Source organism: Dictyostelium purpureum, assembly GCF_000190715.1.
Source record: "Dictyostelium purpureum unplaced genomic scaffold DICPUscaffold_117, whole genome shotgun sequence".
Lineage (NCBI taxonomy): Eukaryota > Evosea > Eumycetozoa > Dictyosteliales > Dictyosteliaceae > Dictyostelium > Dictyostelium purpureum.
This window is the reverse complement of record NW_003519454.1, coordinates 15,393-76,729: the sequence shown is the minus strand read 5'-3', so window position 1 is coordinate 76,729 and position 61,337 is coordinate 15,393. Positions and strand designations below refer to the sequence as shown.

Here is a 61,337-nt window from a genome sequence, read left to right as displayed (position 1 = left end):
TTTAAAACATTAACATAAAAAATTTTTAACAAATATATTTTTAAAGTTTATAATAAAGGTGTTTGATGTGATTTAAAATCATAATAGCAATTAATACCTATAACTAATATTTATAAAGTTTAAAGAATAGATTTTTTGATCTTTTACAACTTGGTATAATTCCCAAACAATTTAATCACCAAGGTTACTATAAACAAATATGGTTTTTATATATTAAATTATATCTTTTTGTAATTTTATTTTTTAAATATAATCTGCTTTTTTCGCTCCAAGTTTCATCGCCATCATAGTTAGTCAAAATTTTGCTTTTAATGAAACACTACTTTACTTACAACATATATAAAACCAAAAAGGTATCTTCTGAAAATTATCAGTATTATCATAAAATATATAAAATAGAAGATGAAAATTTATATCAACCCTCAAGAGATTTTAGTTTATCATTAAAAATACTCCATCAGATCAATTTTCAGTATTAGGATCATAAATTTTTAAATAATATAAATAAAATATTGTTTGTTTATTTTAGTTTATCATTAAAACAAACAATATTTTTTTTTTATTTTTTTACTCCATTCAATATATATTTTTATTTATTTTTTTTATCCTTTTTTTTTTTTTTTTAATTATGTTATCAAATTTGCTTATTATAAATTTAGATTTTTATTATTTTATTTTATTATTTTTGTTTTGTTTTTAATTTTTTATTTTTTATTTATTATTTTTTTTTTTTTTTTTAAATTTTCGAGTTGGGAAAAAAAAAAATACACAAGAATGGAATAACAATTTCAATTTTTAATGATTATTTCATTTCGAATCTTTAATTAATTATAGAAGCTCTCATTTAGTATAGCGTCCATAAATGACCCTCTCTAAGTCAGAATTAAATGAAAAAAAAAAAATAAAAAAAAGATTTTGTTTTTTCTTTTTTTTTTTTTAAAATTATTTTTTTTATTTTTTAAAATTATTTTTTATTTTTTTATTTTAGGTTTTTTTTTTTTTTTTTTTTTTTTATGTTTTTGGGTATTTGCGACAACCCCCCATTTATCAATAAGCAAATAAAGTAAAATCAACTTAGTTTTAATAAAAATATAACCCACCACCAATTTATAATAAATTTTGTTTTTTTTTTTTTTTTCAAATAAAAAAAATAAATAAAAATAGAAATCTAAATTTATTTCAAATAAAAATAATTATTCAGTTTATAACTCCATTTACAAAATAATAAAATGAGTAGTTTTAAATTATCCAATAGTATTAATTTATCAAGTGGTGGTAATAGCAATGGCAATAGCAATAACAATAATAGTGGTAGTGGTGGAAGACCATCTATTACAATAGGCAATCGTAGAATAACATCTTCATCCAACTCATCACATTCTGAAACCGATCTAGCAATTTCACCACCATCCTCACCATCCTCACCATCATCCTCAATATTATCACAATCCATTAATAATAATAATAATAATAATAATAATAATAATAATAACAATAGTAGTATAGGAAGGGATGCACCACCTTTAATAACATCCTCAATAATATTACCACCAACATTTGAAAGACAGAATAGTGAAGAACGATTCCAACCACACCAACTACCAACATCACATAATCAAATTATAGAGGATAATAGTTTGGAGGTTGCTCCAACTGTTAGTATTTTTGGTTCAAGCAAAATAATGTCGTCATATCCACCTTCAAATATACCCCAATTATTATTAAATTTTAAAATAAAAGAACAATCACCACAAAAAATAACAACAGATCCCAATGATGACTATGACAAAATTTTTAATAGTAATGATAGTATAGAGCGCAATAATAATTTATTTGAACTTGATGAGGAATCAAATAGTAATAGTAATAACAATGTATTTTTAAATAATAGTAATAGTAATAGTAACAACGAAATCGATGAATTAGAAAATCTTTTAAATGAAAAAATTATCTCAGATATCGATTACAACAATAATATAAACAGTAGTACACCAAATAGTAATAATAATAATAATAGTGATAATAGCGGAAATAAACCATTACCATTCAATTTTGATTTTAAAATTAAATATCATGAATTATATAGAGTAATGTCAGTTTATCAATTAAAAGATAAAATTGTAATTAAACCAGCCAACTCAATTAGTAGTAATCCATCAATAGAATCATTAGTAATAGATAGATCAAATTTTTCAATTTCATCACAATATTACTCAACAGAATATTTAAAACAAAATAGTTATGATGTTAAAAAGAAATCATCTAGTAGCAAAAGTGATACAAATAATAGTAGTGGTTTAAATAATAGTAGTGGCAGTTTAAATAGTAGTGGCAGTAGTATAAATAATAGCAATATAAATAGTAATGGAAATGCAAATTTAGGTGGTAGTAATAATAGCATTGGCAATACTAATAGTAATAGTAATAATACAAATATAATTAATAGTAATAGTAATTCAATTTTAGCATATGGAATTGTCGGTATAATTAATTTAATATCGGGACCATATTTAATTGTTATTACTGGTCAAAATTTAGTTGGTACCTTTAGTGGAAAATATATTTATCGTATAGAAAATTGTAATTTAATTTTAATTAATAATAACCCAACCGAACTTTCAGAACACGACCGTAAAATGGAATCAACATATAAAAAATCATTAAAAAGTTTATTAAAATCAAATTTTTATTATTGTTTTGACTTTAACATTTCAGATAATATAGAAAATCAATTAAAATATTTTAATAATAGTAACGACACCAACAATATTAATAATAGTATTAAAGAAGATGATCCTACAAGAAATGATAGCTGTAAAAAACAAATTTATCATCTCTTTGAAGTTTTTAATAATAGATTTTACTGGAATCGACATTTACAAAAAAGTTTAATTGAAAATGGTTTTTATAATTGGGTCCTACCATTAATTAGAGGATGTAAGTAAAATTAATTATAAAATCATTATTTTTTATTATTTTGGAAATAAATATTAATAATTGTTTTATTTTAGATGCAGAAATATTTAATTTTTTTCCAGATAAAAATGATATTGAATTTGTTTTAATATCAAGAAGAAGTAGATTTAGAGCAGGTACAAGATATAATACCAGGGGTTCTGATTTATTAGGAAATGTAGCAAATTATGTTGAAACTGAGCAAATTATATCACATCAAGATACAAGTACATTAAAAAAGATTACCTATTCATTAGTTCAAACAAGAGGTAGTATTCCATTAAATTGGGAGCAATCAGGTATGAAGATGAAACCAGAAATTAAAATTAATCCGGATAATATATTAAATATGGCATCATATAAACTCCACTTTGAAGAACAATTAAAGCTTTATGGACCTCAATCAATCGTAACATTATTGGACCAAAAAGGATCAGAATCAGATTTGGGCGACCTCTACAAGCAAATGACTCAACAATCTGGATATGAAAAGATTGAATTTATAGCATTCGATTTCCATCATTATTGCCAGGGTAATAGATTCGATCGTGTTGATATTTTAATTGATAATCTGGAAGATAGCATCAATAGAATAGGTTATACCGAAAGAAATTCCGAAAAGGGTTATGTTTCTCATCAAAATGGTCTAGTTAGAACTAATTGCTTAGATTGTTTAGATCGTACTAATTTGGTTCAATCAATGATCGGTGTATCCGTACTGGAAAAACAATTAAAGACATTGGGTATAGAGTGGAAGATTAAAGATCCCAATAAAGCAGGAACACGTCAGGTTAAATTGGCTTGGGCAAATAATGGTGATGCTATTAGCTTCCAATACGCTGGTACTCAAGCACTAAAGGGTGACTACACTAGAACCGGTAAAAGAAATACCAAAGGGGTTTTTAGAGATGGCGTTAACTCATTGACACGTTACTATATCAACACCTTTTTGGATAAAATTAAACAAGTATCAATTGATTTATTCTTGGGTTTAATTACTGTAGAAACTAACCATTATAAGTTTATTCAAAAAGAAGTTGACTGGGGCGAGTCTCGTATGAATGCTATCAATAATTGTGTTGATCACTTTTTACGTTCTGGTTGCAAAGAGAACAATGGTTCCGGTAGTAGCGAAGGTTTTATTAATGCCTGGATCGTAACATCCATCAATAAAAGAAATCAAGAGCAAGAGCGTATTCTTTTATTAACACCATCCTGGCTTGTTAGATGTAAATACAATTTTAACGAAAATAAAATCGTCCATTTCAAACAGTTTAATTTAACCTCAATTAAAAGAATTCAAATGGGAACAGTAACATTAGATAATGGTAAAAAAACCTCTTATGGTATTAAAATCTATCATAAATCAAAACAGTTTAGTCCAAATAATTCAAAAGATAATTTACCAACTTACAAAAAATCATCGTCATCAAAATCATCACCCCAACCTATTAATACAAGTAATATTGGTGGCAGTGCCAGTGGAAGTAGCAGATCTTTGCATGACTCTATGGACAATAGTATATTATCAAGCTCACCAACAAACACAACCCTATCAGATCCTTCAAATGACAACTCAACAAACAATCAAATCGATGACAGTGTTATTGCAGATTGCTCATTTAATCAATATATTATACCAATACCAGAGGGAGAAACTATTGAATTTGGAAAAGATTTAAGTAGAGAAATTTCTGAATCAATTCGTGATAGCTATGTATCATTAATGGGTTATTCAAATATTAGTCAACTATCTTATGGCTCAAGCTTTATTGTTGAACAAGATTTTAAGAGAAAGAACAATGGTTTAGTAAGTTCAGCTTATAATAGTTTAAAATTAGGTTTTTATTCTAAATCACCAACGGTATCTGCAAGTAAATCAAAAAGCTTAAAATCATCCTCATCAACAATGGTATATCATAATTATCATAACTCATTACAACATCAAAAACAACATAGTAATAGTGGAGGTAGTAGTTTCGGAAGACCGCAACCAATAAAGATTCATTCATCATTATCAGTTTCATCTTCTTCAAACCCAATTACTTCTAACACAACAACCAATACTAATAACAATAACAATAATATTAATAATGACAATGATGGTTCAGGATTTATCACATCAACATCAGTCATTAGTTCACCTCAAATTTCACCACAATCACCACCACAATCACCACCACAATCGCCACCACAATCACCACCACAATCACCAACTAAACCACAGTCAAATATCGTTCAACAATTACAACAATCTGAAAATCAAAAGGTTAATAAACGTAGAAGTAAAAGTTTTGACTCCTCAGTAATCTATAGAAGTAATATAAAACCAACCAATGGATCTTTAGAAAATGTAGAATGGAATAATTATTATGGTCCAAGGGCTAAAAATAATAATTAATTATAATTTTAATAATATTATTTATTAAACTATAAATTTAAATAAATATAAATTTATCTATTTATTTTTTTAAAAATAATCAATTTAATACTAAATTCTTACATTTATTTTTGGATTCTGGTGTATTTCCCACACAAAAAATTTTTTTTTTATTTTTAATTTTTTTTTATTTTATTTTTAATTTTAATTTTTTTAAAATTTTTTTAATTTCATTTGTTTTATTTTTTTTAGATTTATACACAGTCATATATGATTTGTATTTTATAAATAAAATGTCAACAAGAGCATTAAAAAAAAAACAATTACAAAAAGAAGTTTCAGATGAGGAAATTTCAACAGATGAATCAGATGAAGAAATTCAAACAGTTCAGCCAAAGTTTTCAATGTTAAATTTTTCAGATGATGATATTTGCAGCGATAAATCAGAATCTGAAGAATCTGAAGAAGAGGTTATACCACAACCAAAAAAACAACCAGCTAAACCACAACCAAAAAATAAAAAACAACAACAACAGCAACAACAACAAAAGAAAAATAAAAAGCAAAATAATAAAAATATAGACAAAGATTTAGAAATATTAAACTCAATCGAAAATATTTCAACTACACCATTAACAAAGTATGTTATATTAATATGTTATATATAATCATAGATTATCATAATATATACCAAATATTAACATTTAAAATTAAATATTTAGAGAAGAAATTAAATTAAAAGAGTTTAATAGTTTATTTAAAATTAATCAAACTTTATTAAATCCAGATAATGAGTTAAAGAAATTATTCGGATGTAACAGTTCAGATATTAAAGGTCAAAAAAAAAAAGTTAATAATCCTCACCATAATAGAAAAAAGAATTATTTATTTGTTACACCAAAACCAGAATGGCCTGATGTTATAGGTTTAATGATAATGGAAATAGATAAAGATAATACTACAACTACAACCACCACAACAGCATCACCAACATTAAAATCTGCAAATAAATCAAATAAATCGAATACTGCAACAACAGGAAATAATGATGTTACATATTTCAAGGTTAAGTGGGGTCAAACTTATTCAGAGATTCAAGAAGCATTTTATGGCGCATTAGCAACACACGATCCAATGAATATTGTAGCAGTGTTAAGATTAAATCCATATCATATTGATTCATTATTACAACTAGGTCAGGTTTGTCTTCAAACAGCAGAGTATCAGCAAGCCAGTGATTTTGTAGAAATGGCCGTATTTGCATTCGAGAGTATTTGGCACCATTTATTCAATCCATTAAATGGTAACTGTAGATTCGAATATAAACACGACCAAAATAAGTCATGTTTCCTTTCAATTTTCAGATATATTCAAATTTTAGGTAGAAGAGGTTGTCCACGTACTGCTTTAGAGTTTTGCAAAATTCTCTTGACAATGGATTGGAGCGATCCATTATTTATCCGTTTAATTATTGATTATTATTCAATTAAATCAAAACAATATCAGTTCCTTTTAGATCTTTACACCAAAGTTAAATCAGTTACTCCAACCACCTCAAGTTTAGCTTTATTACCAAATTTTACCTATTCAGTGGCATTATCAAAATTCTATTTAGAAAAACAACAAAAAAATCAATTAAAACAAAAGCAACAAAATAATTCAGATGATGAAGAAGAGGAAAGACCTTCAAAACAAGAACAGCAAAAAACAAAAGTTGAATCAAGTGATGAATTATTACAAAAGGCATTAATTTCATTCCCAATGTTATTGAAGCCCTTATTAGAGAAATTAAAAGTCAGTTTAACAATTGCAAAGAATGGAAAAACTGTATGTTTTGAAAATGATAAATTCTTTACAGAAGATCCATTAGAAAAGCGTATCGATCACTTAATCAGTCTTTACGTTGAAAGAAGCTATCAATTGTGGCAACCAAATGAAATTCAAGAATGGTTAAAGAAGAATGCAGAAATAGTTTTAGAAAAGGTATCAAACAAAGATCCATTGGTAGAGAAATTAACCAAAACAATTAGGGACGAATATGAAACTGTTAATCAACAAGTATTTGAACATCTATTATTATCAGAGTATTCAGATGCAATTCAAAGATTACCTCCTGATATTGTCGAAGCAATGCAAGCTGAAGGTTATGAGAATATAATGCCACAACGTAATGACAACCAACCACCACAACATTTAAGAAGAGGTGGTATTGGTGGAGGTTACCAAATTTTCCAAAGACAGCATAGAAATAGACAACAACAAATCGAACAACAAATCCAACAACAATTAAGACAACAACAACAATTTAGAGGTAATCAAGCAATTCCAAACCATAACCAACCGATTTTTGAAGATAACCCAGAATATAATGGCCCAGAAAACCCAGTTTTATCTTTTTTCCATTCATTAATGCCATGGAACGATCCATCTGTTCAAAGAGCTAATCAACAACAACAACAACAACCTCACCCAGGTTTCTTGGATGATTATGTTGATTTTGAAGATGAAGAACAAGATGAATAAAATAAATAACAACAAATAAAAATAATAATGGAAATAGTAATATTAATAAAACTAAATTTTTTTTATTCATCTTTTTGTTGTTTCTTTTCTTTTTTTTCTTCTTTTTTTTGGTGATTCGAGGCCAACAAATTTGCTATCAACAATTTTAACATTAAAACAATCCTCTAGTTCTTTTAATTCATCTTCTTCGTCATCTGGTTCTATGGAAAATAAAATATAACTATAGATACTGGGATTTTTTCCCAATTTGGAATCTTTGTGAGTGAGTTTTTCTTCTGGTCTTTCACATTCCTTATTTTAAACTTTTTCTTTTGAGAATGATTATATCTGTAAATAAGTATTAAGTTAAAAGAAATAAAGATTTAAAAAATAAAAATAAAAATAAAAATATATAAATATATATATTTAAAATTTATTAAAAATTATAAATTTTTTTTTAGAAACCAAATTGTTATTATTATTTACTCTATTATTATTGTTATTATTATAATCTATATTGTTATTATTTAGGAAGTTGCTAATGATAGTAATATATATAACTTTTTTTATTTTTTTTTATTATAAATCGTATTTTAACCAAGTTAATTTTGAATGATTTCTATAATATTTCTTTGTAAGGGTTAATATTCTATTTTTTAATACCTTGCTACCAATAATATAAAAGAACTCTAAAATTTGAAAGTGATGGTTTTTAATACTTTCTTTGATATCTTTGATTTTAATTTCTACATATGTGGGGGCATTCTTCATTATTATTTTGCAAAGTTGGATATTATTGTTTAAAAATGCTCTATTGAATAAACTAAATTTATTTAAAAGGCTGTCAAATATTAAATCTTTTTGATCTAAAGTTAAATATTCTACCAATTCATAATCTGTTTGTTTTTCGGATTTGTTAAATACTGATACTAAAATTTCTTGAGATAATCTTTTGATCTTTTTGCTACGGTTGTAGTTTTTATTATTCTCTAATACTAATTTGACTAGGTCCAATCTTGAGTTCTTTAATGCATGTTCTACAATTAAACGGTTCTTGAAGAAACCAAATTTGACAAAGTCGATTAATAATTGATAGCATTCCGGATCGTTTAAATCGATATTGTTTAAAAAACCTAAATAATTTAAATTCTTTAATTTCTCTGAATCCATACTTTGAACCAATTTAATAAGAGTTTCGTAATCTTTAATATTTAATAAAAAGTGGACATCGAAATAAAAATTAAATTTGAATCTATTATCTAAATTTATTATTTTTTTGTTTTTATTTTTTTCATCTTCATCTTTTTCGTTATCACTTTCGCTTTCACTGTAATCTTCATTCATTTTATCTTCATTTTGTTGTTGCTGTGGTTGCTGTTCTTCACCTTCGATATTATAGGATTCTATTAATTTGAAAATTCTTAAAAATAAACTTTTAAACTTTTTGCATTTGATAGTTTCGTATGTAAAGTGTTGTTCGCTTAAATACTGATTTAATTGTGTATTTTCTTTATTATCGTTATTGTAATAGTTGATTTTATTAAATTGGTTTTTGGTTCTTGATAAAAAATAGTTTGATAATGAGTTTGATTTATGGTGTAAATAATAAAATATTTTAAAAAACTCTAGTGATTTTATTTCTATTTGGTGATCTTTGTAGTACTGGTTTAGTTGGCCGATTTCTTCAAAGGTAGCTTCACTTGATTGCAAAGTTAGGTTGTAAAGATGTTGCAATAGTTTGTCGATTGAGTCTTTATATTTAATTAATGCTGAATCCGTATCGATTGTATTTGATACCAATGTTTCAATTAAAAATACAATAATTTTAAATACCTCGCTAAAACTGTGATGATTATCCATTACTCTTGTTGACTCTTTGATTTGGTAAACCTCATTATAAAAACTGCTGTCTTTCATAGTTGCAATATCTGATTTAAACTCTGCTAATTTGGCTTCATTATTTAAAATTTGCTTTAGTATCGGTGTTGATGCTTCTTTTATATGATCTTCATAATATTCGATAATTGAATTACATAAATTAATATTGCAATCTAAAATGGCAAATGATAAAAATTTAATTGCCATTTCATCAAACTCTTCTCCTATTAATTCATCTATATTACTGTTTTTATTTATTAAACTATTCATCTTTTATTGGATATATATAAAAAAGAAAATAAATGGGTGTAATAATTAAAAGAAAAAATAAAAAAAGAAATTAAAAATATTTTTCGTTTTTAAAAAAAAAATTCAAAAAAAAAATAAAAAAGTAATTCCATTTTTTATTTTTTTTAATATTTTTTAAAGATTATTTATGAAAATAATTTGAGTTTTATTTTTTTATTTTTTTATTTTAAAATTTCTAATTGTTATTTAATATCACTAAATTAAAATAAATTAAAAGTTTATTTCTGAAAAACAGACTTCATATTGTTTTTTTTTATACTTTTATGAGTTTTACCAAACTGCATTCAAGTTGGGCACGGTAACGTCAATTCGTGTGATTCGGAAAATCTGCTGAGACTAGGTTTCGAACCCGGAGCGGTAACTTGTAGGAAATTAGTTCGACCACTTGGCTATCATTGCTCCCCCACATTACAATTTATAGCTAAAATTGTATATATCACCAGGAAGATAGTGTCTATTTTCCCTCAATCTAAAAAAATACTGGTTCTACTGAGACTCGAACTCAGATTACGGGATTCAAAGTCCCGGGTGCTAACCAATTACACTATAAAACCTCGGATGAGAATTTTTTTTAGTTGATTTTCATGGTCCGAAAAAATATTGAGTTAAAATACACAATGATGAATTGCAGGAAGCAGAAATATTTGTCGTTAAAAATATTAACTTCAATTACAATATTTTAATTAAAATAAACAATACCCAGACAAATACTATAATTAAATATTAAATAAATAAAAAAGAATTTATAACTTTATTTAGCATACTAGTATTCTTTGTAAATTTTTTTTCTCGATAAAGAATGATGCAAACAAGATTATAGAATATGATGTGATTATTGTATATGGTGTTACTTCTAAATTTTTAGTTTGATTTTTTAAAATTGCTTTTTAATTTTCTAAATTATAATTCTAATTTTTGATTCTATATCATTAATGAATACTCTCTTTCGATTTCATTGTTTATTAACATTTACTATTTCTTGAGTTATTATATAAATTCTTTTTTATCTTCTTCAATTCTATTATATAGTAAATATAATGTGATTGATGGAAGTTATTATTTAGAGGAGGGTTGTATTTTTTATTAATATTACAGCTGTAATTATTATTATCTAATATTTTATATAAAATAATGAAAATGGAACATAATTACTAAAAAGTTTTCATTATTATAGAATATTTTTTTAATTTCTAATAGTGATGCTCCATTTTAATAGTATAATCCATTGTTGAAATTTGTAAAATACTATAATTTTTTTTTATAATATTCTACCTATTACTTTTTAGGAAACTTCAACTATTTAATTTATTGATAAAAATGAATCTACTACTATAAAAAGTCATGTGTGGGTATAACCCCTTTTTTTATAATCATTTTATATTCATTTCTTTTGAGGAAAAATTCTTTTTTTTTTATTTTTTTTAAATTTTTTAATTTTAATTTTATTTTTAAATTTATTATTTTAAATCATTTTTTTTTCAAATCATTGATTTATATGAAACTTTTATTTAAAATCACTTAAAAAAATGATAATTAATAAATTTATTATTCTTTCATTTTTATTTTTATTATTTTAATATTATGTTTGTAAACGCAGAATGTCATTACAAAATTTCACCAGTATTGCTTTTACCATATAGCACATCTAAATATAGAAAGCCATATAAATTAGAGGCAAACAAAGGGTATTATGAATGTATCAATACAATACTAATCCAGATTAGTCAAATTTACACCACTTTATGTACAAAATGATTTGACTAACAGATTTGTCATGTGATTTCAACCAATAAAGTTATCAAAAAAAATGTTAAAAATCCGTTTTGGTATCAGTAAGAAATAGAAAAATGCGGTATAAAATAATAAAGAGACAACAAATATATGTATATTAACATTTTTTATTTCTATTTTATTTAGATATTGGTAAAATATTAAAAACTTAGTGGCAATCAAGAATTTAAATGTCAAGTTAAAATCTATCACTACTAGCAAGCTCCTCTTTAAACTCATTTATATCTCCTTCCACATACTCTTTAGAATCACAAAAAAGTGAACTATTTAATATTTATTTACAACAAAAAAAAATAAAAAATTTTAGTTATTAATACTAGTTAATTTTTAAAATAATAAAATTAATAAATAAAATATATAATAAATAATAAATTATTTATTTTTATTCTTTCAAGAATTCTAAAATCATCTTTATCTTCATTTTTTTTTTTTTTTTTTTTTTTTTTTTTTTTTTTTTTATTAAAAAAATAATAATCATTGAACGAATTTTATGCTAAAACCGTTAATTGCCAATTAACATTTAAAAATTACCTGTGGTTCATAAACTGCCTATATAATCACAATATTACTTTGTAAAGATTCAGCTTATTATGAACATAAGCTGAATAATTACAGTGACCAATAAAAAATGGCCAATCACCAATATATTAAAAAAAATTATAATGGTAATGTAATTTAATATCATAACTTTAATAGTAGTGAGGAATCTTTCCATATAATTTAAATAATTTTGTTAAATAATTTTTTTTATTATAACATTGTTTAAAACATTGTTTAAAACACTGTTTAACTTTTTTAAAAAATTTTTTCATTTTTAAAAAAAATTTTTTTTTTTTTTTCTTTATTATTTTATTCACATACAAATAATCATATACTCATATAATTTTATTTTTTTATTATAATATTTCCCAAATTTTATAATTTTTAATAATTGCAATAATAATTTTTTATAAAATAATTTACATCCACATTAAATCACATTTCACATAGCTTTATTAATTACCATTTAAAAATGAATAATTTAATAATTGTTTTTTTATTTGCTATTATTAGTTTTTCATTAGTATATTTAATAAATAAATATTTTGCTTACAATAACAATAACAATAACAATAATAATAATAATAATAATAATAATAATAATAATAATAGCAATAACAATAATAATAGCAATAACAATAATAGTAGCATTACCAACACAAATCATTATACCCCAATCATTAATAGCAGCCTCACCAACACACAACCTTCTATTCCAATAAAGAACAACAATATAACCTACTCACAACATTCTGCCCCAATCAACAATAACAATAATAATAGAAATAACAATAATAGCAACTTCACCAACCCACATCATTATACCCCAATCATTAATGGCAGCTTCACCAACACACAACATTCTGCCCCATTCAAAAATAATATTAACAATAACAATAACAATTACAATAATAGCATAATTAATAGCAACTTCACCGGTACTCAACATTCAACCCCAATCAACAATGGCAACATCACCGGTTCACAACATTCAACCCCAATCAATAATATCAACTTCACCAGTACACAACATTCAACCCCAATCAATAATGGCAACATCACCGATTCACAACATTCTGCCCCAATCAACAATAATAATAACAATAACAATAACAATAATAGCATAAGTAATAGTAACTTCACCGGTACACAACATTCAACCCCAATCAACGATAACAACATCATCTACACTCAAAACTCTGCCCCAATTGACAATAATTTAAATCCAAATGATTGCCACCAATACCCACAACAAAACCCACAAGACTCAACATCAAGCAATCAACCACCACCACATCAATTTAACAGCCCAAGTGCCTCATCAGTCAATAGCCCACAATCTCAAGATTATTCAAATTCTTCTCAACAACGTAATATCCCAAAACCACAAAGACATTCATCTGTTCCATTCACATTTGCATCAACTAGAAATCACACAATCAAGAAGAGATCATTAGAATATGATAATGAAATTATTAAGTGTGATAAAGTATTTGCCAAAAAACAAAAACTCGAAGATGAAGAGAGTTTAAGAAGGGATAAGCAAATTGTTGAAATGGAAAGATTAAGAAAAGAAAGAGAAGAAATAGAGAGAATAAAAATATTAGAAATGGAAAGACAAATAAAAGAAAGAGAAGAAAGGGCTAAATTGGAAAGACTCAAAGAGATTGAAAGAGTCCAAAAAGAATATAGAGAAAGGGAAGAATTAGAAAGAATCGAAATATTAGAGAGAGAAAGACAAATAAAAGAAGCTCTAGAAAGAAGAAAATTGGAAATAATTCAAAGAGAAAGAGAATATATGGAAAAACAAGAAAGAGATAGATTACAAAGAATCCAAAGAGACAGAGTAAGAGCAGAAAGAATAAGAGCAACAGATCAAAGAGAAAGAGAGAGACAAAGACAAGAAAGGGAAAGAGCTCAAAGGGAAAACCAAGAAATGGAAAGAGCTCAAAGGGAAAGAGAAGAAAATGAGAGGGAAGAAAGAGAAAGATTAGAAAGAGATAATTTGGAAGGTGAACGTTTAGAAACCAATGAAAAATGTACCATTTGTCTTAATTTTATAAATATTAATGAAATGGCTACAATTGATTGCCTCCATAAATTTTGCTACAGATGTATTCAACAATGGTCTAATCGTATCAATACCTGCCCAAACTGTAGAGAAGAGTTTCATGACATCATCGTAAGTAATTTACACATTCATATTTATACTTAATAAAAATATATATTAATTAATTTCATTAATAATTTATTCAGAGAGTAACTAATGCTAGAAATTAGGCATCACATTAGTTCAACTATACAGAAACAATTCTAGATGTTCAAAGTCAATTTTATAACAAAAAAACTCTTAAGGTAACTATAATTAAAATATTTAAATAATTATTTTTATATTTGAATATAAAAGAAACTAATATTTAATTTTAATTCTTAATTAGGTAAAATCTAATTTTTCATTGTTTCCTCTACATTATAATTCTTTCTTTTTCCGTATCAACATATTTAAGTCTCAAATAAAAATTGGTTCTTGTTCTTTCTTTTTCCGTATCAACACATTTAAGTCTCAAAATAATCATTGATTCTTGTTCTTTTGTTTTCCATATCAACACATTTATGTCACAAATCAAACTTTGGGTTCACGTTTATTCTTTCTTTTTCTGTATCAACTGTTATAAGTCACAAATTAATTCATTCTCTTTCGGTACATCACTTTTAAGTAACAAATCAAACATTGGGTTCTTGTTTATTCTCTCTTTTTCAGTATCAACAATTTTAGGTCACAAATCATACATTGGGGTTCTTTCTTTCTTTCTTTTTCTGTACAACACTTTTAAGTCAAACATCAAATATTGGGGTTTTTATTCTTTCTTATTCAGACATTGGGGCTCATTCTTTCTTTTTCGGTTCAAAACTTTTAAGTCACACATCAAATATTGGGGTTTTTATTCTTTCTTATTCATACATTGGGGTTCATTCTTTCTTTTTCGGTACAACAATTTTAAGTCACAAATCAAATATTGGGGTTTTTATTCTTTCTTATTCAGCGCCAAAACATAAAACACACAAAACAAATATTGGGGTTTTAATTCTTTCTTATTCAGTGTCAACACATTTAAGGCACAAATCAAACATTGGGGTTTTGCTTATCCATCTACTATTCAACCACCTACTCACACGCCAATAGAGGCAATCAAAATGTTTCATTAGAAAAATCTTACTATTTATATAAATAAATACACATATAAACAAAATAGATATAACTATACAATTTACTTTTTATAAAAAATTAAAAAAATAAATTAAAATTCAGTATCTTTTTTTCATAATTATAATATTAATCTTTTTTTAAATATAATAATAAAAAGTAAATTTAACAAAATATTTGTAAAGATATAAAAAATTTACAAAAATTAAATAAGGATTTTATTTTAAAATATGTTTTTTTTACAAATTTATTGGTAATTAATTTATGTGATTATTCAAATAAATCTTCGGTATCTGGCTCGTTATCATTTGATTGATCATCATTAGTTGAGGGTGCCATTTGAGTCCAATTTTGGAAATGTGATGGTCTGTGAGATTCGTCGTAGAAATTCTTTGGGGTATCTAATTTCAAACCATAAGTCATATTGGCGCTATGTTTTACACCCATGAAATTGTAATTCCATGAACCACGGTCAGGTACCATATAAAAGCCAAGGAAACGATCGGATAATAACATTTGAACTTTTTCATAGAATGATGGCTGATAACCTTGATAATTGAGTGAATCTTTATTATTTTTACCCCATTCATAACCATTTGGTGTTAAATGATAAGCAGTTAATGTACATGGCCAAGCAACTGATACAGACATTACAATTGTTTTTTCACCATCCCATTGTTTATTATCAGACATAATCTTTGAGTGCATAATGACATCTTGTGGTGATAGTTGTGGTAACTCTGTTGGTTGTGTATGAATCCAACCTAATGGTTCTAAATCTTTAAGATATTCATGTTCTGGTAATTGATTTGGAACTGTAATATGAACTGGGGTACCCCATTGTGGAACTAAAACTATACAACGAATTTCTTTAACTTGTGAATTGTCAGGTGGACTTACACCATAGATATAACCCATAATTTGAGTTCTAAGATCTGCAATAGTAATGAATTTTTTGAGGATATTCTTTGGCATAACATATGTGAAACCACCTTCTTTAGCTAAATCTGAATTAACATAAATTTGATTGGTACGTAAATGAAGATTGGTTGCAGAGATTGCACGTACACGCCAATCGGTTTTAGATGAAAATACTTTTTGTTCATGTGGACTTGTGGCTGTTGAAATAATTTCTTCACCATGAACATTAGTTGTACGAACTGTAACTGCAGTTAAGTGTGAGGCTTCTTGTTTTTGTTTTTCAATTTCTGCAATTTGATCTTCACGTTGTTGAGATGGTGCTGAAATTTCCATACCTAAAATAATATCTCTAATTTCTGATTGGGTGAGTGAAGCTACATTAACATTATTTCTTTTACCAAAATCTGCTAAAATTAAATCTTTGAGTTGTGATTCGACAGTGAGCCATTCTTGTTCGGTTAATGTTGGCCAAATGTGATGTGGTTGGGTTATAACATTCTTATTTGGTTTCAAAATAATCTTTGTACGTTCGAGATTAACGTGTAAGGCTCTTAAAATTAAAATGAGACGGAGGAAAGCAGTGTATGAATGAATGGTGCTTAACCAATCATCATAGATATTAAAGAGTACCATTTTTGGCTCTGTAGCCTTCAAAATGAGGTCACCAAATTTCTCTACCTTTAAGCAAGCTTGGAATGGAAGTTGTAATTCACTACCTTGAATAACGATATTTGGGAAATCTAAAAGATGTACCTCTAATGGATCCATCATACCTTTACGAGTAGCAATGATTTGTTTTGGTTGTTCTTCGACTGGAAGTGAACGAATAAGAGCAGCAACTTCTTCAGCAGTTTTCCATTTAGCTAATTGACCAAGACGTTTTTGACCTAACCATACATCAGTATGAATAATTTTGAGGAATAATTGACCAGTACGTGGATTGAAAATGAAAATTGCACCATTGATTGGTTTAGTTGTTAAATTACCTTCGAAAGTTTTATGGATAGTTACACGATATACATTTGAATCATCAACAAACCACATGATTTTATTACTGAATAATTCACCAAAGTTTTGTGAAGAAAGATATGGCTCAGTTGGTTCAGAACTGTATAATTGAAGACCTTTACGAATACGTTCACGTAATACATAGAGAGCTGGATTTGATTTTAATATTTTGGCCATTGCTTTTTGGACTAATGGTTTAACACCCAAGAACCAATTACCAAAAGCACTATACATGTTATAGGCTAAATCTAAACCAATTAAACAACCAGTTGGTGATGGATAGAGTGACATTGAATCGGTAGTGTAATCAAGGAATTTGGCTCTACTGTATCTTTCAATATCGTGTGAATCGAAATCACCCCATTTTAATTGAACATCTAACCAATATTGAGTAGTTGAACTATCGTAGCTATCACGATTATCGGTTAACAATGATGGACGTGAAACTTGCCATTTGTGGGTAGCACGTAAAAGAATATCAGCACATGAAGAATTCATTTTATAAGATTTACGTGGATGAATAGCTTCTTTATTTACAACAGAGATTTCGAGATTATCTAATTCTTGATCGAAAACTTGACAAAGATCCATAACTAAAGATTCATGAATCTTTTGCCAAAGATGGGCACGGAAAATTTGAATTAAAGAGATTTTAAGAGTTGGAATTTTACCATGCATGAAAATACCAGTAAGATCTAATTGAACTTGGAAACCAACGTAGACATTCTTACGATTAATAGTTGGTGACCACCATAAAGTGAAACGACGATTTGGAATTTGATTAAGACCAGAACGTTGGGCATGTGTTAATTTCTTATATTTCATAGACTCTTCAAAACCTGAGGCTTTTTCCCAGAACAAACCCTCCCAGGTTGGGAAATATGTACCTTTGAATAATGTATGTTCTAAAATACCTTCTACACCACCCAATGCTTGAATGATATCTGTACGATAATTGTTAAGATTCCAAAGTTTACCATCATGACGTTGATTAGTCCACCAGAATGGATTATTTTTGAGAACTTGATATTGTTTCCAATCGGTACGAACTCTCCAACCCTTATCATAAGCCAAGGTGTGACGACTCTTTTGGAACAATGTATTAATACGTGGAATACCACGATCCCATGAATCCTCAAGATCTTCGAGTGTAAGGTTTTTATTTTGAGATTTGGCTTCTTCGTATTTGATAGCATATTCGGCCCATACTCTTTGTGAATCTTTAATTTCTTGTTCCCATGGTTGAATGTAACGATAAAGATTTGGAATTAATTGATCTTCGTCATGGCTCATACCTGATGTGAAATGGGTGATACCGGAATCTGTTTGACGTGAATAACGAAGGTCACTTTGTGGAATTAAAACATGACCCATACTTAACATACCTAAACCACCCAATTCTTTTGGAGTGTAAAATACGACTGGTGGGAAACGATTTGGCATCTTACTGTTTAAACCAATTTTAACACGAGTTTGAATTTTATTTTCACAACGTACTAAAATTTCTAACATTTCACGAGTTGTAACAACAGCTTCACGGAAATAAGTCATAAGACCAATCAATGCAGTATTCCATTTATTTACAATCTTGGTAAAAGTAGTTGAACCACTTGCCATTAAAATCATACGAATACGATTTTCGAAACGATCTTGTGAATCTTTATCAACACGAAGGAATGCTTGAGCGGTACGTTCTTTAGTATTTACATTTTGAAGACTCCAAACTGCATCTTTTGGTACTAATTGATCTGCTGGTGTACGGCATTTTGGAAGAATACGAATATCGAAACCACACATATTCATTAAAAGATTTGGATTGTCTTTACTATATACTGAAACGAAACTATCTTCCCATTCGATGGTAGTTAATGAACGTGGTAAACGATTTTTAATACCCCAGAATACAGCTCTACCTAAATTTACGTCATGCTTCATTAAACGCATACGGCAATCACGTGGCCAACATTTCTTATTATTATAACCAACAACGTTTTCATTATTTGGATCTGGATGTTCTGACATATAACGTTGAATAAGGTCTCTGGCTTGTTCAGCATCGAAACGATAAAGTACATGGATACGATCTACGTAACGACTATATAAACGAATTGGATGTTTGGTTTCTGTTTCGACATTTGGATAGGTTAAGAATGCATTTGGAAGATTTGGTGGACCTGCAATTTCAGAAGCACGATTTAAGCCCAATACTAAAAGATCCAATACTAAACCATAATATTGGAAAATAAATGAAGCAAATTGAAGACCACGAATGAGACCATATGAATTGGTATGGTTCATATCTTTATAGTTGATGACGATATTGTTTTTACCAGACATGTAATCGGCAATATTTTGATCTACAATTAAACGAAGAAGACGATTCATAAGAGTAAGATCCATCTTTTCATAAACTTTGCTAAACTGAGTTTCTAAAAGTACTACACATTCTCCATTATTTGTTTCCCAAATATTATCAAGATTATTAATACCTTGACACCATTTATGAATTAAAACTGGTGGTGGTTCATTATCTGATGGTTTAACCCAGTTAGGGAATAATTGACGTTTATCAGCTTCATACCAAAGGTATTGATCTAAATAGGCATCGGTGATCTTTTCAAATGGATCTACATCGAAGATTGGAACTAAATGAGTGTACATATCCATAAATTCTATACCGACCTCTTTGAAAGTACGTTGAGTTAATAAATGTCTCTTAATACGAGCTAAAGCATCGTGTGGATTATCGTATGCTTGTTCAACTAATGAAAGCTCTTCTCTTTGGGATTGATTTAAACGTGACTTGACACTATAGGCTTCTTTAAGACGTTCTAAAGCCAATGTAAGAATTTTAATATCGTGTTTATATGATGTTTGTGGGAATGGAATTGCAGAGAATCTACGTTTTTCTAACCAATGGACAGTGGTAGTATAAATAGCAACAGCCTCTTCAGCTGAAACGTATGGACCATCTTTAAGATAATTATGTTGACGTTCTTGTTCAGCCTTTAACCAAAGACGAGTGAGACGACCTAAATTCTTTTTAGCGGCAGTTTTATCGACGGTAGCACCACGCTTAATACGTTCACGATTGTAATGAGCGACATTAGTCCACCAATCAGCCTTGGATTTAACATAACGGAGAATCATATTTTCGATTGGAATTGGGAGACCTGGTACTTTCCATGGGATATTTGCTTTCCAACATCTCCAAGCCTCTGCTAAATGTTGAAGAATAACACGTGACTTATTGGCCTTGATACCTTCTGGCATCATATCAAGGATATCATGAACAACTGCAGCACGAAGCTCGTAATCGAAATGACTTTCAACACGTTGTTTTGTGAGAGTTTTAGCCATACCTTTAGTTTGTCTACCTTCAAATTGTCTTGCTAAAAGATTACCCAACCATCTTTCGAGTAATGGTACGATACCACGTAAAAAGAAGAGCCATACTCTCCACATTGGAGCCCAGAAACCACAACCAGGACCTTTACCAACAGCACCAGTATTGAAACGGTAATAAATTAAATGTTTGAGATCTTTACACATACGGATTTGTCTCATTAAACGGTACTTGTATTTGTACATACCAGTTAATAAACCTAAATGAGAGAATAAATATTGAATGGCATCGGCCAATTGAAAAGCATCAGCATCACCTAATCTAAATTTAACGTGAACATCAACTACCAATTTAGTGAGACGTAAAATTTCACGACATAAATGGAATGCATTACCAAATCTAGATTTCTTTCTTTCCTTAGTTGTAAGAGTTTTAATTGGTTTTAAATAAAAGTTGTAATCTAAATGTAAATAATTTAAATTCTTTCTGTGAATTAAAAGATTAAGCATGTTGTAACCTTGACGACAAACTTGAAGACCTGCCTCTACCCAATCAATTTCTGTAGATTGGAAAAATTTAGTAGCTTTTAATGATTTGAATAAATTCTTTTTGGATTGAGCTTTGGGTCTACGATGATGTAATTTATTTAAAATATGGCATTTTAATAATTTTTGATAACTGACACGTACTTTGATTGGATGTTCTTGTGGACAATGTTCTCTATACCATGATTTAACCAATGGAATATCCTCTGCTCTTCTTGTTCTACCTGATCTTAAATTGAATGGTCTTGGTGCCCAATATAATTGTAAACCATTTGCTGTATTTTCTTTATTAAATTCATGTTCTTCTAAAATTGGTTCTATTTCTTCTGGTAAAATGAATTCATCATCCTCATCACCATCTAAAATAATTAAAATTAAAAAATATTAGTAATTTATTATTTATATTTATTTTATATTATTTTAATAACTTACATTCTGATTGATCATTTTTATTTGTTTTATATGATGGAATTGGGTTTAATGCTGGACTAAAGTAAAATCCTGGTAAATCTGGTGAATCATTCTTGATATAACAATTATTTGGTTGATGATAATGTGGAATTTTAACTTTACGTGGTCTACTATTATAAAGATATGGGAATGCAATTTTATATTCAGTTCTAATTTTATTTCTAATAATGATCTTATTAATATCATTAAATTCGTTCCAATCTTCATCGTCATCATCGACATCACGGAATAATGGTTCAAATTTTGGACCACCTGGAATTGCCATATTTAATGCTTTTGATGTCATAAAACTATTATCATCAAATAAATAAAAATAATTGCTATCTGTTAAATCACTGAGTAATGGTGATGCTAATCTATATAATGCTGACATAATTGGTAAATCTAATCTCCATTTCCTAAATATTATTAAAGATTAAAATAATTAATATTAATTAGTATAATTTAAAAAATAAAATGAAAAATAAAATAAAATTGTTTTATACATACTTATAACTTGTGCCATTTACATATTTTGAATTAACTAATGGTTTCGAATCATAAAACCAATCAATAACAGCCTCATCATCATTTTCGTCCAAGTCCATTTGAACAGGGTCTTCAACTTCAATGTCTAAAATGTTATCAGCATAGTCTAATGGTGGCTCTTCATCATCAAAACATGGAAACTTCATACGACGGAAATGTTTACGATCTCTCTTTTCTCTTCTCATGGTTACCCACATTGTTGCCCATTGAGAGATATAAACTGGCTCTATAACTAATGGGATTTCGTTAACAAATGTAATTGCACCAGATAAATGATATAATACCTTGACATATTTAACTTGTTCCCATGGCATTGGCATATTTTCTAACAACTTTAAAATTGCATGTGGCATATACTTGAGTGCACCCAAATATACTCTTTTATCATCCTTAAACTTTCTATTGGACATATCACCATGATCCTTAATAATCTTTCTAAGATGCTCTGGTGGCATATCCTCCTTTCTAATCTCTACAACCCCAAATTTTCTTTTTTCACTATATTTCTTATTATTTAATTGAATCCATTTTCTTGCTAAAAAATTTAAAAGATTAATAATAATAAAAATAATAATAGTTATGAATTAGTTTATATTTATAAAATTTTAAAATATTGATTATATTATTAATAAGTAATATAAATACTTACATTTTTCATCTAAATTTGAATTTGAATGATCTTGATCCATTTTTTTTAAATTTAAATTATAAAAATGATTGAAAATCGATTTAAAAAGCAAATAAAAAGATAATTTTTATAGTGTTTAAATCTATCGGTGTTGTTTTATAAATAATATTCCAAAACAAATAATACTATCGAATAGTATTCTTTTAGATTTTATCTATCACCTTTAAATTTTTAAAAAAAAAAAAAAAAAACCTATAAAACTATATTGATTTTTCTCTTTTTATTTATTAACTATTGTTTAAATAAACTGTTTAATATAAAAATGAAATGTAATAAAAAGAGAATAAAAAAATAAAAATAAAAATTCAATTCAAAAAAATTTTTCAAAAGAAATGAAAAAAATTTAAAAAAAAAAAAAAAAAAAAAAAAAAAAAAAAAAATTTTCGTTCCAAATTTGGAGTCTTATCTTCATATTTATTTATTTATATGTTAATTAATAGTATTTTAAAGAAATTATAAAATATTCAAATAAATTGATTAAATATAGTAGTTTCTTTCTTTATATTCAATTTTTATTTTTTTTTTTTTTATTTTTTAACAGTTAAAATTTTAAAAAAAATTGATCATTGATCATCATTTGAATAAACCATCAAATTACAAATAATATAAAATCAATCAAATCATATTAGTTTTTAACTATTATTTAATTTAAATAATATGTTTATTATCCCTCTTTTTTTTTCCCCCCAAAAACTTAAAAAATAAAAATAAAAAATAATAAAAAAAGATAATATAAATATTAATATTAATATTGAAAATACAATATGAAAATGATTGATGGATATAAATAAATTATTGCAATTACATCATTTCAAAAAAATAATTTTCGTTTTTTTTTTTTTTTTTTTTTTTACAAACCAAATTTTTTTTTTTCCCATAACTTTTCAAATAATAGTTGAAATATTTTTTGTCAAATTTTCAATTTTTAAAGTCATAGTACAATCCTCGCATTATCCCGGAGATGTTATAGTCCGTAGTATCAATTACTATAGGGTTTTCTCACGTGAGGAGAATAAATTTCTGCTTTTTGCTATACTATCTTTCTCGAAAAAAATAGTTGACTGGTAGTGCGTGTGTTAGAAAACAATTTTTTAAATAATTAAAGAAAAAAAAAAGAATTACTTGATTTAATATCAAATTTTTGTTCATAATTTATATTAAGTTATTTTTATTGGAATTATATTTATTTATTTTTATTGAATTATAATATTTATTTTTATATATTTTTTTTTTTTTTGTGTATACTAAAAAATTAAATTTTTGAGGTGTCTGAAAGTTTTTTTTTTACGCCCTTTAATTTATATTGACCTACACAAAAAAAAAAAGATATTTTTATTGATCGTTTTATAATAATAAGAAAAAAATCAAATCGTGTATAATAAAATATGGCATATAATATCTTCCCAAAATTTTTGGACAAGTTTTCACAGTTTATTGCATAGACACACCAAAATGTGGTTTTGTTTTTTTCAAAAAAAAAAAAAAAAAAATCAAAATTTATTTTTATATTTTTATATTTTTTATTATAAAAACCACCATTTTTTTTTTTTTAAATAAATTTTTTCATTTTTAAAAATAACTATAACATAAATTAAAAATGGATACAAGAAACTTAAGATTATTTATTATAGAGGCCAAAGATTTGATTGCTGCCGATAATGGCACATCATCAGACCCATATGCAATATTAAAGTTTAATGGCGACAAGTTTAAAACTGAAGTAGTCAAAAAGTCATTGGCACCACAATGGAACTATACTGTAGACTTGTTAGTATTATAATATTTAATATATAAATATATTAATAGTAATATGTTATTTATTTTAATATGTTTTTTTTTAATAATAATAGAGTTGTAAATGAATATTCAAGTTTCCAAATTGAAGTTTTCGATTGGGATAGAATTGGAGCACATGATAAATTGGGTTTTGTTAACTTTGATTTAGCAACATTAAGAAACTCATCACTTTCAGGACAAAATGATATGTGGTTAGCATTGGATAAGAAAGGTTTTGTAAGAGTTAGTTTCCAATTCACTCCACCATTCCAAACAACCATAGCTGCACCAGGTGCACCAGTTCAACAAATGACTATTGGTCAACAACCACCACCACCACAAATGAGTTTTGTTCAACAACCACCACCAACAATGATGACATCAGCAGGATTATTACCACCACCAGTTTACTATGACCCAATTTATTTGCAAACTATACCAACTGCATTAAAAGCAGAGTTTTTATTACCAGGTGAAATGTATCAAAAGAAATATTATGTCACTGGTGAGCCAGTCAATGCATCGTTGGTTCTTTATGTACACCAACCAATTGTAGTTAGAAGTTTGTTTGTTGGTTTAAAGGGTAAAATCTCATTCCGTGGCAAAAAACACAGAGAGTTAATTCAAGATCATCGTAATCTTTTACAAACTACTGGTTTGGCTAATACCAAGGTTTCATTGGGTGTCGGTAAACACATCTATCCATTTGAGTTCTTTATCCCAAAGAACTGCAACTCATCTATCGAAATTTCAAACTATGTTGTTCAATACAAGTTCGTTTTTAATGCTGATATCGTCAATTCACCAGATATTGAAATTACCAAGGTTATTAATGTTGTTAACATTGAAGACACCATTCATAGAGTTACCAAGAAACCAATTCAAGAGAGAACCAGCAAATCACCACTTACTGGAGGTTCCATCGAGCTCTGTATCCAAGCACCCAAAGACTCATACTTCCCAGGTGAGGACATTGAATTAACTTGCACTGTCACTAATAATAGTAAAAAGAAAATTAAGAAGCTCGATTTGGAGCTTTTAAGAACCGATACACTCGATGGCGACAAATCATTACCATACCAAATTGTAAAAACAAACAAAAACTTCTATCCAAAGGTTAAACAAAACCAAACTACTACCCAAGTAATGGTTGTCGAAACTCCAGCCAATATGGTTAACACTCTTTATCAATCTGGTTTAATTAAAATTGAATATAAGATTCGTGCAGTTTTAGATTTACCAAATTGTGTAGATCTTGCACTTAACGTTCCAATTAATATTGTATTAGCCGACCCAAAGAGAGAGATCCCACCATCACCACTCAACGAATTAGCAGCCATTCCACGTTACATCAAAGACTGGTCTGCTAGAAATTTCCAATCATGGTTACTTTTCCGTATGAATTGTCCAGAGGTCATCACCAACAACCCAGAGTTCTATTTATACTGCTTAGCCGGCAGTGAACTCTTATCCATCAACGATCAAATTCTTGTCGAAAAAGTATTAAGAGGTGCTGGTGCTCGTTTAGAAGAAATCCACAAATCAATTAGAAATGAAATTGATAAAATTTTAGTTTTAAGAGTAATGTTAAAAGATAATCAATTATCATCATACATCGAACATTTCGAAGATCACTCCATTACTGTCGATTTATTGAACGATATTTCCACAATGGATTTAATGAAAATTACTGAAATTATTGGTGACAGAATTAGATTGGAAAAAATGTTAAAAGCTTGGAGATCACAACAACAACAATAAAAACAACAACAATAATAATGATTTAAATGTTAAATAATAAAAAATAAAAATGTACACTAGTTTTGTATTTTAAAAATTTTAATGAAACAATTTTTATTAATAATAATTATATTAAATTATTATTTTTTACTTTATTTTTATCTATTTTATACTAAACTATTTATTATTAAAATATGATTTAGATATTATACTATTCATTTGGGTTGGCTAATTTTCTTTGTTTTACATTATTAATAATATTATTTTCGGGTTGGTCCTTTCCATTGGTGCTGCTATTGCTATTATTAGAGTCATTATTATTTGTATTACTATTTTCATTATCTTCTTCATCATTATTATTTGTATTACTACTTTCATTATCTTCTGCATCATTTGATGCAAACTTCTTTTTGAAACGTGAGGCAAAAATTTTTTGTTTGTGTTCTGCAAATCTTGGACCTGGTTTAAAGTATTTCAAATAACCATCCCATGGTACGTTAATAATACCTGCTTTCTTGGCAATCATTGCCTTTACACGATTTGAAAATTGGGTTGCAGTTTCACCATCTCTAATGGTTTGTGGTTCTAAATACCATACATCGCATACTAATGCCCATGATGTCATCAAATTAAACATATGTCTAATAAATGATTGTTTTTTTGAATTCCAAAATGCATCAACATATAAAGTGCTAAATTTTAAAAAAATAAATAATGATATTAGTGACTATGTGGTGATATATTAGTTTGTTATTATTGATGATATACTTGTATTTAATGGCAACTGGGTGAATTGTAACATTTGGTAATTCAAAGGCACCTTTTTTAAACATAACGCAATATTGATTATTAACACAAACACCTTCTGGGAAAATTAATAATGGATCATTGTTTTCATTTTCAATATGTTTTGAAATTCTAAATAAAATAAAATAAATACAGTTATTAGTATATTGTAATGGTTTGTTGTTTTTGTCTTTGATACAAACTGTTGTGCAACTAATAATCTATCTTTTGATTCTGCTCTATCAAACCAAAGACAACCTATACAATTTAAAATATAATCTTGAATAAAACCTAATAAACCTTTGTGTTTTTGACCAACCATTGCATGATTAAATTGACTTTGTAAGACTACAACATCCATAACTGTTGTATGATTAGCTACAAAAACTTGATTCTTCTTTCTTAATGGCTTAACACCATGGTATCTAATAACACCTGACCATGACATAATAAATACATTGCTTAAAAAGCTGATACATTTTCTCTATAAATTATGAATAGGTAATTTTGATTAGTAATTAATAACAAGTTATTGTATATCGATATATGCTTACTTGATAATGTTTTCTGGTTTTTTGATTTTTAACAAAAGTTGTAGATAAAAAGAAGGCAACAGCAAAGGCAAAGCTACCAACTACCAAGCATGTTACTCTAAGTGGGAATAAGATACAAAATCTAATAAACAAACCAAAGAGCCATGCTGGGTATAAATATATATTCCAATTCCATGAATCCATTTCGGGACTGGTAAAACATTTTGTAAATTCATCATCAACTAAAACTTCGGCACCATCAGTAATAAATGGAGCTACATCATATAAATTAAATCTATAAAATATAAAAGTTAGTAACATAATAATAGTTTTTTTTTTTTTTTATAAAACTGATTTCTTTAGGGTGATTATATATTTATTATTGTTGCTGCATGTGTATTTGTGATGCTATCTGTATATTATGCTGTATATATTTGATTTTTACTTTTTAGAAGGGTTTACTTGTTTATTTAATTGTTTTAATAATTTTTCTTCGATAAGTTTGGAGATTTCATCAATCTCGGTGGAATTGGTTGGTAAAAGCAATGACCATGGATCTTGACTTGAAATTTCTAAATTACTACCATTGGATTTATTGGATGAAGAGGAATTTGCTGATGATGTTGATGGTGATGAAATACCATCAACACTTTCACTTTTTTTAATTCCACCCATTTATATCAAAATTATAACCACACACTATAACATTAAAATAAAAAAAAAAAAAAAGATAATTTAAAAAAAAAAAAATAAAAAAAAATTAAAAATTAAAAAAAATTAATTAAAAAATTTTAAAAAAAGAAAAATTTTAAAAAAAAAAAAATATAAAAAAATAAAAATTATAAGATCTTTTTTTTTTTTTTTCATTTTATTTTATTTTATTTTATATTATTTAAATAAATATATTCTGTTATAAGCAATATTATATTATTTGTTTATTCTCAAAGTGGTACAATAATTTTCGAAATGTGATTCTAATGAATGTATTAATTTACAATTTAAACAGTATTTTATTTTAAAATTATATTATCAATAGTTTTTTTAACTGGGATGGTTTCCATATATCTATGAAAAGAATATAAAATATTCTATTAATTAATTTCCACATTCCAAAAGAAATTTCTTTTTTATTTTTTTTTTCAAAATAAAAAAAATTTTATTTTATTTATTTTATTTTTTTAATTATTTTTTTTAATTTTGCGAAAATTATTTATTTTTTTCTAAACACCCACCACACTCATTGACACAACCAAATTTATAAAAAACACATTGTTATAATTTTAATAATTTTTTTCCAAGTACTTTATTTTATATTAAACATAAAAATAAACCAAACATAAACTAAATAAATAATAATATTTAAACTATATCAATAAAATAATTAAAAAATGGAAAACGATAATGAATTTAAAGGTTTTTCCAATAATGCAAAAAGAGTATTTAATGCACAAAAAACGGGTAACAGCAAAATAGGATTGGCTCATTTTACAGCAATGGACAATTTGTACAATGAAGAAAATAATAGCGAAGGATATATCAGTTTTGGTATTGCAGAGAATGTTTTATCATACGAATTATTGAAAGAGAAATTAGAAACCATTCCAATGAGCCAAAAGTTAACACAGTATTCAGCATTTGGGGGTTTAGAAGAATGTAGAAAAGCAGTAGCAAATTTATTACAAAATCACATTTTTACATATAGACCAGAGAATAAAGATCTTTTAGTAAAAAACAATCAAATTTTACTAACTGATGGTTGTACTCCTTTATTAGAGAATGTATTTAATATGTTTTGCAATGAAGATGAAGTATGTATCATTCCATCGCCTTTTTATCCAGCATTTGTCAGCGATTCATACCATAGATTTGGTGTACGTGTATTACCAGCAAAAACTGAGGTTTATGACGAACAAACTAAACAAGTTATCTCATTTCAATTAGATATCGAAGAGTTTGAAAAAATTTATTCAACCCAAAAAGTTAAAATGGTGTTAGTATGCAACCCAAATAACCCAAATGGTTTTATTTTCCCACAAGATCAAGTAGAACGTTTGGTTGAATGGTGTCGTTCAAAGCAAATTCATTATGTTAGCGATGAAATATATGCACTTTCAGTATTTGATAAGCCTCAACCAAATATCAGCGGTGGAAGCAGTGGTTCAAGCGATGGTGAAGACATTAAAACCAACGAATTTAAATCAGTATACGATGTTTGCAAAGGTGACATGGGCGAATTTGTTCATATTGTATCTGGTTTCTCCAAAGATTTTTGTTTAAATGGGTTTAGAGCAGGTTATTTTTATTCACAAAATAAAAATGCTTACAATTATTTAACATCAACATCAAACTTTTATATTTGCAGTAACTTGGTCCAAGCAGCACTTATAAACATCCTCTCTGATGACGAGTATTTAGCTCATTACATTAGAGAAAATCAAAATAATTTAAAGAGAGCCTACGAATTTACCGTAAACACTTTAAAAGAATTTAATATTCCTTTCATCAAATCATCAAGTGGTGTATTCTTAACATTGGATCTTAGAAAAATTTTACCAGCTTTTCCACTAAACCAAAATGACCCATTTAGCCAAGAGTTGTTAGTTTGGGAAGAAATTTTCAACGCCAAAGTTATTATTAATCCAGGTAAATTTTGCTATTTTTCAGAGCCTGGTTTTTATAGGTAAATATAGATTAATCTCCAAATTTAGTTTGATATCCATATTTTTCATTTTATACTAATTTAAAAACATATCTTTTTAATTATTAGATTTATCTTTACTGTACCAAATGGATTTATTTATGAAGGTATTAAAAGAATTTCAAAAGTTTATCATAGAATTTTAACAAGCTTAAATAATAATAACAAATAATAAATAAAAATTAGAAATACATTTTGACAAAGATATTTTTTTTGGGGAGGGAAAATAATTAATTTATTATAATTTTAAATTTGTTTTTAAAAATATTAATTTTAAATTTCTGTAATTGTTTTTGATTTTGATTTTGATTTTCAAGTTGATGTTGATTAAGATATTGATGTTCCATTTATTGCTTATTTGGATCAAGGGTGTTAAGTACAACTCTTGGGTTGTTGAGTACTACAACGGTTTCTCCAGTGTATGGGACATAGGTGATAGTAGCATAGTCGAAAAAGTATGTATTTAAAATATTCTTGAAATCCAAAACAACTGCACTTCCTTCAAATTTGGTACCATCCATAACAGTTCTTGGAATGGTTGTGAATGAATATGGTGGATAGGTGAAGACTGTTTGATTTTTCTTTGATTCAAAGCATGAAAAACCAGCTATAATACCAGTGACTCTTGATGATTGGAAAGTAATTGATGAAGCACCTTTTGGTACACCATTTTCACATGTAAAAATACCACCTTCAAAACCTTGAATTCCCCCTAAACATAATGAAAGTATTAATATTAAGCAAACTGAAATAAATTTCATTGTTTTTTTTATTTTCTTTAGTTTTATAAATAATATATATAAATAAATAACAAATTAAATTAACAAAAAATGAATAAGGTTTTATTTATATAATAAATTATTAAATATTGTTTTTTTTATTTTTTTTTTTTTTTTCGATAATTTAGAAATAAAAATAAACAAAATTTGAAAAAAAGATATAAAAATAAAAATCTTATTTTAAAAGAAAAAGTATGAAAATCTTCAAACAATTAACAATAAACAAATTAGGGTTACAAAAAAAAATTGTAAGTTTTGGTGGGTAGTAGTGCGTAATGGGTGTGAAGTATTTTTTTTCATTTGTTTGTGTGTTTTAGTGTGCAGTTGGGTGTAGCTGTGTGCTGTGTGTGGATTTGTTGTGTGTAACTGTGTCTTCGAATGGTGATAACGAGTGTTTTATTTTGTTTTTTACATACAATAATAGTGAATCTTTTTTTGATATTAATTTACAGGTGTTATGGATCTATATTTTTATATAGTAAAAAAATTTATTTTAATTGTAAATCAAAAACCATTCATAGCTTAATGGGGTTATTTTAAAAAAAGGGAGATTTATTATTTTTATTATTTCTATTATTGTTATTATTATTATTTCTATTATTTACATTATTGCATAAAATTATTTAATTAATAAAAGAGTAAAGTAGATGTTTTCCTTTTTTTTTTTTATAAAATTGAAACTATATATGAAAAATTCATATACTAAAAGAGTAAATAAAATCTTTATTAAATATTTTTCAAATTTTTAAAGAGATATTAACAATATTTTAATTGAAAATATAATTATTTAAAATAATTAATACAAAAAAATTTTTTAAAAAAAAATTATTTTAATTAAAAAAATATTTTAATTTAATTTTTTTTTTTTTTTTTTTAATTTTTTAAAATTGTTTTTTTTCACAATAATTAAAACAAATAATAATTAGTGAATATACATCCAAATTAGTAAACAGATTAAATTAAAATAAAAGAAGAAATAATAGATACAGAGACGATTGATATATTTTGAAAAATTCTAAAAATTTATTCATAATAAACAAAAACACCCTTATACATTCAATTCACACACATACGCATATTATATTTATTATTTTTCTTTTTATACCAAATAATTAATAATTAATAATAAAATAATAAAAAACAAAATAATAGTTGTTGTTGTAGAAGTAATATATTCTTAGATGGAAGAAAAGACTGTTGGAGTTACATCGAATAGTGGTGGAAGTAGTAAAATTGAATATGATCAATTGGAGGATGGGCTTTCGAGAATAATAAAAAAACAAAAAACAAGTTTATCCAAAACTATAACAGAAATCGATACGATCATATCAAGTTTAAAAACATGTAAACAAGTTTTATCATTAAGTGATAGCACTGATGCAGAGTTAACGCCAATGGACACATCAAATAACACCTCTAATACTAGAAGCAATAATGAAATGGTTAGAAAGGCAATATTAAAATTAAATCAATCAGTAATCGATTCTAATATTTGGACAAAAGTTGTAAACGAACATAAAGAACTACATGCCCCTATTAGCAAATTTGGTAAACTAGTTGATAAGGTAAGAATTTCTAACATACAAGAAATATACTATATTCATATCATATACTAATTTATTTATTATTTTAAAAACAAAACATATAGAATTTTAGAAGCGATATAGAAAATTCATCAAAAGATATCGATTTTGATATTGATATTTTAAATAATATAATTTTACATCATTTATATAGAATTGGTAAGTTTGAAATTGGCGATGTTTTTGCAAAAGAGATTGGGACAAGTACAGAGTTTTCGACATCGATCAAAGAGAAATTTAGAGATCACCATAGAATATTAAGCTCGATAGATCAATACAATTTAGAACCTGTCATAGAGTGGTGTAAAAAGAATAATGAAGAGCTGGGATTAATCGATAGCAGCTTAGAGTTCAAACTATATAAATTGCAATTCATCCATCTCTTAAAGAATGGTAAACAGCAAGAAGCATTGCAATACGCACGTACCTATTTATCAAGACTTTCAAACACCCATATGAAGGAACTCCAGCATCTAATGGGAACCTTTGCATTTGCCCATAAATTAGAAAACTCACCATATCGCTCAATGTTTGAAGAGCAGGCGTTCAATGAACATTGGGCTGAAATTAGAAGCACATTTTCAAGAGACAACTGTTCATTAATGAATATACCACAAGATTCACCACTATCCATTGCTGTTACCGTCGGTATGAAGTCATTACCAACTCTTTTAAAACTCTCTTCTTTTAGTATACTCAAAGGTGTAAATGACGATTCCCTCACGGTCGAGATTCAAGTGGATGAAAAATATAAATTCCATAGTATTTTTGCTTGTCCAGTATCTCGTGAACAAAGTACTCCAACCAATCCACCTGTAATGCTTCAATGTGGTCATTTACTTTGTAAAAACTCAATGCAAAGATTATTAAAAGGATCTTCAAATAGATTTAAATGTCCATATTGTCCAACCGAGCAAAATTTATCAAATGTAAAAACTGTATATTTTTAAAAAAACTCAATTTAATAAATAATATTATATAAAATAAATAATATCAATATAAATAATAACAATAATAATATAATAAATAATTATAGTGAAATTTCACTATAGTATCATTTATAGCTTTTTTTTCTTTTTTTTTCTTTTTTTGGGTATATGTTTTATTTTATTGTTTATTCAGATTTGAAAATAAAATAAAAGTAAAAAGAAAAATATTTTTTTATTATTAATTTATTAATTAATTTAAAAAATCTTTTTTTTTTTAATTATTTTTTTTATTTTTTTTTATTTTTTTTTATTTTTATTTATTTTTATTTTATTTTTTTAATTATTTTTAAATATTTTTTCTTTGTAATTTTATAAAATAATTATATACAGCAATATAAATATAATGTCCAATTAAAAAAAAAAATTATAATTTTTTTAAAAATGGGAACAAATAATCAAAATAAACAACAAAAAAACAATGTCAAAAATAAGAAATTAAATAAAGAAAAAAATTCAAATTTAAAAAACAGCACTACAAATAAAGAAAATAATATAGATTTCGAAAATAATAATATTGAATATAATAAAAGCTTAGACAATAACAATAATAATAGTAGTAATAACAATAGTAATAATAATAATAATAATAATAGCAGTGAAATTAATAATAATAAAAATAAACTATTAAAAAATAAAGTTGTTCAATTTAAAATTATTGAAGATAATCCAAATATGGATATTAGTGGTTGTAGTAGTAATGATGAAAGCGAGGCTATATTAAAAAAAGTTAAAGAAACCCTAAAACACGAAGATGATGTTGAAATTATTGGTACATCAGATCAAATTATATCAAATAGCACTACAGCAATTGGTAGTAGTGGCAGCAGTGGAAATGGTGGGTCATCAAAGCATCCTATGATTAGAAATAATAGCAGCAATAATATAAACGAAATTATAAGCGGTGGTGAGGAATTAAGTGGCAGCGATGAAGAATATGAACAGGAAAAAGAAGAAAATAATAAAAGTAATAACTACACTACCACCAGCACCACCACCACCATTACAGAAAATGATGAAGAAGACTTAAACAACAGCAACACTCATAGCACGACGGAAGAAGATGATGAACGGGAAGAAGAATATGACTATGGTTTACATAACTATTATAATACAAGTAATGATGAAAAAGAAATTAATGAAGAGGATGAAAAATTCGAAAAAGAAAAGATCATTCAAAAATATAAATTAAATAGATCATCAAATAAAGTATTAATAACAAACACATTAAAGAAAAGCATCGATAATGAAAAAGAAAATGACATTAGTGAAAAATTAGCTATACCGGAGGCCAGTAGCGGGGGTGAATATAGTAGTAGCGCAAATTCCCCAATGCCAACATTGAAACTATCAGTATTTGATGACAAAACAACAATGTCAAAAAGAGAATTGGGTCAACATGTTGATGGTAAAGATGTAGCAAATGTAGTTTCAGAGAGTTTAAATTTAGAGTCAAATAACAAGCATTCATCGTTTAAAATATTGGAAAAGAAAAAGTCGTTAGATAATCTAGAGTTAAATCCTTTCCTTAAAAGTCTATCAGAGAAAAGAAATAATTTTATAAAGAAGATCACTCAGAAGGTTTGGAGTACACTTAATCAAGCAACTTCAGACGATTTATCAACATCCCAAAAAGATCGTATCATCCAAGAGGTTTTCAAAGATATTAGTCTGGAGATTGACGAACCTGTATTTGAATATTTAACAACCCTATCAGATAAAGATATTGAAAAGGTAAACAATAACCTCAATCAGTCACAACCTCAATCAAGCTCACCTATAAACTCACCCTCAATACAATCAGGCTCAAAATCACCAACAACTTTTACAATACCAACATTTAAAAACAGTAGTAAAAAAGATGGAATTTTAAACAACTACTATCCATATCCGTGTTTAGATGTTGCAGCAAAAAGATTAAAGCTAACACCAACAGCCTATATATCAAACACATCACCCTCCACATCAATGCTAAACACTAGCTCGAGCAGTACTCGTATTGGATCAGGCAGTAGCACTCTGGGTAGCAGTGGGAAAGGTATTTTAAATAGTAGCACAAGCAGTGGCAGTGGATATCACAGCAGCGGTAGTGGTAGTGGAAAAGAAAACTCACCCAATGAAAAAGAGATCTACTACTATCAACTAATTTCACAATATTTTTTAAACAACCCAGATAAAGTCGAGCTATTCAGACCACTATTACAATCGTTATGGACAAACAATCAGTGGTTTTATTTAATTTATGGGTCAATGTTTTTTTCGTGGCTCCTAGAATATAGACTCTCATTAACACCACAACTAAATATACTGATCAAAGCGTCAAATAGATTATTCTGGTATGATTGTGACCGTTATACAAGAAAATATTACCAAATATATTCAACAATCAAGCAAAAACTAGTGGATAGATCTTTGTGGAATGGGTTGTGTGAAGCCAGCAAAGATTTAGAGTCAACATCATCCAATGATCCAGATCTAATGCGTACAAATCTATTAAGAAATAGAAGAATTTGGATTGATTTTTATCATATTATTAGTGTATTTTATTTTTACTATGAAAAGACAAATGAAGGCTTGGATGAATTTAGATACAATATAAATAGACAATATCAAGATTTTATTTTAGATACAATTCAAAAGAAACATATAGCGTCAGAAAACAATAACAACAATAGCAACAGCAACAATGAACCAACACCAGGTATATCAAGCACAAAAGAATTAGTATTATCAATTGACGATTTATTTGTTAGAGGTGTTATTAAACATTTAAATTTAATTAAGCACGAAGAAACTCTGATCGGTTATATCGATAGATGTTTGGTTTTCAAAGAAAATTGGGACCTTAATCCCACCACCAAAGTTAAATTACAATCGTGTTTATATTCTCTAACCAAACCAGGCTCACCAGCTTATGTTCCTCGTAGTGTTCGTACTAAAAGTCGTGCTGTTTTAGATCAACTCTTTCCAAATGGAAAATTTTCAAGACACACCGTAAATTTATTTTTCCGTTTATTACATCCATATTATTCAATAGGTTCAATCATTCATTGGGGCTTAGATTTTATTAAATCATATATACCCTTTTTAAACAATAATAGTAATAATAAGATATCAAATAATAAATAAATAGTTGTATATTTCATCAAAGTGGGGTGTTGTGGGGTTAATTTTTTTTTTTTTTTTTTTTTTGTAATTAATTTTTTTTTTTTTTTTAATTTCTTTCATTTATTATTTTTTCCTATTAAAATGACATCACAAAAAGAAAGAAAAGTATTTTTTGTATCAGGTGCAAGTAAAGGTAAATCAAATCGTCTATAATATTTATAATTATAAATTATAAAAACTAACATTTTTTATTATAGGTCTTGGCTTAATTTTAACAAAACAAATTTTAGAAAGAGGTTTTAACTGTGCCTCAACTAGTAGAAATAAAGAACAACTTGTAAAAAACTTAAAAGAATATAGTTTTGTAACAAATGAAAACTTTTTACCTTTAGAAGTAGATCTTTCCTCAGATGAATCAATTAAAAAGAGTATTGACGAAACAATAGCAAAATTCGGAAGAATTGATGTTGTTATTAACAATGCTGGATATTCACAATGGTTTGTTTTATTTAAATTTTTAAATCTGTTAAAAAATAATATTAACAATTTTTTAATTTTTAGTGGAACTGTAGAAGAGTTAACTGATAAAGAGGTACGTGACCAATTTGAATGCAATGTATTTGGCGTTATAGGAATTATACGTAATGCAGCTCCATATTTACGTAAAAACAAGGTATATAATAACTAATTAATATATTTTAAGTTTCTTTTTATTCCTATTAATTATTTAATAGAAATTCCCAGAAGGTCCAAGAATCATTAACATCACCAGTGTAGGAGGATTTACTGGTAATTTTCCAACCTTTTCAGTATACTGCTCTACTAAATTCGCTATTGAAGGTCTTAGTGAAGGTTTAGCTGCAGATTTAAAAGAGTTTAATGTCCATGTCTCTACTGTATTACTTGGCTATTTCCGTACATCGTTCTTAGAAAAAGGTTCAGTCAGTGTACCATCCCATCCAATTAATGAATATACTGCAGTTAGAAAAGCTCAAGAAATGCATCAAAACTCAATCAATGGAAAACAACTTGGTGATCCTGAAAAAGGAGCTAAAGCTATTATTGATTTTTCATTAAAACAAAATCCAGAGTTACATTTTTTTGTAGGTTCAGACTCAATAAAAATTGCAGAAGAAACAATCGAAAGACTTAAAGGAGATATTAAAGCAAACATTGAAGCTAGTATGTCAACAGATCATAAAAATTAAATAATATTTAAGTATAATAAAATAAACCCAACACAAAAAAAAAAAAAAAATTATTTTAAATAAAAAAAAAAAAATAGAAAAGAACTTTAACAAAAATAATAATGCTATCATAATAATTATTGATTTTGTTTATTTTATTATTTGTATTTCTTTTTTTTTTTTTTTTTTTTTTTGTAAAAATTTAATTTATCATAAAATAATTGCATAAAAAAAAAAAACTGTTGTTTTACAAAAAGTGGCAATGAAAATTTGATTTGAAAAATTTTTTAAAAAAAAATCAATTTGAAAGTAAAATTCGTTGAAATTTGTGCTACTCTATCAAAACAAATTGATTTATTTATAAATATGGTAATATTTGCATCATTCACTAATTTTTTATTATTTTAGTTTTTTACAAACATCATTTTTGACAATAAAGGTAGTAATATGAGGGAATAAAAAATAAAAAATAAAAAATAAAAAATAAAAAAAATAAAACTGGGGTTGTATAAATATATTTCCCAAACGCCTATACTTACATCTAATTTATGATCTTGATTGTATCTACAACACCAAAATGTGTAACAACTTCTCGAATATTACCTAAAAAGTAATTACAAAAAAAAAAAGTGAAAGTTCAATTTTTTGCTTATTATAAATTTATATTTTTATAATTTAATATAATATATCTTTATTTTATTTTAAATGTTTTTAAAGTGATTTCTACTTTCTTTTAAAGTGCCAAATAAACCATTTTTACAATTTTCTAGAGTGTCGAATGAGGTATCGAATGGAATACGGATATCTAACCATTCATCAATACCTTTCTTTTTACCAATACAATTAAGACCAAAAGAGTCGAGGAAATACATAAATGCTGAATCGATTTTAACATCGCCATATTGTTCTACAATAGAAATCAATGCATCTTCGTATTGTGAATTTACAGTCTCGATAATTTCGCCACTTTGAATAGTAATTGGGTCAGAACGGGTAGATTTGAAAACATTTAATGGAATATTGGTGAGTTTTGAATTTCTATTATAATGGTAAATATCTGAAAGTTCGACAATATAAAATAAATAATTATCTCTATTCTTTTCTATAACTGATTTAGATTTTGGATTACGGTCATAATAAATTCTTCTAACTCTGTCAATGTTGTATTTGCTTGGTTCGCCACTAGTGCTACTATTACTTTCTACTTTAATTGCACGACCACTGATATTAATACGCTCTAAATCAAACTCCGGATGGAGCTTTACCAACTGGGGTCAATGGATAAATTACCATCGATACTTTATTAAAATGCTTGAAATGTGTGATGTGTGGACTGTCTTTATGTAATGCAATAATTGGGTTATAGATTGTAAATTTCTCTTCTTTTGATTCATCTGTTATATCTGTTTTTACCATTTCTACAGAGTCATGTAATGCATAGGGTACCAATGAACCATAGATTGGTGTTTGATTTTCATCTGTCATTTTTGCCATCATATAAACTGATGACAATGTTGCTGATCTTCTCATTAATAATAAACTCTTTGAAATCTGTTCTCTAGTTAATGCTGATGATGATGATGGTCCATATTGTTTCTTGCTAAAATCAATGTCACCAATGGATCCATAAAATGGTTTTTCAACTCCCTCTTTTTTATTATTATCATTGTTCTTTATATCTATATTGTTATCCTTTCCATTATTATTATTATTAGTTTGTGTTGAATAAAATTGCTTTCTTTCCTTTAAATTATATATTATATTATTATTACTACTATTATATTTAACAAATTTTAGATTTTTTGGTGATAAAATCTGCAATCTAGATGATGTTTTTAAGAGATTACGAATCATTTTTTTATAATAAAATGTAGTGGTGTTAAATGTGGTGTGTGGAAAAATGTGGTGGGGTTAAAATTATTTGAAAGTTTCCTATTATTTATAAAAATGATATGAGCCTTGTGTGTTTGTGTTTTTATTTTGAAGTTAAAATATGTATGTTTAAAGAATGTAATAATATTAATCAGAACACATTAATATGAAAAATAATAATTTAAAAAATTAAATAAAAAATAATAAAAAATAAAAAAAATTAAAAAAAAAAAATAATTTTAAAAAAATAAATTTTTCGTTTCTAAATTTTGAAAAAAAAAAAAAAATTTCATTTTTAAATTATTCAAATTTTTATAATTATCTATATTAAAAAAATAGTAAATTATATAATTATAATTATATAATTATAAAAAAAAAAAAAATTTCATTTTTTTCATTTTATTATTTCAACAACAATAAATTATTTATTCATAAAAAGAGGTAAAGAAATAAAACAAAGCACAATACCAATAGAAAAACCCACCAAATTCACACAAACACCAACCTCAACACACAAATACACCCCCAAATCGCTCCCCCCCCCCAAATAAAAAAAAAAAAAAAAAAAAAAAAAAAAAACTACACTACATAACTTTAAAGTTTTTCATCTGTAAATTACCAACATAATCAGTTTTTTTTTTTTTTTTTCTTTAACACAACAACCCCAAATAATATTTATTTTAAATATAAATAAATTATATTATTTATGGATATTTGTTTCCCTTTTTAATTTTTTTTTTTTTCCTTTTTTTTTTAAATTATTTAAAAAAAAAAAATTGTTAGTGGAATTTTAACTAATACGAATAATAATAATAGTAATAAAAATAATAATAATAAATTATTTATTTAAACCTCAAACATAACAAAAAAAATTCAATTTTAATTTTTTAAAATTTTATTTTTTATTTTTATTTTTTATTTTTATTTTTTTTTTTTTGGTTTTTTTTATTAGTTAGTTAATTTTTTTTTTTTCCAATATTTGAACAATTATATAGTTAGAAATAATAATTTTTTTTGTACAAAAAATAATTTAAATAAAAAAAAAAAAAAAATAAAAAATTCATTATAATAATAATAAATTTTAAAAAATTGTATATTTTTAAAGTAAACAAAATTTATATCATATATTTTACAATTATATTTATAATAATAAACAATAAAAAAAAATAAAAATAAATAAAAATAAAAAAAAAAAGAAAACTTCCCTCAGAATAGTTTTGTTAAAAAGTAATATAATTATTTATATCGAAATTAAATAAAAATATAATTTTAAAAATTTTTTATTTTATTTTATTTTATTTTTTTTATTTAATTTTTATTTTTTAAAATTTTTTTTTCAACTTTTTTTTTTTATTCCCAAAAATTAATTTTTTATTTTATTTTAAAAAATAACCTATTAACAAATAAAATCTAATAGGATAGGCCACAAAAAAAGGAACTAATTAGTATAATAAAAATAATAATAACCCCGCTACTTCCTCAAATAATAAAAATCAAATAAAACCAAAAAATCAATTATTGAATTCGTCTTTATTATATGATATCATATACTATAAATTTAATACAAATTACAATTTAAAAAATGAATCAAGATAGTAACAATAAAAATATTAACAATGGAATAAATAATAAATCAAATCCAGCACCTTTTAATTTTTTCTCATCAAATTCTTTTCACAGTGGACTTGGAGGATTATTATCACCAGACTACTCTTTCTCTGAAATGCCAAATTTAAATATATTGTAAGTTGTAATACCTTTTTCTAAATTTATTATTTATTATAAAAATTTATTACAGAATTTTTTTTCAAATTTTTTTTTTTTTTAAAAGATATAAAACATGAAATTTGGATTAAAATTCAAAATTTTTATTTTCTCTTTTTTTTTTTTTTAAAATTTACTAATATATTAATTTTTATGTTACTCACAGAAATAGCACAGATTCATTCGAAAAGAGTATTGGTCATTCATTTTTTAATTCATTTTCATCATTGGGTGGATTTAATCAACAAAATCCAGGATTATTAGCATTGCAAAATACATATCTTCAACAACAAGGTCAACAAGATAAACCAACAGAACAACAACAAACTATTCCAACACCACCTCCACCACCACCCACAACTGCCTCTCAACCAAATATTCAACAACAAATCGAACAACAAATACAACAACAACACCATGACCAAATACAGCAACAACATGACCAACAAATGCAACAAATTCAGCAACAGATGCAACAGCTTCAACAACAAATCCAATCAGATAATTCAAGCTCGCCTAGTGAAAATTCAAACTCAAATACAACACAAAGTTTAAACTCGTCATTTGATAATACAAAACCAATTTCCCCAGATAATGACCCATTAAATAATAATGGTATCACTACAAACATTGTTAATGGAATAGTTGTTAGAGAGTTTGAAATGAGAAAATCAAGTTTCGATAGTAATGATATGACAACTTCCTATGTCGATGAAGCAAGCTCCTCCTCCCCAACAAATAATGGTTCAATGTCGACAACTACTACTACCACAACCTCATCTACACCAGCCAATACCACAATTGCAAACATTAAATTAGAGACAAAATCAATTGTAGCTGATAATAACAATGAATCACTAGGTGCAACAGCCGCAACATCAAAAACAGCAACCACCAAAACTGGTAAAAAGGCAACATTAAAACAAGGTTGGACCAAAGAAGAACACATAAAGTTTTTAAATGGTATTCAAGTTCATGGTAAGGGCGCTTGGAAGGAAATTGCTCAATTTGTTGGCACAAGAACACCAACTCAAATTCAAAGTCATGCTCAAAAATATTATCTCAGACAAAAACAAGAAACTAAAAATAAAAGAAGTATACACGATCTTTCTTTACAAGATTTAATTCAGGAAGCTGAAGGTAAAAAAGAAAAGGAAAAGAATAAAGAAAAAGAGAAAGAGAAAGAGAAAGATAAAGAGGGAAAAAGTAAATATTTGTAAATCTTAAAAATTTTAAAACCAATTATTAATTAATTTTTTTTTTTTTATTTATAGAAATTCAAAAAACTACTAAAAAATCTAAAAAATCAAAGTCAAAATCAAAGTCAAAAGATAAGGATAAAGATAAAGAAATGGAAGAGGATACACCAGAATTACCACCTACAACAACCACAACAACTACTACTACAACTACTACACCAAGTCCACAGGTCTCACCAGGTGATCAAATGGTTGGAAAATGTAAGTTTTTTTTTAATTTATTATTTAATATTATAAAATATCTAATATAATTTTTTATTTGTTTAGTATTCTCTCCATTTTATAGATCGAATGATGGCGGTAATACTTTTATGGGTAACAATATGAACAATAACAATAATCCAGGTTCAAATACAAATACAAATATAAATACAAACACCAATATTAACACCAACACTAATACAAATTTAAATACAAATATAAACTCTAATATAAATACAAACAACAATATAAATACAAATATAAATAATAACAATATAAATATGAATAATATGAACAATAATATAAATAATAATATAAATAATAATATAAATAATAATATAAATAACAATATAAATAACAATATAAATAATAATGGCTTAAATAATAATATAGGAGGTATTAGTATGACAACAAATATAAATGATATGATAAATAATAATTTAAATAGCTTTACAAATATGAATAATATGAACTTAAATAATATGAGCAATTTAAATAACAACATAAATATAAATATGAATAATATAAATACAATGAACAATAATCTAAATGGTTTAGCATTAAACAACAATGACATAATACGACAACAAAATTTAATGCAATATCAAATGGACTACCAAATAACTCCACCACAAGTTCATCAATTTAACAATACAAATAATTCAAATAATATTTATCAAATGTACAATAATAATAGTAATAGTAGTAGTAATAATAATAATAATAACAATAATAATAATAACCCTCAGCCAATGGGGTGGTCTCAAGCAAATCATCAATCACCACAACAACCATCTCAAATACCAATGCTCCAAAACCAAAACTTTGGTATGCCAAATCAAAATATTTATTACGACTATAATACAATATTACATTCTACAACGAAATAAATCAATTATAAAATTAAGTGCGCATGTAATATAAAATAAAAAAATTAAATATAATAAATTATTATAAAATTTAAAAATCTTTTTTTTTTTTAATAAAATTCATCAACCATTCAATCACAAAAAATAATTTGATTATCTTTTTTTTTTTTTTTATAATAAATAAATAAGTTTTTTTTAATTTCTTTATTTTTTAGAATTTTTTTGATATTTGTTAACCATTTCTTTGAGTTTATCTAATTTAGAATAATCTTTAGCTGAACCGTTTTCATCCAAACCATCTTTATAACCCATGGCAATCATCTCTTTTGAATATTGGAAACCTAAAACATAACCTGGTAGTTTTTCACCTGGTGTATAGATATTTAAAGTGGCATCTGGGAAAGCCATTCTAACATTTTCTATATCTTTTAAGTGAGTATTTAAAATTTCGATACGAGCTTCTCTTGTAACAACGTCAATTGTGTGGAAACTTGAAACATTAACAATTGGATCTAAACTACCTTCCAAAATGACATCAACAATTACATCTGTTGCACCAGTTCCATAGCAGAGTCTAACTGTATCGGTAATTGGTGTGTCATAAGTAGCACCACCATCACAATAGCTATATCCATTATCTTTGGTAATCATTGGAAAAACGACTGGTACAGAGGAGGAGGCTACAACTGATAATGTAAATTGTGGATCTGATTTGTTCCAACGATCGAAAAGACCAGTGTCGATATTTGTAGCACCAATTAAAATACCTCTATCTGAATTTGCGATCAAAGTTGGATTAATTAAAGCATCTAAAAAGTTGAAAAGAGGAGTGGTATCAAAAAGACCAGTTTTAAAGAAAACACCTTCGAGTGGACCACCAGGCCAGTTAACATAAACATTTTCCCTTGTCAATCTTAACCATTGTTCTACTAAAAATTCACTTGCTGATAATTCATCACCTACACTATACATAACCATAGCTGCTGCATTAATTGAACCTGCACTAATACCTGTAGTAAATTGCCATGCATAATCAGAAGGAGTATTGTTTCTTGCTTCGAGAATACCTTTGATTACACCTGTTTCCCATGCACCACGATCACCTGCACCTGAAAATGCTATAGATATGATATATTATTAATATTTATTTTTTTGTAAATCATTGCATGGGAATTAATTTTTTTTTTTTTTTTTTTTTTTTTTAAAAAATCCCTTCCCTATAAATTAATATTCCACTCTTAAATATTCGAAATCACATACTAACTGCTCTACATGTTGTTGGATTTGATGATGATCCTGCTGAATATACTGTATTTACAACTAATAAAGATAAAAGTACTAATGCTTTTAAAATCATCATTTTATTTTGTTATATATAATAAAACAAATAATAAAATGAGTGGACGAAAAAAAAAATTATAAAAAATGATTTGAAAAGTTTTTTTACTTTCATTCCTATCCCAATTTTACCCCAATATTAAATTTTTTTTTTTTTTAAATATTTTAATAAATTATTTTAAAATTTTATCAAAATAACTGATTTTCCCATTTTAAAAAATCTTTTTTTTTTTATTTTATTTTTTTTTATTTAAAAGTAATTTTTTTTTTTTTTTTTTGGGTATATTTTATTTCAATTGGACAAAAATATTCAAAACCAAACTTTTAACACACCCCATTTTTTATAAAATTTTTAAAATTAAAATATAAATCTTTTGAAAAAAAAATTATACAAATATAAATATTATAAAATATCTTTTTATTAAAACCATTTTTTGGAATATCATAAAGTCAAAAAATTAAAAATTTTTTTTATTTTTTTATTTTTTTGGGTTTCATACTCATAAAATGAATGAAATAAATTAATAAGATCAATTATTTTGGTGTTTTTTAAATAAATTATATTCCAATTTTTAAATATATAAAATGAAATTTATTGATTTTTGATTGCAACTAGATCTTTAAACTAAATTATATCTTAAGAAAAAATAGAAAAATTAAATACTCCTAAAAAGAGACCCTTTTCATTACTATTCTGATATTTTAAAAATAAATAACCGAAAACCATATTAAGTAAATAATATTTTTTAAGTAATCACACCCAAATTTTTTTAAATTTAATAGGGGAGTGTGTGGCCAAAATAATTAAACAACTAAATATGAGGAGAATAATAATATTGGTTTATTTGGATAACAAAATAAAATGGCACCTAATGGTTGGGTATTTATATTAATATTTTTAAAAGATAATGATCTTTGTTTTGGTATGATTAATAAACTTTAATTAAACCTCATATATATAAAAAAATATAAATATTTCACTATTTATTGGAAATTTTTTTTTAATTTATATATATTTTATGATATTGCCTTTTATCAAAAAAAAAATGTTATAATCATTATTGTAAAAAAAAAAAGATTTATCAATGAAAAGTCATCAAAAAAAATATTTCAATAAAAAAAAAAAATATCTAGTAATCAAAATATTTTATATATTTAGGTGAAAAATCGCAAGGTATATAATAAAAGAAATCAATATTGATGAAAATATATATTTATATAACCAAATATTAATTTTGATTACTTCTTTCCTCCTAATCTTTTTATTTCCGATAAAAAATTTTATTATTAAAAATTCGGGATTGGAAAAAAAAAAAAAAAGGTTATTTGTAAATTTAAAGAGGGGTTTATTAAAAAATCAACTACATTTCTTTTTTTAAAAAATGATTTTCCCTTTCCCCTCGGTTATTTTATTTCGTTTCCCATATACTAAAAAAAATTTTTTTTTTTGGGTCCTTTTTAAAAAAAAAAAAAAGTATCCTGGGGGGGAAGCTTAAAAAAAAAAAATTTCCTTTTTTTATTTTTTTTAAATTTTTTTTTTTATTTTATTTTATTTTCCCTAATTTTTTTTTAATGCCTTTTTTTTTTTTTTTTTTGTTGGTTCATTTCAAATATTATTTTATTTTTTTTTAAAATAAACAAATAATTGTTATAATAATAATAATAATATAGTTATTTAATATTTATTTATAAATAACTAATTATTTTCTTTACTTTTTTTTTTTTTTATTATTTTTTCATATTAATAATTAAAAAAAAATTTTAAAAAATTTTACACATTTTTTAAATTAAATTAAATAATATTATTTTTTTGTTTTTTTTTTATTTTATTTTTTTTACTAAATTATTTAAAACAAATCAAAAAATGACAGAGAATTGTTTAGAAACTAATAAAAACTTATTAATGTCAACTAAGGATATTAAAAGAATTGCAGTTTTGACAAGTGGTGGTGATTCAAGTGGTATGAATCCAGCTATAAGAGCATTTGCAAGAGCAGCCATGTTGAAAGGAGCCGAAGTATTTGCAATTCGTGAAGGTTATAATGGTTTAGTTAATGACTCGATTTTACCATTAAATTGGGGATCTGTAGCAGGTATTATTAGTAGAGGTGGAACAATTATAGGTACAGCAAGAAGTGCAGAATTTCGTACACGTGAAGGTAGAAAGAAAGCCGCATTCAACTTAATTAAAAATAAAATCAACAATCTTTTAGTCATTGGTGGTGATGGTAGTCTTACAGGTGCCAATTTACTTCGTAGCGAATGGTGTTCATTATTGGGTGAACTTGTAAATGATGGTAAAATTAGTCCAGATTGTTTAGAAAACTATTCAACTCTTTCAATTGCTGGTATCGTTGGTTCAATCGATAATGATATGTGCGGTACTGATTTAACAGTAGGTGCTGATACTGCTACTAGAAGAATTTTAGAGGCTATCGATTCCATTCTTAGTACTGCTGTAAGTCATCAAAGAAGTTTTGTAATTGAAGTTATGGGTAGAAACTGTGGTTGGTTAGCATTGGTTAGTGGTGTTGCTACTGGTGCCGATTATATTTTAATTCCAGAATCACCACCAGAAAAAGGTTGGGAGCAACATATGGCTGATAATCTCGAAAAGGGTCGTCTCTCTGGTAGAAGATGTTCATTAGTTATTGTATCGGAAGGTGCTATCGATAGCGATGGTAAACCAATTACCTCATCATATGTCAGACAATTTTTAGAAGATAAAGGTCACGATGCTAGAATCACAATTTTAGGTCATGTTCAAAGAGGTGGTACTCCAACATTTTTAGATCGTTATATCGCCACCATTATGGGTGTCGAATCAGCCAACTATTTCTATGACACCAAAGAGGCACAAAAAGAACCAGTATTAATTGGTATGAGCGGTACAGATGTAATTAGATCACCATTAATGGAGTGTGTAAAGAAGACTCAATCAATTGCCACATTAATCAAAGAGAAACGTTTCAACGAAGTTGTCGATTGCAGAGGTGGTATGTTTAAGGAATTCCATGAAATCTTTAGAGCATGTTCAAATCTTTATCGTCGTAAAGTCGAGCCAAATGGTCTCAATATCGTTATCCTTCATAGTGGTGGTCCATCACCAGGTATGAATCCATGTGTTCGTGCTTTCACTCGTTTAGGTATCGATCGTGGTTATACAATGTATGGTTGCTTTAATGGATTTGGTGGTTTAGCTTTAGGTGAAATTCAACAATTAAATTGGATGACTGTCAATGGTTGGTCCGTTATGGGTGGTGCTGAACTTGGTACCAATCGTTCAGTTCCAAACGATTCAAATATCGATGCTATTATGGCCAATTTAGAAAAACTTAAAATCGATGCAATTTTAATGTTTGGTGGTTTCAATGGCTACCTTGGTATTGCTAAGCTCTACGAATACCGTGAAAAATATCCAAGATTAAAGAAAATATCAATTATAGGTGCTCCAGGTACCATTGCAAATAATGTACCAGGTACCAATATCAGTATTGGTGCTGATACTTCACTCAATAACACTTTAGATGCTTTAGATAAAATCAAACAATCAGCTGTCGCATCTCGTCGTCTTTTCGTTGTCGAAGTTATGGGTGCTCATTGTGGTTATCTTGCAGCCATGAGCTCATTAGCATCAGGTGCCGAACGTTCATATATTATGGAAAAAGGTGTAACATTGGAATCATTAACCAAAGATCTTAAAATGTTTGTCGAGCGTTTCAAACGTGAACACAGAATCGGTCTCATCATTAAAAGTGAAAGTGCTAGTCCAACCTATACAACTCATTTCATCTATTCACTCTTTAAAGAAGAAGGTAAACATCTCTTTGATGTACGTGAATCAATTTTAGGCCATTTACAACAAGGTGGTTCACCATCAGCCATTGACCGTATTTTCTCAACTCGTTTAATGAATCACTATTTCGAATTTTTAGAAAAAGACTTAAAAGAAAACAATCATCTCCAAATGAGTGGTTGTATTGGTTTCATCGATGGTGGTGTTCATTTCACCCCAATGCCTGAAATGATCGAAGAAATGTCTGATAAATATAGACGTCCACGTTCTCAATGGTGGATGGATTTAGTTGATATCTCTCAAAATATAAGTGTTTTCCCATTAGACGATCCATCAATTTTTAATCCTCCAAATTTAAATGATTTAGGTAGACCAAAAAGTCACGAAATTAGCTCTCCAACATCTTACTCACAAAAATCTTTCGATCCAAATGTAAATCCTCAATTTACACTTTAAAATTAAAAATAAATAACATTAAATAAAAAAAAAAAAATAAAAAAGTAAAATTTTATTTATTTATACAAAAAAAAAAAAAAAAAAAATACAAAAAAAAAAATGCTTTGTGTAATAATGATAATAAAATAACTATTTTGATTGAAATAAAAAAATTTATCCTGAATCTATTATGTGTTTAAGGGTAGTGTGTTTGAATACACTAAATATTTCTTATAATATATAATACAATATAAAAATATATAAATAAAAATTTATTTATATAAAAGTAAATTAAATTTTTTTCTTTAAATTATTTAGTTGAGACAAGGTCAGACAGTTGACATAGAGATGCTACCCCCTAGACAACACTTTTAAACATTTTTTGGATGTTCATAAGGATTTTGTCATCATTCAAGTGTAATTTTATATATTATTATCACGTATGATAATGATAGATAAGAATTACTCTACTAATTGTCTGGTTTGTTTAGTGGTGCCCAAAATGTTTTTAAGTCCTCAATATTTTATAGATATTTATGGGATAAAAACTTGGTAAAAAAACGAAAAAAACGAAAAAAAAAAATAAAACGTTTAATTTTATTTTTTTTAATTTTTAATTTTTATTTTTTGGGTTTTAAATGTGTACTCTGGATTTAATCGATATTATTAAGATAAATAATCATTAAAACAAATTCTTGGTGATATGTAATTAACAAATAATAATTCGAAAACTATTTTTATTTTTAATTTTTAATTTTAATTTTTTTTATTACCCAATTTTTATTTATTTATTTATTTATTTATTTCTTTATTATTTATTTATTTATTTATCATTTATTTATTTATTTGTTTGTTTGTTTCTTATTTGTTTATTTATATTTTTTGTTTGATAAAAAATAATTTAAAATTGTTTTTTTTTTATTTTTTTTTATTTTTATTTGGTTTATTTTTATTATTATTTATTTTTTAATTTCTTTATTGCTTATTCCTTTACTTTGTTTAATTATGTATAAAACATAGAAGTTAAAATTATATTTATAGTCTTTTGCTTTGGAAATATTAAAATAAAAAAAAATAGATTTTTCTTATTTTTTTTTTTTTATTTTTTTATTTTTTTTAATTTTTTTTTTTAAATTATTTTTTTAATTTTTTTATAATTTTTTTATAAAACAACATTGCAATCAAATTAAAACAAAAAAGATATTATAATATCAAAATAATTAATAACAATACATATACAATAAATAATGGCCGAAAGAATATCATATTTGGGATATAATATTCCACCAGAAGTTAAAAATATGATACCAGTTGTACAGAAATTTGAACAATCATTTTATAGAGATATTTTATCAATGGTAGCACTTTATATGAAAACTAAAAAGATCACATTAAATAAAAAGGAAGAAAACGATAGATTAGAACAAATTACAGATTCAATTCATAATAAATTAACAATATCTGCAAATGATAATAAAGTTGATCCAAATTTATCATCCATTGTATTCACAGGTTTATATTATATTTTAAAGATTGCAATTAAAAAAAAAGTCAACAATCAAACATTTTTAGCTGATATTACAGATCTTAAATTACCACAACCATTAATAACTGATTTATCAAATATTTATAATAATCAGTAAGAGTCACAATATTCATTTATAATAATATACACCTATACCATCACTTATTATTATTATTATTATTCCAAAGATTCTAATTTTATTTCACTTTTTTTTATACAGAGGTAAAGATTTAGCAGAAAAATCAAATAATGATAAAATTTTATTCCCAAAACTAGAAACATTTAAATGGAGAGTTGACGTTATTATTAGTAGCAGTTTTACATCAAGAGTACTTATACCAGTTATTTTAATGGAAATGGCTGATAACAATGGAAAAACTAGAGTATTTGAGGTTTCAGTTGACACATTCCACAAACTTCGTTATAATGTAGCAAAGGTATTAAAAGATTTAGAAGATTTAGAACAAAACCAAATTATTTCAAAATTAGAAAATAAATTAAATTAGTTTATTTCATAATAAAATAAAATATATTATAAATAATAATAATAATAAAAATAAAAGTAAATAAACAAATAAAAAAAAAAAGAAAAATATAAATTAAAAGAAAAAAAAAAAAAAACATATATTATTTATATTTTTACTAATAATATTGTATTGTAAAAAGTACTATTTATTTTTATTATTTATTTTAATATAATTTTATTTTTTATATATTTCTTCACAACGTTTATCAAATGAATTGATCATTGTATTTAAAGAGGATGCGAAAAAAGAGTCCATTAATGATGCGTATAGTGGTGATTTAAAATGATAGGTTAATTTGCAGTGGGCAATGCATGTGTTTGGTTTGGGGCCATCTTTAAAAGTCCATCGATTTATTAATTTATGAAATAAATTGGTGTCTATTGCAGTTGATTCAATGAAACTGTCTTTTTTATAAACTACTTTGCTTGTATAACTTTCTTTGATTGATCCTTGACCCACTACTAATTCAGCTTCAAAACAATTTTCTTGCCCATTTGGGTTCTTTTTTGTAATGGTTGATCCTAAACAAAATGGTAAAAAATCTTCATATTCTTCAACTTTTAAAACTACATCATAAACTTGATTGGTTGGATAGCTGTGTTTAAATTTAAAAAGAATTATTAGTATTATTATGACTACTTAGTGTGTGTGTATGTATGTGGGTGTATGGCTGTGATTTTTACTTTAAAACTTTTGACATTTCTTTTGTGACGGGTTCTACTGATGATCCACTTCCAGTTTCAAATAATTTTTTAAAAAAATTTCTATTACCATTATTATTTATATTTATATTTATATTATGTTTTATTATATTATTTTTTGTATGTATATTATTTAAAATTTTTAAATTGTTTCTTATAATTGAGACTGATATAATATTGGAACAAATCATTTTGCTTTTATTTCTGTGTAATTAAAAAATCAAATCAGTAAATAAAATGAAAAATAAAAAATAAAAACAAAATAAAAATAAAAAAAAAAAATTTAAAAAAACTTTTTTTAAAATTTCATTTATTAATTTTAGGCTATCCGCAAATATATAATTACTGTTTAACAATGATAATTTTTGTGAGAAATTATGGTGTTGTCGTTTAAATTGAGTGCATCTTGAACCAAAACCCTAAAAAAACTAATTTCCACAAAATTGAAAAAACAAAATTTAAAAAATCCATTATTGTATCAGACTGAAGAGTGGTTGATGTGAATGTTGATTTATTTGATGTGGTGTTGAAAATTATATCATTAAAAGAAAACAAGAATACTTCTAAAGTATAAATAAAAATATTATTAAATGAAAAATACATTTTTATATTAATATATAATTCCCCAAATAAACCTATATAAATCTCCAAAACTATTAAATTATTACCAAACTTAAATTCTAATAGTTTTGGAAATAATTCAGACCATATCAACAATGAATAATAATATCTCCAAAAAGTTTTCATTGTTCATATGGTCCAAGTTACTTCCAAAACTATTGGAATCTAAGTTAGGTAATAATTAAATAGTTTTGGAGATTTATATAGGTTTATTTAGGGAAATTAAATAAAAAAATAAAAAATTATAATTATACTTTTCTTTCATTTTTTAACCTCTTTTCTTTTTTTAACCCCTAACAAAATTTTCTTTAACTTTTTTTACCTCTTTTCTATATAGTTGAGCAAATGTGATGAGTTTATTATGAATACACGACAAATAAAGAAAATAAGAAGTATATAAATTATTAAGTGTAAAAATATTTATAATTATTACCTAACTTAGATTCCAATAGTTTTGGAAGTAACTTGGACCATATGAACAATGAAAACTTTTTGGAGATATTATTATTCATTGTTGATATGGTCTGAATTATTTCCAAAACTGAAAAAATAAGTATTCTGGTGATTATAGAACTGAAGGGTGTAATTTTTAAAGAATAAATTTTAAATAAAAAAAAAAATTAATAAATAAAAAAAAAATAATTTTATTATTTAAAATAATAATAAATATATTGTGATTGATGTTTATTGTAATTATTTAAAAAGGGTATTTTTAATATATTTCAAAATAATAACAAATGAATGTAATATTTCTTTTATAATAAAATGTGTGAATAAATATAAACATAATAATGATAATGTTCTCAATGTATTATTTATATAGTTTAAACTGTTTTTTTTTTTATTTTTTATTTAAAAAAAATAAAAATAAATTATGTAATAAATATTTTTGTTTATAAATATATAAAAGATTACTAATTAAACTATAGATAAATAATTATTAAAAAAAAAAACTATTCATATAAAATACCAAATTTTTTTTAATAACTCCATAATTATGGAGTTATCATTTTTTCAACAGCTTATCAGGGAAAATTGGTTGAACAAGATCAGGTTTAAATGTTAGAAAAATTTTGGTATAAAATAGTTACTTATGCGGGATGAATGGAGTGTTAACAATCAAAGAAAACAAATATGGTATGTTAAATCCACCTTAACTTTCGGACCTCCATGAGATGATATAGCAATGGATATATGAATTTGCCAACAACAAAAATTACAAGGGATACAGTATTGTAATTACAGATAGGTTATGTAAATAGTCAGTATTATAGATTTGTATTGAATAATTTCTTAAAATATTTAAATCGATTTAAAAATTCATTCTGTATAATTAGTTTTGACTGGGAGAATCTGTGCTAAACAATAGGTCACATTAAATACAATTCCACCATAACTTACAAGCTTAACTAACTCAGCACAAGATATTACTATTGGAAAACTTCCCAAAATCATAATTAATACAATATAAATGTACTTCCACTATCAATAACTAGTAGCATTTTAAATGCATATAACCACCTATCCATATGGTACTAATATTCTTTCTTTTTTTTTTTTTTGGTATTTATTTTTTTATTTTGATGTGATTTTAATTTAATTTTTATAAAATCTATATTTTTTTTTTTTAAATTTTTTTAATTTTTTTTTTTTTTTATTATTTTTTTATAAATTACCAATTTTTTTTTTTTAAAATATATATATTTTTTTTTTTTAAAAAATATTTTTTAAAATATATATATATTTTTTAAAATTTTTTATTTAAAATTCAAAGCAAAATTTTCAATCAACTTATAAATATTAAAATGAATAATAATAATGACAGAATAGACAGTAATAATAATAATTTAGGTTCAATTACAAAAACAGAAATTGATAATAATAAAAATGAAATATTATTTTTTTCAGTGTGGAGAAACAAGTATCTATTAAATGAAATACAAAGACATCACAGGTTATATAATGAAAATAAAATAATATGTATTGACAAATCAATGGATCAACTTAGATACCATCCACACAGAAGATATGCAACAGAAATTATAATTAATGTTAATGAACCATTAGAACCACATGGTCAATTAATACCCTATGGTACAACCAAATTAAAATTCTTATTTAAATTTTTTAAAAATTTAAATAAACGAATTCAAGCAGGCGATATTCCAACAACTGTCACTTCTTTACAATTTTTAGCAAACAAATCAGGATTTAATAATGATTATTATTCTCATCGTTTCGATATTAAATCAGTTATCCCACCAAGTGTTACTCAATTGCATCTCGGTATAAATCAAGAGATTTCACCAAATACATTACCACCATCGCTTACCAGTTTAACAATGGAACTAGATCAAGATATACCAATTGGAACTTTCCCACAATCATTAACTACATTAAAACAATATGAATTCAATAGAACAATTATACCTGGTTCATTTAGTTCAATTGTAGATTTATTCCTAGAATCCTTTAATCAACCTTTAAAAGCTGGTGACTTACCGATAACATGTAAACATCTATATCTTTGCTCTTACAATCAACCCTTTCAACCAAATATTCTTCCACCTCAATTAGAAATATTATTTTTATCATCCTTTAACCACCCACTATCATACGGTGTACTTCCAGAATCAATCACTGAACTAAGCATGAACGAATTTGATCACCCATTATCCAACTCTCTATCAGCACTACATTCATTAAAAGTACTCTATTTACCAAGGTTTTATCAAGTTATAAAACCAAATGAACTTCCACCATCAATAACTAATCTCACTTTAGACGAATATAACCACCCACTTTTAGACGGTGTACTTCCAGAATCAATCAATTTTCTACGTATGAACGACTTTGATCACCCGTTATCTAACTCTCTATCAACACTACATTCATTAAAAGTACTCTATTTATCATGGTTTAATCAAGTTATAAAACCAAATGTACTTCCACCATCAATAACTGAGCTCATTTTAAATTCATATAACCACCCATTAGAACCACAAGTAATACCGCCAAACGTGGAACATTTAGAGTTAAGATCATATAATTGTAATCTTGGTAAACATTTATTCCCAGATACTTTACAACATTTAGTTATATCAAACCATTCAAATGAATTGTTGGAAAATGATTTACCATCATCAATTACAGAACTGCATTTCGAATCGAATATTAGTTATACTTTAAATCCAATTCGATTTCACACTAATTCAATACCACCATCAGTAAAAAAACTAATACTCCCAAATCACCATTCCCAACCTCTTCAAGTCGGTACTATACCCAATTCAGTTACATATTTAGCATTACCTAAATTATCTAGTCCTCTTCAAGTAGGTGTATTACCAGAATTTCTCACTAAATTAACATTTGGAAGAGGATTTAATCAACCTATTGACCCAGCTACCATTCCACTATCTGTTACTCAAATATCATTACCTTATAATTATAAACACCCAATACCAAACTCTTTATTAAATATAAAAATAAATAGATACGCTTAATTATAATTGAAAATAAAATAAAAATGAAAATAATAAACATTTCTTTTGCATCTCTAACTCTAACTCTTACAAGTAATTAATTAAATGCTTATTTTACTTGTAAAATTTAATTTTTTTTTTTTTTTTTTTTTTTTTTTTTTATCACCCTTTTCAAGGGGGTTTTTTACAAGAATCTCTCACCAAAGTAACCTTAGGATAAGATTTGGTCAACTTACAATTTTATATCAAAAAACAAAAATTTTTAAATATTAGGATTTAATTTTATTTTTTAATAAAAATTTTTTAATATTTTTTTAAGAAATACAGTTCGATTGGATTTAGCTCTGGTGAATATGTTGGAAGGTAGGCAAGAGTGCAACCATGTGCTTCAAACATTTCAATAAGAATTGGAATAGCTTCAACACCTCCATGGATTGGGGCATTATCCAAAATGAGAACGGAGCCTGGTGGAAAAAATCCACTTTGAAGAGACTCACCAAGAAAGTGAACAAAATCTTCAGTATTATTGGTTTCTTTTCTAAGCTTATAAAGTACATCGCCAAAATGATTGATTATAAAAAACCCATTATAGGATTCAGATAGGTTTTCTTTAACAGAAACTATTCTTTCCTTATTTCTTGGCCCAAGTGCACGTGTTCTACGCAAATCTTTTGAACAAAAAGAACACTCATCAGTGAATTAAGTTCCAATCAACGGTATAGGCGAAAACGAGAAAGTCATGGTACCTGAGGAGATTTTCATTTGTAAATTTATTTATCTATTTGTAATAAATAAGTATTTTTTGATGATTAAATAATGCAATTATAACTTACATTTTTATAAATTGGTGTTCGGAAACTATATCCGAGCAAACGGAATATGTCAGTGATTCGTCTTTTGGTTACTGGGTGGTCGAACATTTTCATTTCATTAATTTCTTGTGCCAATTCAGTTCTATTGATTAGTGGGTTTTGTTTGATTAATTCTGCCACCATCAATTTAAGTAATAAAGTATGAAATTCATCAAATTTAACCAATTTTTGTTTTTTACCTCCTTGCATTGCGGTTGTTCCACCTTTTAGCATTTTTTTCCTTTGGTATTGCAAACACCCTTTTGTTAAATTAAATTTTTTACATACTTTGGATAGCTTGTTACCATTTTCAAATGATTCAAATGCCGCAGAAATCCTTCTTTCAATATTCTCCTCTAAGTGTGCTTGTGATCTCTTTAATTTTTTTGCCATTTTGAAATATTTTTTAATTATTACAATAGAAAAAAAATTTTGTGGAAATATTTTTTTTTTTCCATCTTTTTTTAAAAAAAAATTCAAATTTTTATTTGAATTCTGGGCCAATATTATTTGCTCCTCTCATTCTAATAGTAGAACCACCTCTTCCCCTGCCTCTTCCCCTGCCTCTAGTGACACCACCTCTAGTAATACCACCTCTAGTAGTACCACTGCCTCTAGCAATACTATTACTTCCAGATGTTCCATTATCTTCATCTTGGCCTGTACCATCTTCATCCTCAGCTGTACCTTCACCTTCATAAGGATTATTCTCTTCACTATGAGAAGTTCTGTGCATTTTTCTCCAATTAGTTGTTGATATATTACCCAAATGATTAATTAGACATGAAGGTCCACAATAATAATAAGTGGAATTAAAATATTCGGAGTATATGTAAAAATGTTGACCAACATAATTAGTACACCCACCTCTTTTTTTCGATCCATGGAAACATAAATCTGGTGAATTCATGTCTATGTTGGAAAAAGAGTCTATTCCAGCTCTTTCAAATGCTTCTTTAAAAATATTAATTAATCTATTAGTTTGATAAACATCTTTAAAGTGTTTACCAGATTCACATACTTGAATTGGAAATTTGAGGTGGTCTAAAACAGTTCGTATATTAGTATAATTGTTGTCATATAATAATATTTATAAAAATATAGATTTTAAAATCTAATTACCTTTTTCTATGACTATAGCAAAATTGGTTTGGTTGGATGATGTAACCCTTTGCGTACACTTAGCAGCAATACATGATATACCACCAAGATGATTATTTTAAACAACCGAATAGTTTTCAACTAGTGGTTGAGGGTATTCTATTTGTGGTACCATAGGGGAAATTGATGGATATAAAGCTCTCGCTGGTGAAATTGGTGGTGAAATTGGTAATGAAGTATTACTACTTGATGGCGATGAATGTAAATCATTTGAATCAAATCCTAAATCAGATCTTTGTTTTTTATGTACATTTTGAAGTTGATAATTCTCACCAAGTTCTTCTAGTGTCTTATTTATGGCTTCACGATAATCTACATGATATTTTTTTGCTGTTTTTAATGCACATGTTAGTACATGATAGTTGAATACAAATATTTCTTGCATCTCTTCACAAAAGTAACACTCTTTAAATGACATTATTATTATTTATTTATTATTATTTGTTTAAAATTATTATTATTAATTATTTTTCACAGATTAAAATTTTAATAAATTATTTTATTTTATTTATACTAAATTTTCAGTGGCCAAAGAACAACCAAAATAATAGAATACTGCCACGCGGCAGTAGCCATCTTCGTTTGGAGTTTCTTTGTTTACCAAAACTAGTAAAATTTGTAATTTTACAATAATAAACCTTTATTAACGGAGATTTCAGTTTGTTTGAGTAATAATTATCAATAGATACCCAAAAAATAGTAAAAAAAATAGTAAAAAAAATAGTAAAAAAAGATTAAAAATATAAAATTTTGTGTAAAAAAAAAAAAATATTAAAAATTTAAATAAAATTTTTATTAAAAATTTCACCAAAAAAAAAAAATAAAAAAAAAAATTTATTTCATACAAAATTATCTGGCATGTATTTTTTTTTTAAATTTTATAATTTATCAATATAACTATTTTTTATTTTTATATATCAAAATTGAATTAATTGAAAAAAGTAACTAAGCCATTTGGTTCATAAGAAAAAACTGTTTTTTTATAAAGCTTTGACAAGATTACACAATGTTATTCAGGATTTTTTGATTGGTAATATGATGGATATCTTTGCAAAAATTTAAAAAAACTCACCTATTTTTTCTTTTTTTTGTTAAAAATTTTCTTTTTCCTCCTCTTTTTTTCTTTTTTTTTCTTTTTTAAATGATGGATCAAGTTACAGAAGAAAAAAAAAGAAAAAAAGAGGAGGAAAAAGAAGACAAAAAAAGAAAAAAAGAGGAGGAAGATGAAGAAAAGAAAAAAGAAAAAAATGAAAAAAAAATTACAAAAACAGAAATTGATAATAATAAAAATGAAATATTATTTTTTTCAGTGTGGAGAAACAAGTATCTATTAAATGAAATACAAAGACATCACAGGTTATATAATGAAAATAAAATAATATGTATTGACAAATCAATGGATCAACTTAGATACCATCCACACAGAAGATATGCAACAGAAATTATAATTAATGTTAATGAACCATTAGAACCACATGGTCAATTAATACCCTATGGTACAACCAAATTAAAATTCTTATTTAAATTTTTTAATAGTTTTAATAAACCAATTCGATCAGGCGATATTCCAACAACTGTCACTTCTTTACAATTTTTAGCAAACAAATCAGGATTTAATAATGATTATTATTCTCATCGTTTCGATATTAAATCAGTTATCCCACCAAGTGTTACTCAATTGCATCTCGGTATAAATCAAGAAATTTCACCAAATACTTTACCACCATCGCTTACCAGTTTGACAATGGAACTAGATCAAGATATACCTATTGGAACTTTCCCACAATCATTAACTGCATTAAAACAAAATAAATTCAATAGAATAATTATACCTGGTTCATTTAGTTCAATTGTAAATTTATCCCTAGGATCATTTAATCAACCTTTAAAAGCTGGTGACTTACCGATAACATGTAAATATCTATATCTTGTCTCTTACAATCAACCCCTTCAACCAAATATTCTTCCGCCTCAATTAGAAATATTATTTTTATCATCCTTTAACCACCCACTATCACACGGTGTACTTCCAGAATCAATCGCTGATCTAGGCATGAACGAATTTGATCACCCGTTATCCAACTCTTTATCAGCACTACATTCATTAAAAGAACTCGATTTACCAATGTTTAATCAAGTAATAAAACCAAATGAACTTCCACCATCAATAACTAGTTTCTATTTAGATGCATATAGCCACCTACCTTCAGATGGTGTATTTCCAGAATCAATCACTTTAATAAGTATGAACTTTAATCACCCATAATCCAACTCTCTATCAAAACTACATTCATTAAAAACACTCAAATTACAAAAATTTAATCAAGAAATAAAACCAAATGAACTTCCATCAATAAAAATTCTCTCTTTAAATAAATATAACCACCCACTTTCAGACGGTATACTTCCAGAATCAATCACTGCACTACGTATGTACGACTTTAATCACCCATTATCCAACCCTCTATCAACACTACATTCATTAAAAGTACTCGATTTACCATTGTTTTATCAAGTTATAAAACCAAATGAACTTCCACCATCAATAAATGAGCTCATTTTAAATTCATATAACCACCCATTAGAACCACAAGTAATACCGCCAAACGTGGAAAAGTTAAAGTTAACATCATACAATTGTAATCTTGGTAAACATTTATTCCCAAATACTTTACAACATTTAGTTATA

At 25.9% G+C, this 61,337-nt stretch overlaps 19 protein-coding genes across 19 annotated transcripts; 12 read left to right on the top strand and 7 right to left on the bottom strand.

Annotated features, from left to right (window-relative positions):
* Positions 1-1,229: 1,229 nt before the first annotated feature.
* On the top strand, positions 1,230-5,356 carry DICPUDRAFT_152156 (uncharacterized protein; the record flags this gene model as incomplete). The annotated part of the gene is made up of 2 exons (XM_003287913.1): positions 1,230-2,937; positions 3,012-5,356. The coding sequence occupies 2 exons, from the start codon at positions 1,230-1,232 to the stop codon at positions 5,354-5,356; spliced, it is 4,053 nt and encodes a 1,350-aa protein (XP_003287961.1).
* Positions 5,357-5,628: 272 nt separating this feature from the next.
* DICPUDRAFT_152155 (uncharacterized protein) lies at positions 5,629-7,858 on the top strand (the record flags this gene model as incomplete). Its single annotated transcript, XM_003287912.1, has 2 exons — positions 5,629-5,975; positions 6,058-7,858. 2 exons carry the CDS (start codon positions 5,629-5,631, stop codon positions 7,856-7,858), a joined length of 2,148 nt encoding a protein of 715 aa, XP_003287960.1.
* Positions 7,859-8,416: 558 nt separating this feature from the next.
* DICPUDRAFT_78801 (uncharacterized protein) lies at positions 8,417-9,985 on the bottom strand (the record flags this gene model as incomplete). The annotated part of the gene is made up of 1 exon (XM_003287900.1): positions 8,417-9,985. One exon carries the CDS (start codon positions 9,983-9,985, stop codon positions 8,417-8,419), a length of 1,569 nt encoding a protein of 522 aa, XP_003287948.1.
* Positions 9,986-12,477: 2,492 nt separating this feature from the next.
* DICPUDRAFT_78800 (uncharacterized protein) lies at positions 12,478-14,635 on the top strand (the record flags this gene model as incomplete). The annotated part of the gene is made up of 3 exons (XM_003287911.1): positions 12,478-12,485; positions 12,869-14,537; positions 14,612-14,635. The coding sequence occupies 3 exons, from the start codon at positions 12,478-12,480 to the stop codon at positions 14,633-14,635; spliced, it is 1,701 nt and encodes a 566-aa protein (XP_003287959.1).
* A 1,145-nt stretch (positions 14,636-15,780) lies between these two features.
* On the bottom strand, positions 15,781-23,068 carry DICPUDRAFT_97874 (pre-mRNA processing factor 8; the record flags this gene model as incomplete). Its single annotated transcript, XM_003287899.1, has 4 exons — positions 15,781-21,739; positions 21,813-22,249; positions 22,341-22,914; positions 23,029-23,068. 4 exons carry the CDS (start codon positions 23,066-23,068, stop codon positions 15,831-15,833), a joined length of 6,960 nt encoding a protein of 2,319 aa, XP_003287947.1. The 3' UTR covers positions 15,781-15,830.
* Positions 23,069-24,664: 1,596 nt separating this feature from the next.
* Positions 24,665-26,604, top strand: DICPUDRAFT_152151 (uncharacterized protein; the record flags this gene model as incomplete). Its single annotated transcript, XM_003287910.1, has 2 exons — positions 24,665-24,834; positions 24,918-26,604. The coding sequence occupies 2 exons, from the start codon at positions 24,665-24,667 to the stop codon at positions 26,602-26,604; spliced, it is 1,857 nt and encodes a 618-aa protein (XP_003287958.1).
* Positions 26,605-26,684: 80 nt separating this feature from the next.
* DICPUDRAFT_97873 (uncharacterized protein) lies at positions 26,685-28,607 on the bottom strand. The gene is made up of 5 exons (XM_003287898.1): positions 28,348-28,607; positions 27,924-28,197; positions 27,573-27,853; positions 27,352-27,501; positions 26,685-27,275 (listed from the first exon to the last, which is right to left on the bottom strand). The coding sequence occupies exons 1-5, from the start codon at positions 28,575-28,577 to the stop codon at positions 26,795-26,797; spliced, it is 1,416 nt and encodes a 471-aa protein (XP_003287946.1). The 5' UTR covers positions 28,578-28,607; the 3' UTR covers positions 26,685-26,794.
* Positions 28,608-29,290: 683 nt separating this feature from the next.
* On the top strand, positions 29,291-30,772 carry DICPUDRAFT_152148 (uncharacterized protein; the record flags this gene model as incomplete). Its single annotated transcript, XM_003287909.1, has 2 exons — positions 29,291-30,582; positions 30,670-30,772. 2 exons carry the CDS (start codon positions 29,291-29,293, stop codon positions 30,770-30,772), a joined length of 1,395 nt encoding a protein of 464 aa, XP_003287957.1.
* Positions 30,773-30,815: 43 nt separating this feature from the next.
* On the bottom strand, positions 30,816-31,412 carry DICPUDRAFT_92012 (uncharacterized protein). The gene has a single exon (XM_003287897.1). It carries the CDS (start codon positions 31,359-31,361, stop codon positions 30,948-30,950), a length of 414 nt encoding a protein of 137 aa, XP_003287945.1. The 5' UTR covers positions 31,362-31,412; the 3' UTR covers positions 30,816-30,947.
* Positions 31,413-32,560: 1,148 nt separating this feature from the next.
* Positions 32,561-33,912, top strand: DICPUDRAFT_152146 (uncharacterized protein; the record flags this gene model as incomplete). The annotated part of the gene is made up of 2 exons (XM_003287908.1): positions 32,561-32,944; positions 33,028-33,912. 2 exons carry the CDS (start codon positions 32,561-32,563, stop codon positions 33,910-33,912), a joined length of 1,269 nt encoding a protein of 422 aa, XP_003287956.1.
* A 420-nt stretch (positions 33,913-34,332) lies between these two features.
* On the top strand, positions 34,333-37,077 carry DICPUDRAFT_152145 (uncharacterized protein; the record flags this gene model as incomplete). The annotated part of the gene is made up of 1 exon (XM_003287907.1): positions 34,333-37,077. One exon carries the CDS (start codon positions 34,333-34,335, stop codon positions 37,075-37,077), a length of 2,745 nt encoding a protein of 914 aa, XP_003287955.1.
* Positions 37,078-37,197: 120 nt separating this feature from the next.
* DICPUDRAFT_87819 (uncharacterized protein) lies at positions 37,198-38,264 on the top strand (the record flags this gene model as incomplete). The annotated part of the gene is made up of 4 exons (XM_003287906.1): positions 37,198-37,249; positions 37,314-37,554; positions 37,618-37,729; positions 37,791-38,264. 4 exons carry the CDS (start codon positions 37,198-37,200, stop codon positions 38,262-38,264), a joined length of 879 nt encoding a protein of 292 aa, XP_003287954.1.
* A 680-nt stretch (positions 38,265-38,944) lies between these two features.
* On the bottom strand, positions 38,945-40,097 carry DICPUDRAFT_78792 (uncharacterized protein; the record flags this gene model as incomplete). Its single annotated transcript, XM_003287896.1, has 2 exons — positions 38,945-39,511; positions 39,543-40,097. 2 exons carry the CDS (start codon positions 40,095-40,097, stop codon positions 38,945-38,947), a joined length of 1,122 nt encoding a protein of 373 aa, XP_003287944.1.
* Positions 40,098-41,697: 1,600 nt separating this feature from the next.
* DICPUDRAFT_152142 (uncharacterized protein) lies at positions 41,698-44,229 on the top strand (the record flags this gene model as incomplete). Its single annotated transcript, XM_003287905.1, has 4 exons — positions 41,698-41,858; positions 42,052-43,085; positions 43,154-43,339; positions 43,406-44,229. 4 exons carry the CDS (start codon positions 41,698-41,700, stop codon positions 44,227-44,229), a joined length of 2,205 nt encoding a protein of 734 aa, XP_003287953.1.
* Positions 44,230-44,412: 183 nt separating this feature from the next.
* Positions 44,413-45,565, bottom strand: DICPUDRAFT_33288 (uncharacterized protein; the record flags this gene model as incomplete). The annotated part of the gene is made up of 2 exons (XM_003287895.1): positions 44,413-45,326; positions 45,469-45,565. The coding sequence occupies 2 exons, from the start codon at positions 45,563-45,565 to the stop codon at positions 44,413-44,415; spliced, it is 1,011 nt and encodes a 336-aa protein (XP_003287943.1).
* Positions 45,566-47,449: 1,884 nt separating this feature from the next.
* Positions 47,450-49,864, top strand: DICPUDRAFT_55132 (uncharacterized protein; the record flags this gene model as incomplete). Its single annotated transcript, XM_003287904.1, has 1 exon — positions 47,450-49,864. One exon carries the CDS (start codon positions 47,450-47,452, stop codon positions 49,796-49,798), a length of 2,349 nt encoding a protein of 782 aa, XP_003287952.1. The 3' UTR covers positions 49,799-49,864.
* A 1,160-nt stretch (positions 49,865-51,024) lies between these two features.
* Positions 51,025-51,808, top strand: DICPUDRAFT_152138 (uncharacterized protein; the record flags this gene model as incomplete). The annotated part of the gene is made up of 2 exons (XM_003287903.1): positions 51,025-51,416; positions 51,523-51,808. 2 exons carry the CDS (start codon positions 51,025-51,027, stop codon positions 51,806-51,808), a joined length of 678 nt encoding a protein of 225 aa, XP_003287951.1.
* Positions 51,809-52,003: 195 nt separating this feature from the next.
* Positions 52,004-52,721, bottom strand: DICPUDRAFT_33274 (uncharacterized protein; the record flags this gene model as incomplete). Its single annotated transcript, XM_003287894.1, has 2 exons — positions 52,004-52,424; positions 52,513-52,721. 2 exons carry the CDS (start codon positions 52,719-52,721, stop codon positions 52,004-52,006), a joined length of 630 nt encoding a protein of 209 aa, XP_003287942.1.
* Positions 52,722-55,046: 2,325 nt separating this feature from the next.
* DICPUDRAFT_18224 (uncharacterized protein) lies at positions 55,047-60,821 on the top strand (the record flags this gene model as incomplete). The annotated part of the gene is made up of 5 exons (XM_003287902.1): positions 55,047-55,245; positions 55,606-55,992; positions 56,380-56,573; positions 56,956-56,983; positions 60,517-60,821. Coding segments are annotated over 5 exons (1,113 nt in total), but the record flags the coding sequence as incomplete, so codon positions are not given.
* Between the last annotated feature and the right edge of the window lie 516 nt (positions 60,822-61,337).

Coding starts and splice junctions, on each gene's coding strand:
- DICPUDRAFT_97873 (XM_003287898.1), bottom strand. CDS start 28,577: ATGGGTGGAATTAAAAAAAGTGAAAGTGTTGATGGTATTTCATCACCA. Junction 28,198..28,347: donor CAAGTAAACCCTTCTAAAAA/GTAAAAATCAAA, acceptor TATATTTTATAG/ATTTAATTTATATGATGTAG. Junction 27,854..27,923: donor AAACCAGAAAACATTATCAA/GTAAGCATATAT, acceptor CATAATTTATAG/AGAAAATGTATCAGCTTTTT.
- DICPUDRAFT_92012 (XM_003287897.1), bottom strand. CDS start 31,361: ATGAAATTTATTTCAGTTTGCTTAATATTAATACTTTCATTATGTTTA.